Source organism: Canis lupus, chromosome 10, assembly GCF_011100685.1.
Source record: "Canis lupus familiaris isolate Mischka breed German Shepherd chromosome 10, alternate assembly UU_Cfam_GSD_1.0, whole genome shotgun sequence".
Lineage (NCBI taxonomy): Eukaryota > Metazoa > Chordata > Mammalia > Carnivora > Canidae > Canis > Canis lupus.
In genome coordinates this window covers 67,399,450-67,471,538 of record NC_049231.1, presented here as the reverse complement: position 1 = coordinate 67,471,538, position 72,089 = coordinate 67,399,450, and the positions used below count along the sequence as shown (strand labels likewise).

The following is a 72,089-nucleotide window of genomic DNA, read 5'->3' as shown; positions in this document are numbered from 1 at the left end:
CCAGATTTCTAAGATGGCAAACTATTCTGTTATTGTTTGTTTTTCCATAATTTATAGGACTTTATCTGAGGTCAGCTACATACAGATAAGAAAGGAGTCCTTGATGTTTACCCTTTCAATTATAGGCACGATCAATGGAAAGTATTTTTATTTCTGGATGGATACCAAGATAGTACACATCACAAGATTGCTGGAACAAAGACGTTACTAACAAGGATTCCCACTTAATTCAGGATTTTACTGACTTCTAGACTCCCGATGCATCTTAGGGCATAAGGAGAGCACACACACCTATACACACACGTGCATAACACTGGCTTTTTTTTTTAAAAGAATTTCAAATGTTGCAAGTATATGAAGTTTTCGTGACATCATATATATTTTTGCTTACTGGTTCCAACTGGTGTTTTTGACTTACAAACTAATTCTTGGTTCAACTGATAAGAAGCCAAACATCTCATAGTAATTGCAGGATATGGTTTCCCAAGACATCCTTGAGAAAGGGTCCTTTCTTGAGGGAAGATCATATCTAAGGAACCCCTTGTATCACACAAATAAGGCTCTGGAAATAAAAAGACATCTAATTCCTACAGGTTTCTAGCTTTGGAGAACTTGACTGAGTGCCAAATTTAAAAACCCTATCTGAATGGATTTGACTCAAACTTATAAAAGACCGCATCCCATGCAATGGGGAAAGCTATTTAAGAAAGCCTCCTTGTTAGCTGCCATTGACCATCATGGGTGACCCCTAACTCCATCCCCACTTCCCGCTTCTTCCAGGTCATTAGCCACTGATGACTGCTACTGATAACTAGACCATGCCAAAGACAGTAGACAGGGGAAAGTAAACTTTAGGAGTCCCTGTGCTCAAATATATTTCCCTTCCTACTCTTGGACCCCATTCTGAATTCCTCTAAGCGATATTGTTTAGATGTTTGGATTAGAGTCCCATTTTGCCAATAGCGCATCTGTTTTCTCCCTCCACTAAAGAACTCAGTGTAGGTTGGAAACAGTTCATTGACTGTAAGAAGATAGGTCCCTGCAAACCGAGGCAGAGCCAAAGCCATGAAGCCATTAGGTTTTGTGTTCTCATGTTTTATAGCTCTCTTACTCACCAACCGCGGTGGGAGGCTTTCTAACGGGCTTCTGACCTCTCGTGGCTGAGTAACTGGCACCTCAGCCCTGGGTAGCAAGCACACAAGGCTCTTTGTTCCTTCCATAGGCAGTGGTGCCTGACCTTGTGGTCTGAGTGAGCTCATGTAGGAAACGACTTGGATGGTGTGATTTGAGGGGTACTGGGAAATTCTCTCCCTCCTCTTCCTTTCCCCACCACCCAACCGCCACCTCGCCAAATACTTCAAACAGATCCCAGATCACTGCCAAGTCACAGACCTGACCGCCCAGTCATCTTGGACTATCCACAATGGGAATGCTGACCGGTACATTAACGTGATGCTACTTGATTAAATGAAAATTTACAGTTGGAGAATGCCAACTGTACCTCTTCCAGCTATTACTGGTCCCTAGAGGTTCATCCGTCACTGCTTCATGGATACTTCCACAGTGCCTTGCTTTTGGAAGGTGCTCAATAAGTATCTGTTCACTTACCAAAAAGGGATGTATAAAGAATGTGTGGAACACTGCCTGCGAGACACCTAGGGACTTAAACCGGTCCTGGCTGAATGAGCACCTAGTGTGATACTTGGCCAAGTTTGCCAGAAATTCTCTTCCAGCAATTCTAACCTTGCCTCTCTCAGTGTCCTGGGTATCTTTCATGTTCCTCGTAGAGTTCTAAACAAACATCTCTGAATGTCTCTGAACCCACGTGAGCACAATAATCTGATTTCCCTTTGGAAGATCGAGAGTGGTCCAGTTCACTGGAGGAAAGACAATAGTGGAGGGGTAGGAGGGACAGTGGAGTGGGAATGGAGATTGGGAGAGCAGTCTGGGCCCTGGTGGCACTGACGCCACTCCTGATGGCAGCCACACGACTTCCTGGCCCAACATGATACTTCTGAGGATGAAACAAAGATGCTACTAAAAATTAAGTGAGAACAACCACCAATCAGGACACAAGCCCATCTCACAAATCTAGGCAAACCAATTCCTCTCTGGGACCTCAGTGTCGTCATCTATGAAATTGAGAGTAAGACAAAACGACCCGTGTGGTTTCTCCTACTCTGGAGCGTTTAGTTGAGATCCAATTCTTATTTCTCATTCATAAATTCTCATTTACATTTAACATAGGAGTGCCTCCTCTCTGTTTATTCGCTTCTCTCTCAGCTCTGTTGGATGGAAATTTCAGGGCACACAAAATCCCCTTGGAGATCCTTTTCAGGGGGCTCAGTCTTTCTAACAGCCTGTTTCTTGATATGCAGCAGCTTTCAGCGCTTTGGCAGAAGTGCAGCTATCCAGAGGGAAGTGTGGACCACTATTTCCAGACATTCTTACATGAACGTGATTTTCTTTTTTAACGAGAGCAGGAAGAGAGTGATAGGAACAGTCACAGGAAGACTGATGCGGGATGTGTATTCATCACAGCCTTTCCCTCAGACTCCAGTTTTCTAGAGCTGCCTCGTTTCCACTCATCTGCTATTCTTCAGCCACAAAAGGCTTACACAACCTTATTCAGAAATAGCCAAGAGTTTACACATGACCCTTTTTCCTCATCCACAAGAATAACCATTTATTACTCATACATGTATTATTTCACTTGATCCTCACCTCCACTCTGCGTGAGAATCACATGAGATGGCTCCCAGAAAACAGGGACTCGTCTTAAAAAAAAAAAAAAAAACTGCTAGCAAATAGCAGAGAGAACCAAAACCCAGTCCTGTTTTATCATGCCATGCTATGTCTCAGGAAAAGTTACTGAATAGCTTTTGTTTTATAAAATAGTAGATTTTTTTAAAATACCAGAAATATTATAGTAGAAATGGGAAAAAAAAAACCAGTATGGTTGGTGATGGGTCCCCTAGGAATCTTCTTCCTCACCATTCAGTGGTTCCTTCAACAGGACTGTCCTTTATCCCCACTAAGGGGAGGTCATAGATGAGGCTTTCGGGAAAAAGATTTTGGAGGATATTAGAGCCAACACTTGTAGATCATTCAAAGGCTTTGTATCCTGATTTAAAAACAAACAAACAAAACCACCTTTCTCATTTAACCACGTGTAAATGGATGAGATGGTAAAGGGTATTCATTGTTGTAATTGCAGATTTAAAAGGGACATCCGCTCTAAGGCTTTCAATCTGTGAACCTTTAAAGGGCATGTTAAATACCTCGTTTTAAAAATGCTGAATATCTCAAGGGCTTTTGCATGCTCATTAGGAGAAAAAAGGTTAATGAATCCAAAGACTCACTGGAAGAAACTACTGGGCTATTTGGAAATATCCTCCTGTTCCTTGCTACAACTGTCAAGGAAACGAAGTTAAACCACCTCCCCAGAAAGACTTGGGATTGGATTTCAAAATTTAGGTGCTCTAAAAATCACTAAGTGTGCTCAAATCCATGTTAAATGCTGAAGTATTTATAAATATTTCTTTTAAATACACAAATTTTAAAGTTCATCCAGACAGGTGCAGGGATATATCATGTGCCAACAAACTGTCAAAACTTTTGACAAAGAGTCAACAAATTGTGGCAATGTTTTTAGAAGAGCACAGGTCTTTGTGTGACATAAAATCCAATGCCAAGGAAAATCACCAGCTCCATCTGCAGTAACTCATTAAAAAAAAAAAAAGAAGAAAGAAAGAAAGATTAAAAAAGAATTCCCATCTTTCTGCAGATGTCATTTGCTTTGCCAAGAAATTTAGTCATGTAAACCATTACTATGCCTGACTTAGCCTTAAAAGCCTCTGGACCTAATAAGTGATCAAGGTGTGGGAACACAATCTAAATTCTGGTTCTCAAGGCTAAGTTAAGAGACTATGATAAATTCAACTAATCTTTGCCAAAGAATGGTGAAGTCACAAGAAATTGGAGTCAGAAGAGGGAACGCTAATGCTTTCTTGAAGAGTAACGACTTAGTACAGGAAACTAAAGTAATTGTTTAAAGTGTTACTAGAACATTCATTCATCACATACTGGGAAGTGATCCCTCTCACAAGGTGTATTTGGCTCCTGAACCGATTTTGACATTGTTTTGTACTTTTTTTTTTTTTTTTTCAGCTTTAAGTCATAGGTCATCAGGATCAGAGATGGATATGCCCGAAGATCAGGGATGAGCTTCACGTTTATCCATCAGGTACTATTTGCCATAGACCCAGGAAACGAAAGGTTCTCTAGTAGGAATAAGAGAATTCCTAATCACATGGCACAACAGCAACAGCAGGTGTAATCGTGTGGCCTCTGCCTTCAGTGTCTATCCTCCAGTTGGTGGAGGTCAGACATCAACACCTACCAAGATCGCCCCCAAGGACAAGTAAGAGGTGCAATGGAACAGATGCACAGTAACTATTCAAGGAGTTCAGATAAGGGATAGGTCACTTCAGGAAGAAGTGATCAAGGAAATCTTTGTTTAAGAGGAAGGAGCAAAAGTGTGTTCTAAAGACTGGTTAAGCATTTAAATTAAGAGGCAAGGGGTAGGATTTTTTGGCAAAGGAGACTGCTAGGGTAAATGAACAGATGTGAGTAATATGTGGGTGAGTGGAGAGTAGCAGATGAGTTTGAAAATAGAGACAAAGATGAGAATTTTCAATGCAGGTTAAGTAGTTTGGACTTTTACCTACAGCATTAAAATCAGTGAGGATTTTTGAGCAGGAATATATATATAATGCTAAATATATTTAATATATTTGCATTTAATATATATGCATTTAATTATATATGTATTTGTATTTAATATATATATTTGCATTTAATTAGGATATGAAGGTCTGGTTATATTTAAAAATACAAAAGTTAAGAATTGAGGGTACTGGGTAAGAATTTATTCTGAGTCCTAGTTTGGAGTTATAATTCAAAATCAAAATTACTGAACCCCTAGGATGTCTGAAGCGCCATTGCAGATACTACAAGACACAAATAATTAAATAACAAATCACTTGTCTTTGAGAATTAGGGAAAAAAAATTGCCTTGGAATATTGAAAGAAAGAAATATCCAGCTATTTCAGCAATGCGTTACGTTTGAGGACAAGAGGACATGAAAATAAAATAGACTAAAATGAAAAGGTAGCATAGTGAAAAGAAACAATAAGGACAGTATGAGGGAAATTTAAAATATTATAGCAGGATAAAAGAAAAAAAATTTTTGGAGGTTACAGAGACCAGAATTATGAAGAACAAAAAGTGAAATCCATGAAAGGCAGAACAAATTTTAGAACTTAAATTATTTAAGAGGAAATATATAACAGAGTGAGTAAAACGCCAGTAATAACTTTGATCACTAAATCCAAATTTTATTTGGATATGGAAACCAAAATTGAAAAGCTGGGAAGACTTGGAAGAAATAAAAGCCTATAAATGTTTCTTCCTATATAGAGAAAGATTAAAAACCATGGTTTTTTACTCTAAAATTAAAACAAAATAGGTTAAAGAATGCTTTTGAAAAATTGAAAGGTAACCAATGGTTGAATTAAAACAAAATAGACAGTTCTTAATACTCTAGAAAGGAATACAGCAAAGAAAGCACGGCTTTTAGTCTATATTCCAGAAAACAGTAAATGATGAGAAAGCATAACTAACAGAATTATAGAAAGTGACAGAAAGCCAGTCATACAACAAGAAATAGAAAAGCTGGGATCCCTGGGTGGCGCAGCGGTTTGGCGCCTGACTTTGGCCCAGGGTGCGATCCTGGAGACCAGGGATCGAATCCCACGTCGGGCTCCAGGTGCATGGAGCCTGCTTCTCCCTCTGCCTATGTCTCTGCCTCTCTCTCTCTCTCTCTCTCTGTGACTATCATAAATAAATAAAAATTAAAAAAATAAAATAAAATAAAATAAAAAAAAAGAAATAGAAAAGCTAAACATTCCTTTCTTTAAAAACATTTAGTCCGGGGACGCCTGGGTGGCTCAGTGGTTGAGCGTCTGCCTTTGGCTCAGGTTGTGATCCTGGGTCCTGGGGTCAAGTCCCACATCGGGCTCCCCGCAGGGAGCCTGCTTCTTCTTCTGCCTGTGTCTCTACCTCTCTTTCTCTGGGTCTCTCATGAATAAATAAATAAAATCTTTAAAAAAAATAATTTGAAGCAACTTTTTAAAACTAAAACTACTTAACAGGAATCCACCAGAAAGAAAGCAGTACAAATAAGTAAACAGCTGCAAAATGATAAACTGTATGCTTAAGAAGAAATGAAAGGGCTGCAATAGTGATGTCAGCTAAAAAAGGAAAAAAAAAAAAACACGGAAAGGATGAGAATTAATTCATGCTGATACAAGATGCAATTCACTAAAAATATATATTGCTTTGCTCTCTGTACAGGCAATGTTACTACATCAAAATGCAATGTAACACATGAAACATCAACAAGCATATAAAATATTCCAGAATAAATTTTTAAAAACCAAGAGAAGATAACTAAGACAATCTTCTTTGATGAATCAAGTATCCAACACAAAGATACAAGAAAAAAATGACAGTATACTTAGTTCAATAATTATAACTGTATATTACAATGAAAGGATGGATATATACCTTGTTGTTGTTTATATATGGTTTTGTTTTATTTTTGCAATGCCCCTGCAATAATTACAAATTTGGTCATTTAATTGATCATACTGATACAGTCACACACACACACACACACACACACACACACACACACACACTAGCACAACCAGTCTCAATAATTATTGCAGATACAGTTCCCTGCCAGAAAAGCATATTCTCAGAGGGAGGTTAGCATTTACGGGTTCAACATCTACGCAAGGGGAAGAAAGAAGGTGGGATTGGGCCTAGGCAGTAGCAGGGCTGTGATTTGGGGAATATAGATCTGTGACTGAATTTGGGCCCCCCAGGGGAAGGAGTATCACATTGGGTGGGGCAGCACTTCAATAGAGGAAATTCCTCAAGGATTATTATTATTGAAATAATAAAGGTTATATTTTCCAATAGAAAAAGAATAAAAATAAAATTAATTCCTAAAACTTGCAAACTAAAAATCTATGTTCCTAAATACATTTTTACTCCAATAGAAAACCAAAATTAATTAACAATACGTTAATTAATAATGAAAAGAGTAATCTACCTATCAATATGTAGAAGATGTGACTAAATATATACAAAATAAGATATACATACTCTTAAATGTTCCATTTAAAATCTAATTATTATCTCATAATATTAAGAGCATGAATGAACAGAATGAAGCCAGGGAAGAAATATTTGCAAAACACATATCCAACAAAAGATTTGTATCCACAGTATGTAAAGAGTTCATACAACTTAATAGCAAAATGACAACCCAATTTAAAAATAGACAAAAGAAATTTGAACAGACCCTTCACAAAATAAGAAGCATTAATGGCAAAAAAAAAAAGGCACCTGAAAAGATGCTTAACATCAAGAGACATCAGGAAAATGAAAATTAAAATCACAATGACGTACTGTCACACACCTAGATAGGTAAAATTAAAAAGATAGACGGTATCAAATATTAGTGAGGACGTAGATCAGATACAATTCACATACACTGCTCTAGGATCAGTGGATCTAGGATCTAGGATCAAAGTTACAACCTCTGGAAAAGTGGCAGTTTCTGGCAGTCAAACTGATTACCTACCATATGACCTCGAAGTTGTATTATCAAGTATTGACCCAAGAGGAGTACAAATGGTAGCCAGGGGAAAGCTTGTGTAAGAATGTACAAAGCAACTTTTACCCCTATGGGTCTAGCACTGGGAAGAACTAAAAGGTCATCAACAGAGAAATGGACAAATAACGTGGGGTATGTCCATACAGTGGAGTAGGACTTGGCAGTGCAAAGAAATGATCCATGGACATATGGAACCACAAGAACCTCGAACGTAGGATTTTTCTGGATTTGAAGTACAAGCTCAGGTAGGTGATGAAAACCAAAGCGCTCCCGTCTGGAATGACAGGGGCAGCTGTCTAGGCAGTGCCATGAGGAAGCCTCCTGGAATATGGACGTGACTGGGTGTGAATTACCTGAGTGTAGGCTTCTGCGAACACTGACTCAACTCTACACGAAAGAGCCAAAGGTCAGTGCATCTTACCCCTTGCTGATAATATCTCAACAGAAGAAGCAACAACAAAGTGTTCTCAACACTTCAAGAATATTATCTATATGTTATTTCAGTAATTTCAAAGCATCAGAAATATAGGAATCTAATTCATTTTCCAAAGCTCCCACATCTCATCCCTGATTATAAAACCTAGTATTGACAAGACACAGTAGGAGTAAATAGAACGTATATATTATATGTGGAACACATGTGCAAACCCTACCAAACTGAAGCTAACATTGTGCTAAAAGAATAATAGATTATGAGCAAATTACCTTTATTTCCAGAAAATGAGCATAATGTGTCACAGCAAAATCAAAGTATTAAAAAACACTATCATTTGATAGGCATCGTAGAAGATTTCAATAATATTCAGCATTTAGTCCTGATTTTGAACAACAGCTAGGTAGGAAGAGTAAGGCTATTCCTTCAATGTTAAAAAGTCTATCACAGAACATCCATATTCATATCACGATTAATGTGAAATACTGGAATCATTTCCATTAAATCCAGAAGCAAGATAAATCTAATATGTCAATAATTATTCATTTCTATTCTGGAAGTTCTGAGGCAATAATATGAGAAAGAAAAAAAAAGGTAAAAAAGATTTTGAAATGTAAAAATATGGACCAATCAACAACTTTCTCATAAATGTAAAACAGATGGATTACATAATAAATAAATTGGTATAACTTCCTAAATTTAGAAAAGATCAATTCCATAGCATGCCTCAAATAAATTAGAAATAAATTACATTTTAATTAAATGTAAATGACTATAAAGCCACTATAAATAATTGTAGGTTAAAATATACATAATTGTGTAGGTAGAAAATTCTGTAAACTGAAACCTATGGCAAAAAAAAAAAAAAAAAAACCACTTAAAAGGAAAATAAACAAAATTTGAGAAAATCTCTTTTTAAAACAATCAAAATTTAACACAAGTTTTATATCCCTAGTAGAGAGTACTTGTTTGTAATTGCTGCAAGTTACAAACAAGATATAAATATACCAATATGAAAAATGGACAAATGTCATGAGTAGGAATATTGCAAAATGAAAAATAAAAGTAGCTAAGATTTGTCACTGGTAAATTTAATTAATGAATTATTGCTTTTCCCACACAAATCAAATTGATAACATTAAAAACGACAATATCTATCTACAGCAAGACATTGAAAATAGCCTAAATGAATAAAAATAGGTAATTGGCTAAACAAATTATGATATGACTGTACCATGAAATACTATGCTTCCATTATAATTGTCTGTTGTGAAAGAAAAACACCACGTGAAAATATAGACAATTACTGTTTAGTAAATAAGATAAGTTGCCTAATATCTTTGTAGTAAATATTCATTTTTTTAAAAACCAGTGCATAGACACCAAAATATTAAAAACATTGTTTTCTCCGTGTAATAGAAATAGGAATGAGTAATACCTTTGCCTTCTTTTTTTGCTATGCTGTCAAATTTTGCCTCCATTAAAAATAAATAAAAAGATCTCTTTGCAATAAAAAAAATGTATAAATGAATGATAAAGACACATGCTGTAAATGTTGAAAGCTAACCATAACCCTGATTAATAGAAGTAAATTTTATTTGTTATTCTTCAGCCGATAAAGAGACACATGCTTTTGCTAATCCTGATGTACTGCTTAAAAGTGGAAAGGGAAAAGGAAAGAAGAAAGAAAGAAAGAAAGAAAGAAAGAAAGAAAGAAAGAAAGAAAGAAAGAAAGAAAGAAAGAAAGAAAGAAAGAAAGAAAGAAAGAAAGAAAGAAAGAAAGAAAGAAAGAAAGAAAGAAAGAAAGAAAGAAAACCAAAAAGTGAAGAAGAGGGAATACTAGGCCAAACTCTGACAGTAAGATAAATGAATTTTTTTATTCCAGAATTTTATAGGCTTTTAATACCAAAGATAGTAAGTGCCCAAATTTAGTCACTGCCATTGCCACCCTCAGACAAAATGAGAAAATAGGAAGATTACTACCCAGTGATAGATCCTGTAGAAGAATGTATTTCCCTAGAATACAAGTGGCTGTAGCCATATGATGCAGGCTATTTTTTACTTTATTTATTATTTTATTTTATTTTATTATTTTATTTTATTTTTTTATTTTATTTTATTTATTAATGTATTTATTTATTTATTTTTAAGTTGAGCATCATCAGCTGGCGTGAAACAGGGAGAGGTAACATGAAGTCCAGTAACGTAACATGGCCACACATGTTTTGAAAACATTTAGCTCTGGATCCAGCATGAGCTCTAAGTATAGATCCCTAGATCCAATTTTCTGTTGGCCCTGGGAGGCAGAAAAATATTCTCCGAAGCATTGGAAGTGTTGGCAAGGTAGTAAGCACAGAAAATAGGAAATAATTTAATGTGGTTCTAAACGGTACTTGTGAAATGTCTTTAAAAATAAATCCTTTCTGACTCTTCATTATGTTGCACAAATGAGAGGCCCAAAAATTATGGCTCGACACCCATTTTACATTCAAGGTCAGATAGGCAACAATCAGGCGATGATATTTTATTCTCCTGCACATATGAAATTCTGTTTGAACTCATCAGAGTGAATTTATAGATGTGCTAAAGCACCCAATGAGAAGATTGCGTGTAAGTAGGACAAGTTCCCTCCTCGGTTTCCTAATGCAAGTAAATTACTAGCCAGGCATGATTTCACGTGGTATAGGGGAGAGAAGTTAATAATTTTTGTTCCAACCTTGACCAAAATACAGGCCTGGATTTTTAAGGACAACAAATTTAAATATCTTGGCAGTGATCATTCAGGAATATTTCTGAATAGGATACATTCACATGAGGCCCTTTTCCCTCTGCCAGCGTCTCTGTAACTACTAGGCGCTCGGAGGGAATAAAAACAAAATATCTGAGTGTAAACTGAACCAGAGTCGAATATTTATCCACAGCAATTTAATCTGAAGAGATGTTCTTCTAGCATTTAGGGTTTGGTTGAATCCCACAAAACCCTGCAATATTTAGAACCAAAATTGGAAGCCCTGTCCTCAATTCACCTCCCCATATCAGCCTTCTGTGGGCGCTAAGTGAGTCTCACGACGTTAAATTGTATGGTGACATCTACTCCGCGCCGGGTCATGTCAAAACGTGGACCTTAACATCTTCGTGGTTGTGACTGTGCTGCCACTTTCGTTGGATGTTTTCTTCTTAATATTTCAGAGGTGTGAATTCACATATTCCCAAAATACTCCTCCCTAGGCTGGGGGAGAGGCTCTGAGAAGGGGAAGGACACACGGTTTGAAGGACACACGGTTTCACGAACACAGAGTGTGTTTAGTTAATCCTCAACAGCAAAACAATAGAGGAGAGATTGGAGGATACCCCATATAATTAATAGGGTAGAACTAAGCACGCCATACATGCTTCCGAGAAGACCGCAGAATGCACTGCGGAAACACGCAACACGATGCTTAATCACTTGAGAGAAATCATGCAGAAAGCACGACACGTACCACATCCAAGATGATGACCAAACCTCTTCCCAAATCATCCCATCTGGTAAAGCTTCTCCAAGGCCCAGATTGCACCAGGCCATCCTCAAGCATCCTCCCCGCTGCAGGCATCCGAAGCTAGCCTTAGCCCCACTTTTGTCCATGTCGGCAAATAACCACACAATCCTCCTGTCCATCTGGAGGCGTCCACACGTCTGTAAGCTTCAGAATGGAAGAAGGGAAGGAGGACGAACCACCAACTGGGATTTTTCCAAGGGCGTGGGGTGAGGCGGTGGTGTCTGGGGTCACACCAAGAGCATAGATAAGCTGATCTCATGCAACAAGGAAGACGATGATCCAAATTCAAATAAAAACCATGTCGTTGAGAACAACACACTCTCAACAGCAACATGTGATCTTTCGGGAAAACTGTACTAAGAGCAAATGAGTCTTGACCGGGTTAAATGATCTCTTGTGTTTAAGAAACAGACTTTTCCACCTAAATTATCGATAAGGCCACCGACCAACTTCCGAAAGGGATGCTTACGTCTCTTTCACGATCCCTGAATCTGTGTCCATCCTCACGGCTGTCCAAACTTATAGGATTGAGCTGTTATGATTTTAATTAAACTTGTGCAAAGTGTCAGATGAAAAGCAAATCTGACCAAAATACAATGAAGCAAGAGGGCGAGGCTTAAAACAATATTAACAACTAGTGTTTTGTGGTTTCTCTGCAACTGCCAAAGGAGATTGAACCCCGGGTGAGGGAGCATTGGCTAATAAATCGCCAAAGGAAAAAGAAACCACCTCTATTCAGTTCAGTGGAATGTATTTGCTGACACTCCAGGGAATTCTGGAGCAAGGTGAAACTTTGCACCCAGAATACTTTAGGTACTGAGCACATACTTAGCACTGGATTTCCTAAAAATACGCATAGGAAAATTCAGAATAGGAAAAAGCGCAGGGCAGCCCAGGTGGCTCAGCGGTTTAGCGCCGCCTTCAGCTCAGGGCCTGATCCTGGAGACTCAGGATCGAGTCCCACGTCGGGCTCCCTGCATGGAGCCTGCTTCTCCCTCTGCCTGTGTCTCTGCCTCTCTCTCTCTCTCATGAATAAATAAATAAATAAATAAATAAATAAATAAATAATAAATAATCTTAAAAAAAAAAAAAAGAAAAGAAAAAGTGCACAGAGTCTTAACCCTTGGAGGGCTAGGGGGACATCACCATCAGGTTCAAAATACAGACTGTGGATAAAGTGCAGCCAAACACGAGGCTAATGTGCCCATTTTACTTCCTTCTTCCTGCAGCTCTGATTGAAAGGGGTTGCACACATCAGTGATGCCCTATGCATATGGTTTTGCATTAAATTTGCAATGTCAGGTTTGTTTATTAAAAAAAAAAAGTCATATTTTTAACCGCTGGCCCCTGGGGCTCTGTTCTGGGCAGTTACAAGTTCCAGCCAGTTCGATTCTGATTTTTAAAGAGACAGCCCTCATTTCCTTGCACTCTCCATGGAGACCTTTCAGATTTGGAGCAAAACTCTTGGTTTATGTCTTCCGTGGCCTTGCAGACTTACAATTCAGTTTATTTACTTAGCACAGAAAGTGCACTCCTGTGGGCCATGACTGGCGGGTGGCCACTGCTGGTCCTTGGAAGGCTCATGGAGTTTCTATTCCTTCTCCTTCCTTCTCTCTCTCTCTCTCTCTCTCTCTCTCTCTCTCTGGCTCTCTCTTGCTCGCTCACCCTCTTTGCTTGAACACCACTACTGTGAAAAGATTTTCTCCTAGTGCTTTGGAGACTGTTCACATGGTTTTGTTCCCATGTGGAACTTTTAACCCCATCCATACACCTAGTGGCAGCCTGATGGTTAATAAGGGGCAGAAATCTTTACAGTCTTTTCCACCGTGGCTGAAATTCTGGCTTCTGTAATGTATGCCCAGCCGTAGCACTGCTCCTAAGCAGTGGAGGAACAGAGGGCCTCCCATTCCAGGCTTTGCTGCCACTTCAATGGAAAATGCAGAGACTTAGCAGAATATTTATGAGAAATAATTGCATAGATCTGTTTTGCAGTCCACTCAACCACATTAACGTCGGAGTCGTTTTCGCTTTGGTCTTACCACGGAATTTTGACTTAACGTTATTCTCCATCCATTTTTTTTGTTTTGTTTTGTTTTGTTTTGTTTTGTTTTGTTTTACCCGCCTCTTTAGCTTAAGGGCACCAAAACATAAAGTGAACGTGATCATTATGAGGTTCTAGAAATATACTGTAGCTGGGATTCCCAGATAAGATGTTCATTAGAGGACTAGTCTTTTATGTCCTGAAAACCATATGGATGACTACACTGCAGCCTGAGACGTCAGGATGGGTGGGGGGCCAAGCGGTCACGACTCTCACAGCTAATCACTCATGCTCCATCCAGGAAGTACTGTTGTTTGCAATGTGGCTTAGGCTTGTATAAACTCGATTCTTCGATATCAAAAAAAAAAATCACCTAGGGCAAAATTATGTGTTCAGTACAACTCAGCAGGGCAAGCTTTCAGCTGGAGTTGACCCAGGGAAACGGGCAGAGTAGTAACCTTCCTCAGGACCACTGTCCATAACTCCTGCTCTGCCATCTTCCGACCCCCTGGACCTCTCCTAGAGCCATTCAGAGAACTCTAGAATATTCCCTGAGATGCTACTATTTTCATGGCAGTCCTGAGCGAAGAGAAATGTCATTTTTACATGGCAATTTCTCCCACCGTGGGACTGAGTTAGGAGCCACATGGGAGGTGACACCATCACACGAGGTGCCACCTGTGATGAGTCATGTCATAACATGGTAGGGTCGGATGTTAGAGCTGCATCATTGAGTCAGATGGTGGGGAAGCTAACACAGGTTTGCCTAAGTCCGTTAAGTGCTTCCTGGAAGGGCTATCCTGATGGATGGACAGTTGTCTGTCATCTTAAAAAAGCTTTCCATCAACATTATCAACATCACCACCATTCTCAGCCTCAGCATCCAAGACCATTCACGTACTACCTATTTATCAATGACCCCAGGATAGCATTCTTATTTCAAATGACACTATGGTAGATACTGTATTTTTTTAAAAGATTTTATTTATTTATTCATGAGAGACAGAGAGAGAGAGAGAGAGAGAGAGAGGCAGAGACTCAGGCAGAGGGAGAAGCAGTCTCCATGCAGGGAGCCCGATGTGGGACATGATCCCGGGTCTCCAGGATCACGCCCTGGGCTGAAGGCGGCTCTAAAACACTGAGCCACCTGGGCTTCCCAGATGCTGTATTTTTTTAAGATTGATTGATTGACTCATTTGTTGATTGATATGAGAAAGTGCATAGTGGGGAGCGGCAGAGGGAAAGGGAAGGAGAAAGAATCTCAGGCAGACTCCCTACTGACCACAGGGCCCGATGTGTGGCTCCATCTCACAACCCTAAGGTCATGACCTGAGCTGAAATCAAGAGTCCAACACTTAACCGACTGAGCCACCCTGGCGCCCCTGTAGTAGATATTGTATTTTTTTAAACCCCATGACCATTTATTTAATAGCTCTTGGGTTATCTTTGGGGGAATTATCTGTTTTCTATTGATAGTGGATTTGCTGGGCTAGTGAGGCCACATTCCACACGAGAGGTGAAGAGGTCCTCAGATATCCCTTCCTTCTTCATTCTCCCAGATTTTGATAATGATCACATCACACAGCAATCTCCTTGAGGATTCATGAGAGATTTTGGAGCCGTTTTCGTTTCCCAATGTCTCTATGCTCAGAGCCAAAAAGTTATCAGGTTCTGTCAATGGCAGTCCATAAATTTTCTTGAATCTCCTTTTCATCTCCTCTTCACTCCATTGTCATAGTTAGGGCCGTTGGCACGTGTCCTCTGCACTAATGCAATGGTGTCCTCGCCAGCGTCCCTGCCTTCCACCTCTCTCCACCCCAACTCTGCAATAATAAAAGCAACTTGAAGTAATTGATCCCTTATGATGGTCCAGGCATTAAGCTAAACACTTTTTCAAATCTAATCTTCGTAACTCTCCTGAAGTAGAAATTACTTTTCTGACCAGGAAAGCAAGGCTCAAAGATCATGAGAAACTTATTTACAATCACCCAGCTAATACCTATTCTAGCCAAGATTTGAATTCCATTCTACAGGGCTCCAAATTCTATGCTCATCACCCCATACTCCGAACACTTGTTGGCATATGTGTTTCCTCCCTAGACTGTGGCTTCTTCAAGGTCTGAGCTTTATTGGCTTTCTTTCCTAGCTTCCACCCTGCCCCACTTTATTCCCCACCTAGTGATAAGGTGGGTCGTGTCATTCTTTTACTCAAAACCCTCCAGTGATTTCCCATGATGTTTAGAACACAATCAGGAACACGTACAGGGTCCTTCAGGCTTCATGTGCCCTGGCCACCTGCTGTCTCTTTACCTTCCTCACCTCTACCTTCCCTATCCTTCCCTCCTCTTCTGGATTCAGCCACATGGCCTCTGAGCTATTTTTTAAACAGGCCAAAGACACACCTACTCAGAACCCTCACACTGACCATTCTTCCTGCCTGGAAGGCTCTTCAACCAGAGGTCTACCTCAATGTTCCTCTCATTTCATTCAGAACTCTACCAAATGTCAGCTCCTTAGAGAAAACTTCTCTGACCATCCACATAAAATATAAACATAAAATCACAACCATCATCACACCCTTTACCCTTCTTCCCATTCTTGACACTGACTACTGTCGGTCCTTACCCACCCACCTGGGTGTACATTTACCTGTGTCTGCCAAGCCCACTGAAAATGAACAGGCCTGTGACTCCTTTCTTCCGGGCTACACCCCCAGGGCTTCTGCAGCAGCTATTTGGTAGGCATAAGTGAGAATGTGAATCTCCATTTTCCAGTGTTTACAACATTGCCAGGTGCACTTCAGGAGCTCAAAACATAGTATATGTTGAGTGAATTGTGGTGCCAGTTATATTAAGAACTGCCATGGAATTCCCCTTGCGAACGTGACAGGTCAGAAAAGACACACCCAAAGAGACAGTGCAGGAATTAATTAAATAATAAGAAGATCCTAATTTGACAGACAGTAACACAGGAAAAAAAAAGAAAAGAGACTTCTAAAATGTAACTAAAAATTTTTAGAGATGTTGTGCTTCAGGATCTCGGGACTCACCCTGCCACACATGTCTTCATATAGAAGTCCTTCCCGATGTCATCTCCAGAAAGAAACCAGCTTCTCCTTGTTCACTCACAGCCCCTTCATAGACAGGAATGCTCTAAATCAGGAATACCTAATCCTTTCCTCTCTGACTGAAATAAAGCTGGAATTCTCTTCTAGGACCACGTCCCAGAAATGTATTTAAGTCCATTTTAGCATAAGCTCTGAGCCATCAGTAAGTCCTCTTAACCTTTAAAGAGCCAGGTGTCATGGGAAAATACCGCTTTTACTGGGAAACCCTACAATTTCTTCCCAATGTTATTATTTCCCTCTTTCTAAATGTCCTGGTGTGTTTTGGTATAAAATATTAACCTTTATCTGTAAATGACTCCCATTTCCTCTTTAGCAATACTACCACTTACTCAATACTTTTTCCTGTAAGTAGAAAATATATTCCATGTATTCCAGTTCTGTAAAGTCTCTCTCTCTCTCTCTCTCTCTATCTCTCTCTCTCTTTCTCCCTCCTTCCATCCCTCTCTCCCTCCCTGTCTCCCTCCTTCTCTTCCTCTTTCCATTCCTCCCCCCCTTCTCAGATGACTGAAGTTTTAAGTCTGGGTGACTGAGTCCAGGGATGCTGTTATATTAGAAATTCTGAAAAGATTTGTAGAGAAATTAAGTTTTGAGGAGAAGGGAATATATTCTGCTTTGAAAAATTCGAGTTCAAGATGGTGTTGGACAATCCAATTCTCCAGAGTTAAATGAATATAGGAGCCTAGAGCTGTGGTCAGATTCCCTACCATCTTCCAATTCACTCCAAGCAACAGTATGATATGGGAAACAACTCTTGCTCCAACATACTTTGGTATCTTTGCTTCTCTACAAAAGGAAGGAAGGAAGGAAGGAAGGAAGGAAGGAAGGAAGGAAGGAAGGAAGGAAGGAAGGAAGGAAGGAAGGGAGGGAGAGAGATAGAAAGAAAGGATTCCCCATAATTCCAAAAATAATGCAATTATGCCCAATATTATGCAATATATGCCCATATATTGAGGAGCTATTGTGTCTCAGGCGTTGCCCTTGGTTTTTTATATATACAGAACTTTATATAGTCCCAAGCAAGCACTTAGTAGACCCTTTAGAAGTCTTACAAAAGCCTGAGTCTTCAATCTGAAGCCTGGGTCTTTCATCGTGGTGAGGGTGCAAACCCCTAGCCCTTGAAGTTCAACCTGTAGCGACAACTGTCACATGTTAACAACACCTTCCAACTCTTGAGTTTCTGTCCCTGCAGACTCGTGTCACGCTCAGTTTGCCCAACATGCTCCGGCTACCTCAGCCTGACCTGGGATGCTTTCCCTGCTCTCTTCCTTCCGTTCTGTCCCCTTCCTGCATTTTAAGGTCCAGGACGTGGCTCTGCCAAGGGACGTCTCTGAGCACTCCCACTCTTTCTGATCACAAAGGGCTCTGAAGTCTGGCCAGAACTTCAGTACTTGAGTTTAAGTCCCTGCTCACACTTTGCTGCTTCATGTGAGCTACTCATTCCTTTCCCACTGCAGCACAAGTCCCTCCAGAACAGCAAACCAGCGTCCGACCTATTTTGCAACTTTGTCCCACTCTGAGTCCTTGCTAGCTCAATGAGTACTGGCTGCTGAAAAGAGCCACCAACGTTCCCGGTACAGCCATTTGTAGCTGAGAGGACGAAACTTTGATGTTCTGTTAGAATTGACCCAAATAAGCTTCTGTTCAAAATGAACTGTCATAAGTGAGAGCCCTGGACTACACCACAGAGTGTAGGCTGGGTGGCCTTGTTGGAGGATTTCCCTCTTGCAGGAATAGATGGAGGGCAAGGGCCTCCTCCCCATTCCCACCTGGACCCAGACGTGGCTTCAACAGTACTGGGACGATAGGACATAAGGCAGGTATCTGCCAATGGCACTAGCATGCTGGTTCTTGGCTAACCCAGTGTCATCTGGGCTCCAGGAAGTTGCAGAGTAGACTCTGACTTACCGAAGGGAGGGGTTCCCACTCACTCTATATCCTTAGTCTACTTCAAGATTCTGCGGCTTTGTCAATTCCCTTACTCAGGTTCCCCCCACTTCCAGTCTGTCTAGGCCTTCTTCACTCCTCTCAACCCAATCCAGTAGGAAGGGCTGCAGACCGTGTTGATTTCGGAGAGGGTCTCTCCTTCATTCCAACCTTTCCTTCCTGGATAAAATGCTTTCTCCTCCCCTCCCTTACTCTTGTCTTTTCCTCTCCTTTTCCCTTCCTTTGCCTTCCTTAATCCTTCCCACTTGCTTAATCCCAAAGACCAGCTCCAGGAAATCTGGATCCAAGCTCCACATTCTCTCTAGCTCACCTTTGGTACACTCATGATGTCATTGATGGAACTTCTGTGTGTCTTTCCCACCTGCTCATCTAGTTTCCCATATTGGGCAGAACTTGCCTTCTGTTTTCTTTTGCAACAACAAACATACAGGGAGAGATGAATGACTTGGCAACATATCTCACAACTCAAGGAGGAAATTAGCTGCTAAGGACCAGCTCCAACCAGCTGCTCTCTGGACTGACCCCATTCACCTTGAAATCAGGGCATCAGAAAAAGAAAGAGGAAAGGAAAATTGCGTGCATAGCTGCGTTGTTACATGCTTCTGAGAGGGAATGCGTCTGTGTGCAGTGAGGGTGAGGGAAGATTTTTGTGCACAGAGGAGAAAGCTATGCAATGGGACAAGAGAGAGATTTGCCTCAGTGGTCTTGACAAAAATCAGGGGAAACTATTCTATTCAAAGGAATTATCCTGTACCTACACAGAAGAATGCCTAATTCTATCCCACTGTGTAAGTCGCCTCATTTTTGCTGGGTTGTAACTTTAGGTATGTGGGCACGCAATTAAGATTTTTCTGGAATCACCTCACTTAACCCAATGACAATGGGGAGCAGGATTTCCCCATCTTAATAGCTAGTTCAGAGCCCAAGCGGCCGTCCACCAGCAGCCGACGTGAGGAGAGGCTGAGTGGCAGTTCTAATTGACCATTTCTACCCATGTTCCTCTTAGGAACATACAATATGAGCTGTCACAGCTTCCTGCCAATCACAAGAAATCTGACCTAGAGAAAGCACCATCTCAGAGTAAGGGCTGTTTATACATCCAATGAATTCAGCTTCCATTGCATTATCTTATTTTTAGGCCATTGCAGAGAAAAGCCTGCCTGATCACATCATAAAATCATGAATTTAGTAGATTATAGAGGATGACTTCAAATCTAAATATGTCCTCTGGCTGCCCAAACAAGAGGCCATTTAGCATTTGACATCATCTAGTGTTAGACTCTAAGTTTGTTCTTTGGGGATACTCAGGAGCTTTGCAGAGTCACAGCTTCCCAAACACTTGGGAGGTGCGCTGTTTTAGGATGCGGAGGAGAAAGAAAATAATGAATTTGTGCTCTCATGTACAACGAAGAGAACTTCCAGATGCGCTATTTTCTTGCCACACGAGGGGTTAAAGCAACGTAGGAGATTTATGCAGAGAAGTTACATGCCACACTTGCCTGTTTTTCCTCCTTTTACGGTCAATGAGAGATGTTCGCTCTGACACAATTTCAACAACACACATGTCATAAGCAATGGGGACGGGAAAGGAAGAGAAGCCCACAAAGGCAAACTAACTAGACAGACAGCAGCTCATCAGTGCCACCTGCTCACACTCAGCTCCCGTGGAACTGTCTTGCCATAATAAGGCCAGACACACGGATTTCTAAATGTCTCTCCAAGTGGTTAGTTAGCAAGGTGGCCACACACCTACCGACGCAATGACAGCAAAACTACATGGGAAAACACAGTGTTTCAGTTTGTGCCTGCCAACTCCACTCCATCAGGGGACACAGTTGGTACCTTCTCCCCCAAAGTTAACAGGGTGTGGGAAAGATAGAGGAACTTCTGATTCCCCACCCCAACCCGGCAGGAGGGAAAGGAGGGTTGTCAGACAAAGAAATGCCCTTCCAAATGCCCCACCATGAATGGACACATAACAGGTGTGCTTCCATTTTTCAGGCTCACTTTTCAGCCTGTCTCTGGCCAGTGATTAATTCTGCAGGAACTATGGCAACTTCGATTATTGCTCACAAATATTCATGGCCCCCTCTCTGAAGAATTATATTTCACTCCCTATGGACTGGGCTTAGCCATGCAACCCATACTAGCGCAATGAACTCTGTGGAAAATGGTGTGTATCGCTGACATGTAGAAGTTTTATGAGCCTGATGTGTAGTCTTCAGGCTCTTTTGTCCCCTACTTAATGACAAGCAATGTCCCTTTGGGGCATTGCTTTGTCAGTCTGGGTTCTGGAGCAGATAGAGAGTGAACAAAGTGAACAGGGAGCAGTACTGAAGTACTCCCAAGATGGATATGACCAGAAATAACCCCTACTGTTACAAAATTTGGAACTCATTTGTTACTGCATCATAACCTAGCTTATCCTGACTGACATAGCCTCTTTCAAGAAAACTAATGGAACGTCTATGATAAATCCAAGAATGGGGGCATCCTTGCTTGAGACATTCAAGCATTTTCTCCCTCTTGTCATAATCTCTTTCTTACCACTTCTTACCTCTTGGGTTAGTTCTGTCCTTGGTTTATTAGTCTAATCATCCTCAAGTGGGGTATTAGGAAGGACAAATCTCTAGATCTCAGAGACATACCAGTGAATACAAATCAAGCAGTTGATGGATTGGTTAGTTCAACTTGAAGAAGTGACTCTGGATCTGACAATTATAGAACATATTATCCTCTTTGAAAATCAGTTTACTGTCTTTGCAATGGACATATTTAGCCAGTTTTATAAGAAAGCATGTTGACGTTATCTCTTAATATTAGAAAGATATGACCGGAGAGCCATATGGTAAGAAATATCTGTGATAACATAATATGATGGTTTTAGAGACTATATGAAGGGAAAGAAAAGCATCTCAAACTTAACATGGTTGGAAACTATGACAATGTTCCAAGAAACAGACTACATGCTGTACTTTAAGCATAAAATCCACTCTATAGCAAGATACTTTTATCTCATTTACCCAGTTACTCTACACTGATATATATCTATATACATCATGTGCATATATGTATATATATATATATATATATATACATATATGCACAGCATTGTGTTTTTTGCAGGAAACAGTTTTGAAGCTTATCCATACTTTTTATTTAATAATTAAAGGTAATATCCATTTATATTTAACCTAAAAATTGTAAATTTTTATCTTATTTTTCTCCTTCAGATTTTAAGTGCTAATTGCTTAGACAAGTGGAATATCTAGATCTGAGTGGATGAGAATGTTTCAGAATTACCAATTAATTATAAATTACCATTAATTATAAAAGCAGAGCAGTAATACAGAATGCTTAAGGTTTGACATCACAGTTAGGAAACAACATTCCAGCACCATTGTATATTGGATTTGAATGAAAGCATCTTGGGCCCTGAGGCCCAGAAAGGTTTAGCAACTCACAAAACAGTGGTAGAGCAGAGCCTAGAGTTTTGAAGCCACCCCTCCAATATGTTGGTCCTCCCCTTATAACTGTGTGCTGAGGATGGACTAGACTTAGTTAAGAAAGTCCATTTAAAAAGATAGAAATTTGTTTCAAGAAGAACATAGAGTGTGGGAAAATTAGGAATATGGAAACTGTGAATGCCAACAATCCACTCAACACAGGTACTTCATTCAGGAAAATACCCAACAGTCTCTCAGCTTTTGCTTGGATGTCTCTGGTGACCAGGAGCTCACTGCTCTTTGAGGTGTCTATTCTGTAATGGGGCCTTGCTAGTTAGCAACAAAGTCTTCCTTGGGATGAACAAATACTTTCCTCATGGGCATTTCCATAAGCTGGTTATAGTTCTACTCTGTCCTATAAAATTAATCTAGGTCAGTGGTTTTCTTTTGCATTTTTTTTATTGGAGTTCAATTTCCCAACATATAGTATAACACCCAGTGCTCATCCCATCAAGTGCCCCCCTCAGTGCCCTTCACCCAATTACCCCATCTCCCCGCCCACCACCCCTTTCCACTACCTCTTGTTCATTTCCCAGAGTTAGGAGTCTCTCATGTTTGGTCAGTGGTTTTCAAACAAAGGTATGATTTTGCTTCCCAGGAGACATTTTTTATCATCACAACCGCCAAAACTCTTACTGACATCTAGTACATAGAAGCCACGAATACTATTAAACATTATAGGGATCCCTGGGTGGTGCAGCGGTATAGCACCTGCCTTTGGCCCAGGGCGTGATCCTGGAGACCCGGGATAGAATCCCACGTCGGGCTCCTGGTGCATGGAGCCTGCTTCTCCCTCTGCCTGTGTCTCTGCCTCTCTCTCTCTCTCTGTGACTATCATAAATCAATAAAAAAAAAACATTATATATAATGCACCTGACACCCCCACAACAAAAATTACCCCAAAATGTCAATAGTGCCAAGATACTCTGATCTAGACCAATTCCCATTTGCTAATATAGCCTTTCACATATTTGGAAGGTCTTTCTTTCTAGGTCTTCTTTCCGCTGAATACCTTTAAGTTTCTCATTCTGCATATGACTTAGTTTCACCATCTTGCAGTGACTGTTAGACGTGCTCCCCTGGGTCCTTGTCTTTCATTAATTGAATCAAACAAAATGGCACACTATCCTCTAAATCATACGTAGATCCAGGGGACTGTTAATTGCCATGATCATAGCACCACAGGTGCTCAATGCACTGAGAAGTACCAACAAACCATCACTAGAAGCCTGAAAAGAGTCCGATGTCTTAGATCAGAGTGTGGATTCAGTAAGACTCCATGGTACTTAGATGATGGGAGGAATAACGGTAATTGCAAAAATAATACCTACTCTTTATTGAGTACTGATGCTATTATGCCAGACACCCTGCTAAGGGCTTTATATGCCTACTCTCATTTAATTCCTCCCAGCAATCCCATGTGATAGTTGTGTTATCATCTTTTTACAGATGAAGAAATCTGCTTTAGGTTTAAAAACTTGCCTAATGTCACAAAGCCAGTGATCCCACTGGCCAGGACTGGCCAGGACTCAAACCCAGATCTGCATTATCTCAAAACCCATGTTCTCAATCCCCACAGCATGCTCTAACCCCACCTCCTCAAAACATGGCACATTTTACAAGAGAGTAATACACTACCATCAAGTAACTAATGCATCCATGTTAACATGCATGCACATATCTTGGCAGGAGGTCTTACTTCCTTTGCAACCTAAGACCAGAACAAACTTTGCAAGAAAACAAAGCTACTAGGACACATAAGTCTCATATTTTAAGAGCCAAAAGCTTTGTGTGTTTTTAATAGTCTCTCGGGTAAAAACAATTCAACAGTAACATGAAGAAAGGAAATGTTGGCAATGTTCTCATGGCCCTCTGTTCAAGAAAGTTGTCCCACTCAAAATTGAAAATTCTAGTCTGGACCATCCCAGATTCATGAGTATCCTGGGACCTCACATGAATGAGTGATGGCTACAAATCTTTGTGTGCCTTTGACATATCAGGTTTGTTTTCATTTCAAAGGAGTTTGGGTAGTTTCTGCTCAGTGCTTTTACATTTGCAGCCTAAATACAGGAGCTTTTAGAACTATGACTCACACGGATCTTTACTTAGAAGAAGGTGGACTATATTTTTTCTTTTGGCAGCTCTTAAATTATTAGTCAAGTTACCATGTAATCTTTGAGTTTCACCAAGTGGCTTCAAGGATTAGATACTAAGAGCTGGGGGAAAGTGCTGGGATTACAAACTTTCACTGTGCCGCAATTTAAAGCCCATCTTTTCTTTCTCATACATCCAGGAACATATTTCTGCCATTTTTATATAGCCCTTTCCTGAAGACAAGGAAAAACCCAGGCAGCAGAGGTGAGGGAGGACTCCCTTGGCATTTAGAAAGCAAAGCTCTTTGAGCTAGAGAGATGCACGGAACTCGTCACAATTTAACTTTCATTTTAAGACTTGAGTCTTGGATATTGGTCTCTTTTTGTCAGCATAAATATCTCCTCTTTCTTTGTTTCTAGGGTGACCTCAGTTCTCCTCTACAGCTGAGAATATCCCTGACGCATAATTTCCTTAGAATGCATTTGAAAATGAATGCCTTGTACTTACACCCTTTAACTACCCTCAAACCCCAAGATGTCCTCTGAAGTTTCCACCTGCTGCTAGTTCTTACCCCTCTAAAATAAGGCAAAAATCAACCATTAATGAAAGGTGGAGCTGATGCAACTCAGCCATTAAGGACAGACCAGAAAAGCCCCACCTCTCCTAAATAACTTCATCCTTTCTAATTGCCCAGTGGGATTGAAAGATCTATAATGGGGATGAAAAAAAAAGAAAGAAAAGAAGAAAGAAAAGAGAAGAGAAGAGGAGAGGAGAGGAGAGGAGAGGAGAGGAGAGGAGAGGAGAAGGAGCGTAGGAGTAGGTCATGACCTTATAAATTCCTACGGCCATTCCCTCACTTCAATCCGATCAGTCGCCCGCTTCCCTCCCTCCCTTCCCCTTCCTCCCTCCCCACTCCATCCCCCCTTCCCCCCCCCCCTCCCCTCCCCTCCCCTCCCCCCCCTCCCCTCCCCTCCCCCTCCCCTCCCCCCCTCCCTCCCCTCCCTCCCCTCCCCCTCCCCTCCCCATCAAACAGAAAAAAAAGAAAACAATAAAAAGATAACCACCAAGTGTTCCTTGTTAAACTGTATACTCTCCTGTGAGTTGAATGGATATTGCTCTTGGGTCTTGTGGTTTCCCCTGCCTGTTGAGTTTTGTGAGAATTAATTGAGATAAGGGTATGAAATATCTTTAAACATGATGAGGCAGCTCAAAATTCAAAAGATTAATATTATTAAGTATGAGGCCTGATCAGAACAAAATCCTTGTCCTGGTGGATTTGGAAAAAAAAAAAAATACACTCACAAGTAAACATCCTTCAGTTCAAACATTATCACTTCTTGGGAACATTTCCTTAGTTCTTCAGATGTTATTGAATCACCATCATCTGGATTTTCCCAAGGAGCTCACCCAGCATTCCCCATGTGTGACTGCTGATTTCCTCATTTGTTCCCCTATTAGACTGAGAGCTCATTTCAGTGGGCGGGAAGCTCATTTGTCTCTACCCTGCCTGGTGCAGTGCCTGCTATATAACAGGCCCTCAACAAATACTCATTGATTTCATTAATTAATCAGCTAATTACTAATAGCCACTCAAATCAGCATATGCTGACTGCCAGCTAGGTAGAGACAGTGACTTGGGATTCAAAGTAGGCCTAGATATATGCAAAATGTGTTAGTAGAGAAGAATTGGGATTGGAAGAAACACAGGGATGAAATCCATCCACCTGTCCTTCCACCCATCCACTCATCCTTCCATTCATCTATCCGTCCTTCCATCCATCCATCCATCCATCCATCCATCCATCCATTCAATAAGCATTGCATCTTCCTACAGACCAAGGAAATGCAGAAATGTGGGGGTTCAATTTCAGGTATGGGTAAACCTTAGAGAATCATCGTAAATATGAATATAATTATGCAGTAATGCACAGAACAGTGTCTAGAATGGAGAAGTAAGAAATTAGGTTTTAGAAGCAGGCTAGTGTCAGATGGTGCTGTGCCTTGAATGCTTGGGCAAGGGCTTCGTGCTTTATTTCATAGGCAATAAGGAGCTAGTTTGTAGAGGGGAAAGATAGATGGTTTGCAGAAAGCAAGGGCCGGAGGCAGAGAGACCTGTTAGGAGGCTGTTACAGAAATTCACTTCTGGGGGGATGGCGGTATCCTAGGCTCCTAGAGAAGTTCCCCCTAGGGTCTCTTGCTCTTGCTCTAACCTAATTTAAGTTGTAGATGCTTCTATGAAGATACCAGGCTTATGTTGCTTCTAAGTCAGGACCTGGGCAAGAGAAGGAGAAACCCACAGGAACTAGAGTAAAGCATCATCTAATTCAAGGCTTCACACCATTTCACCTTAGTTGTTGCATCACTCAAACGGTTAAGGAGAATGGTAAGTCTTAGGGTAGCTGTGGGCAGTCCCCTCTTCCAGGCTTTCCCTATACCAACCAAGTATGAACATCTTTCTTTGAAAAGACTTGTGTTAGAAAACTACATCTTTATTTCTGATTGAAATTAGATTAGAAATATTCCCAAATAAAATCATGTATTTTCTCTACTGGGAAGGTGAAGATGAATAAAACATTCTTAAGTTTTCCTTGAGGTTAAGAAAAGTAGAATTGATCCTCTCAGTACCCAGTTTTGTACCCAATTCACAATTTTTCTAGAATATTGGGAGTCATTCAGGAAATCTTCCAATATGTTCTTCAAAAAATCTCTTATTTCTCTTCTATAAGCAATTAGGTCAAGTGACAGAGATACCTAAAATCAAATGACAACTTTATCTTCCCAAACATTTTCCAAAAGGCTCGTTCCCATTTTGGGTCCAACAGCTAGCTGTCTGTGACTAGTTCTCCTATATCATTCTTCCATTCCTATTTTTACTTTAAATGCAAACTGTTTTTGCTGTTTCCCACAATAGTTTTAGCCTTTCTTGGTAATCTAATGCCCTAGCCAATTTCCTGAGGTAAAGATGTGTTTATATAAAAATTGCTATCAGAAAAGAAGCTCAAGCAATGAGAGAAGTCAGTGTACATTTTAACTGACAACTACATAAATAGATGGAGATGGAGTCACATGTCACAGTCTTGAGTTATTATATACATCGCCCAAGCACTGACCACATGCACGCAAATTTACTCAACAAGTGGGTACTGAGTGTCTCCGATGTGGTGGGCTCCATGCTAAGCAGTGAGGCTACATGAAGGAGCAATATTGCATATTATCACATTTTCTGCTTGCTAACCTTCACTTTATCTATCGATATATGGACACTTTCTGAACTGGATAACAAGCTGCCAGAGGACAGAGACCATGTTTCATTCATGCCCTATGCATCTAGACTCTTCCTAAACTGGGTGTGGACTAGACACAGACAATGAAAATCAGAAATTCTCCTTTTATGGTTCTACCTCTTGCCTTGAATTCCTCCAATGTGTCCATGCATACATGAGTTGCCCAATCTAGGCTTTGCCACGTCAGCTCAGGTTGCTTATTTATACATGCAGAACTTCAGCTGTCTCATCTAGAAAATGGGTAAAATTATATCTGCTCTTACATGTAATGGTTATTTTGCAGCTTAAATGAGACAATGACATATGAAAGCCCTTTGTAAACTCTTTTTCTTAATTTTATTTTTTTATTTGAGGGAGACAGAGAGAGAGAGAGAGAAGGAGAGAAAACGAGTGGGGTGGAGAGGCAGAGGGAGAGGGAGAAGCAGACTCCCAGATGAGCCAGGAGCCCAACATGGGGCTTGATCCTGGAACCAGGAGATTATGACCCGAGCCAAAGGCAGATGCCAAACAGACCGAGTCACTCTGGTGCCCCTCTTTGTAAACTCTTGGTATAAACATAAATGTAAGGAATTATTATATGTACTCCTACGGTGGCTCCAGATTGTTCCCTGGCTCTTTCAGAAATAGTGTTAGCTCCTTAAATAAAGCCCCAACCTCTTGGAAGACAGGGTTTTATGTCACCTTGGGCAATGATGGGCCTGTAACACAAGGAAGTCAGTAATGGGTGGATACTGTAGAGCCTTGATGTCATAGCTCACAGTCATATCTAGCGGAGAAATGTACGCACACGGCGCTACCAACAAGAACATGAGTATATCAGGAGAATAAACCAAAGAGACAATGAAATCGATCATTTGCGTGGTCCTATAGGGTCACCACTAAATACGTGGAATGACTGACCACATGGAATGTGCTAGTACAACTTGAGGAACTGAATTTTTAGCTACCCTTAATTAATTAAAATTTAAACAGCGACACATAGCTGGTGACTACCTCATGGGACGGCACAATTCCAGTCACAGTTTTGCCATTGGAATGCCATTAGCTGTACGACTCCAGGAAAATCTGTTCCCTTCTCTGAGCCTCAAATTCTATCGGAGGGAAAAATCTCCTAGGTATCTCTTTCAGGTAAAATGTGTGACTCAACATACAAGAATAAGAGTTAAGACACAGGAGCTAATATCTCCATACAGATTTAATACTCACACATACCATAGGTAAGTATGTAAATGTGAGTTCTCAGCCTATCTGCGCCTCAGTTCCTTTTTCTATAAAAGGACAGGGAGGCGACAAGAGAAACTGTATTTCGGGCTATCAGAATTAAATAATTGAATAAATATAAAGTAATAGCACAGCTCCTGATGCTCTGCAGTGCTGAAATGTCAGCATTTTTACGACCAGCACTAGCTAGCTATGAGAAATGTCTGTCTGTAACTCTCAGAGCTCCAGTTTCCTTATTTGATAGGCGCCTTCCCAACTGCACAGGATTTTCTGAGAATAAAATGAGATGACACATACAACCAATCTGAAACACTAAAATAAAAATAAAAAAAGAACAAATATTAGTTTTATCTTATTGTTTAAATTCACGAATTTAGTTGAGTCTCAGGTTAAATCCAGTCTCTCAACATTCATTCAACCTTTAGAGAGTGGCTACTGAGTGCCAAGGACCAGTCTTCAGGCTGCAGGTTCTAGCAGAGAACAAACGATGCCCTTGCCCTTTGAGAGTTTACTTGGTGGGGGCCGGGGACCCACACACACGCACACACAAACACACACACACTCACTCTTTCTGTAGTCTCAGAGTCCAGCTGCCTCAGTTTGACATCAAAATCTGCTGCTTACTACCTGTAATTCCAAGCAAGTTACTTAACTTTTTCAAGCCCCTGTTAGCTTATCTGTAAAAGGGAATAATAAGGGGAACCTTTGAAGAGTAAGTGACATAACGTATGGAAAATGCTTGGCACAGTCCTGGCCCTTGGTACACGGTCAATAAATGGTAGTTATTATTGTTTGTATTCTTAGAGCATAAAAAACCCGCTTTCCCCTCAAGACACAATCCTTTGCTGAGTTGTGAGTAATGTGCACGAAGACAGATCCCTGTTTCTGGTTTTTCGTGCTACTCTGGGACTTCCAGACTCCTGTCCGTCTAGAAGTCCCCCAGCATGAATGAGTAGGGAAAGGGGCAGAGGGGGAGGGACAAGCCGACTCTGTGCTGAGAATAGAGCCTGACGTGGGGCTTGATCTCACAACCCGGATATCATGACCTGAGCCCAGATCAAGAGTTGGATACTTAACCAACTGAGCCACCCCAGGCAACCCTTGAATTGTTTCAAAGAAGAGGAGTCCTGAGCTATTCTGCCTCAGAAAATGGGTCAACCTCAAGGGAGGCCTGCACACAGGAAGGTGTGAATGGGAGGGAGCAGTGGGGCCCGGGAGGGTATGGGGTGAAAATGGAGAACTATTCTCATCTTCATGGGTCCCATGTTCAAAGCTGGTCAGTCCCTGCGTGTGCCCTGTATTGTCCTGGGCTGCTTTTTGCTAACATCAGTCATTGCCTAGAAGAGAAGTCTGCAGGGGAGGTGGAGGTGGTTCAGCCAGCTAGTTACTAAAATAACGGCCCTTGCCTAGCGATACAGGCTGCTGATAACGCGGCAGCAGCATCAACCGTGAGGATCCCTTCACCCTTCCACATGTGCCATAAAGAACCTCCTTCTGTGATGTCTTCCTCCTCTTCAAGACTCAGTGTGAGGTTCATTGTAGCCTTATTTTTTTTGATGCACAAAAAGAATTGGACATTGGAAGGGGACGCATCTGCCTGAAAGAGAACTCTAGACCCCCATTACTCTTCTTGGGAGGGTTTGTGACTATCTAACTATCAACAATCCATGATGAATTAAGTAGGATGTTTTCTGGGAACAAGCCAGGCTGACCATGTGGCTAGGTGGTTGCCTGTGAGCCATGTTTCTAGAACTAGAAGGATCATAGGCTGTTCAAATCTCTCATCTTGCCCCAGTGTCTTAAATGTCACCATTGCTTCTTCCTGGCATGAAAGACCTCTGATAAGACAGGAACTCTGCCTGGGAATCGAGCTATGACCCCCCATCTCATACCTCAGAGGCCCACATATAGAGAGAGGTAGGTACCAGGAGAGGATAAGGGGTCCAGGGAAGCAATGGGAAGCTGCCCAAGGCAGGCACTCCACAGTGGGTACAGGTCAGGAAGGGCTGCTGGAGAGCTGTAGGGCCTTTCTGGGGGTGATAAGTGCTGCAGGTCAAATAAGGATAGATATGAAAAGAGGAAAGGAAAGGTCTGGAAAGGGGAGAGAAATTCATCTTCAATACCATCCCCTTCACTATTTTGCTAAGGGAGCAACTAACTGACTTGTTACATAAAGAACTGGTCAGGGTAACCCCATAATTCATGAAGTTTATTTTCCCTTTCTGGAAGTTGCAATTGCGAACTTTGGAGATTTGGCAACAGGAGGTAAGGATGCTGCCAGGGGGAGGAAAGATCTAGTGCAACCCCGCGTGGGCCCCCCGTCGCTTAGCGCTCACAGCACAACCTTGCCTTGTATGGCCCTGGCCACCGGAGTTCCCTTCATGGGAAGGAGTCCTCCCCAAGGCCCTTGTCAGCACCTCCAGCCACGAGCTCCGTCAAGGAGTGGAGACAGCGGTGCAGGAGGCTCTCAAAGCCTGTGACAGCACGGGACTCGCTCATCCCCACCCTGATGGACCTTGGCTCCCTGAAGTTCAGGGTCCTCCCTGCAGGGCTCAGGCCTCACCCTCCTGCTGGGATAATTTAGCAAACAAGCAACTGAGCAGAACCGGTTGCCTTCGCGCATCTACTCTCGGCCCTTCCAGGAAAAGGCCGGAGAGACCTGAAGTCTCTCGGGGGACCCTTGTGGTTACACAAAGGCACTTCGTGTACCTCGGGGTGGGGGGGGGGGGCAAAAAAAAGGGCAAAATATATTTATTTCTTTTTCCTTATTCAAGAAGAGGCTCTGATCTAAAGGCTCATGTTCCTGGGGAGACAGAGCTCATGGGAGATGGAGGCCGCAGACGTCACCCACGATAAACAGGCACCGCGGGGACAATGGGAAGGGGAAGGTGAAGAATCGCCTCTCTGAGCAGGGGGGTCTGCCGAATGCGTGCGAAGGGGGAAGATGCATCTGATTGTGTTTACAAGATTCATTCACAGCACAGCAGGCAGTATTCACACTATAATATTCACCCTAACACAGATAATTTGATTTTCAACCTGGTTATCATGCATTCAGACATAGCAATACATGAAAATATATGCTTTAGCAGTGCATTTTAAACAAGGTTGCACACTTTAAGTCGGAATATATTAGAGGTGAGTGTTGAAGTTTGCAATTGGAGAAAGTCCTAGAAATCTCCATTCAGCACATTGGCATATGCTTTGAAATTACGCAGAAAAATCTTTGCATTATGTTTCCGCTGCTGACTACCTATTTATGTATCCATACGCATAGAGTATGCAGTGAAAATGATAAACTTGCTTGCTTTTTGAATTTGTCACGGCCTGAAGAGTCTTCAACTTGCCTTCGAATCCCGAAGTCCAATGAAAACCTGACTCCGCCCACGCACCTTGAAATTATAAGCATTACTCCTGTAAGTGAGCGGGCGATGACAGACGAGCTGGTCCAGCCCCTTCACGTACCAAGTCGGGAAACTGAGCCAAGAGCCTGTAGGTGACTTCTGCAAGGTCACACAGTTAATAAGTGAAGAATTGAGGTTAGACGTCACATCTTCTGAATTTGTTGTTCCTGCCTTTCCATCATTAGAATCGAATTAGATAAGATGTGGGGAGTAGTCTCTCTTTACCAGCTGGTTAAAATTGAATATTAACATTGAATTCACACATTGAACATCTAGGCGGAGATAGATTGCTTGATCGATAGATAGATAGATAGATAGATAGATAGATTATTGATAGATAGATAGATATTCATTCATTGGGGCCTTCGCTCCACAGGCCTGAGAGTTAGACAATGAGTGCAAAACATTAATTCACTCCAAGGCGCCTGGGTGGCTCAATAGTTGAGCATCTGCCTTCAGCTCAGGTCGTGACCCTGGGGTCCCAGGATCAAGTCCTGCATCGGGCTCCCTGTAGGGAGCTTCTCCTTCTGCCTTTGTCTCTCATGAATAAACAAATAAAATCTTTAAAAACTTAATTCACTGCAAAATTGCTTCCCCATTGTCTTCATTCCTCTACCACCTATGGTATTAGTCAATAAGGGACATTTCTTGGCCATGGGGAAGCCCCAGTGGATAGCCCTGGTTTTGGAAGAAGACTGTGGTCCTTTAATGCTATAGAGTGACCTTCTGAGATTTGATATGAGGCTTCAAGAGATTGACTTGTCTCTTCATCAGTGATAAATCTCTGTGCCAAATGTAGTGACTAAAGACCGACTGGATTCCGGGTCGAATACCCACACTTCACAAGCTCGAGACAATTGCTCCCTGATGGCCTGGGAACAAATGGATAGTTGGGACACATCGGGAGGAAGAGGTTCCCCTGGAAGAAGGGAGCAAGACAGGTTGGGGGCCACTTCGCCTCTCCCTGCACTCCCTCCATTTGAGGAAGAGTAAACATGCCTTGGCTTTTCCACACTCGGCTGGGGCCCACGTGCCCTTCACCTCACAAATCACCAAGTTATTCTGCTCACAGAGTTCTGAACAGTTAGTTGTAGCTAGGACTGGAAATCGCCCAAGAGGCTGGATGGCACGAAGCTTGTGAGGATCCGGTTAACAAGAGGTGGTGACCCGAGGCTCTGTCTCCATGAGGCCCGAGTAAGCCCTGTCGGAGAGAAAGCACCTAGGTCACCTGGGAAAGAGTTACTCTAAAAAAGAGTTTTTTTAATGTTGGAAAGCACGCACTTTAGAATTGCCTTGTTGTAAAAATGTTTAAAAATGAATCCGTTTCTAAACTGTCTAGGAGGTAAAGTAACATAATCCCTAAGTGTTTTCAGGCCCTCTGCGGCCAGAACCAGCCTGGTTTGCGCCCCCTCCAGCCCTTGCCAAGAACGCGGTCATTAGGGAGGCCACTTATCCTCTCGTCGCGTTCCACTCCTCATCTACAAAACTGTGCTCTTCTCTAGGCCTGTGAGGATTTAAATTCGTTCATTAGTACTTACAACAGTGCCTGGCACGAATTAAGTCCTCCTCAGTGGAAGGTTGGGCCCATTTTCTTATTCTACCTCGAATGCAGATATTAGGCCAGAAGAAAGGTGACAACCATTCCTTTTTTTTTTTTTTTTTATTTACCACTCCATTATTCATAAATTGCCTTAAGAACCAGGCTGCGGTATTACTACTGGCACCACCCACCCAAATAACCCGAGATTCTTTCAACTGGTACCCAGCTTCTGAGAATATAGGGCACTCCCGTACTGGGTCGGAGCTCGCTGCTTGCCCTGCGCTGCACAGTTAACAGTGTTCAATGACCACATTTATTAGGAGGAGAGCGGCGACAGTAAAATCACAGGAGCACAGACTCCACCTCACCTAGCGGAAAAAGGGAAATGCAAATGCCACATCAACATCCACATCCAGAAGAAGAAGGAGGAGGAGGAGGAGAAGGAGAAGGAGGGGGAGAAGGAGAAGGAGAAGGAGAAGAAGGAGGAGAAGGAGGAGAAGAAGAAGAAGAAGAAAGAAGAAGAAGAAAAGAAGAAGAAGAAGAAGAAGAAGAAGAAGAAGAAGAAGGAGGAGGAGGAGGAGGAGGAGGAGGAGGAGGAGGAGGAGGAGGAGGAGGAAGAGCAAGAAGAAGAAGACTCTTCCCCCTTTCCCAGGCTCTCTGCCCATGCCGAGCTCCACGAGACAAAGGAGAGGGTCCTAGGTTTTCTGGAATCCGAACACCAGCCTGGGCAAGGCCCGCATGTGCTCTGGCTCGGCCTTGGTGGGTGCAGGGCCCAGAGGCCCAGGGGCCCACCTGCCTCCCAGTGGGTCCGGCCTTTTTTTTTTTTTTTTTTTTTTGCCCCACACATGACTTTATTTGAGAAGCCCCGGGCACAGCCCAGACACCCCAAGAACGCAGAGAGGAAAGCGGAGCGTCAGGGGGCAGGTGCAGCGCATGCCCCGCCCCGTCCAGGCCCCTAAGAGCACCGAGAGCTGCAGCTCGGGCTCCCTGGCCCTGCCCCTGCTCCCTGGGCTGGGGAACAGGTTTGGGGCTGCCAGCGAGCCCCTCCAGCTACCCCCCCACCCCCGGGGAAGGGTTAAGGCCTCGCTGAGGCTTCCATCAAAGCCTGTGGCCAGGCCGGCCGGGCCGTCCAGGGACCCGTGGGGCGGGCCCGGGGCTCAGCGTCTGCACCTCCCGCAGGTGTTGGGCTCCGCGTTTTCCAGGAGGAACGGGCTCCTCCGGAGGAAGAGGGCGCGGGCGGGCGGGAGAGGCCAAGCGCCCGGGGGGCGGGAGCAGAGGGTCCCCGACGTGTGCTTCGGGGCCGGAGGCTCCTCCTGGGGCCCCGCACCTGCTTCGGTGCGCGCCGCCTCGGGGACAAGGGCCTCGGGGACAAGGGCTGTGGCCTGGAGAGCCGACCCCGCTGCCGCGCGGGGCTGGGGGTCGCAGCCGGGGCCCCTGGGCGCCCCCACACACACCCCCACCCCTGCAGCGCGGGCTGAGGGTCGCAGCTGGGCCCCTGGGCGCCCCCTGACCCCCACCCTCCTGCAGCGCGGGCCCCCGGGGACATCCCCCCCCCAGCCCCCCGGGGGTCGCAGCAGCTCCCGCAGCTCCAGCCGCCCGCCAGGGCGCAGGGCGCAGGGCGCAGGGCTCGGGCCGCGGGAGGCGGCGGGAGGCGAGCTCCGACGGGGAGGCCCGGGCACTCGCCCTGCAACCCGGAGGGGAGCGCGGGGAGCCGGGGAAGCGCAGGTGCGCGGGGCGGGAGCACCTGCCGCGACTTCTGCGGAGAAGGGCCGGGCCCGCGGCTGTCGGGCTGTCTGTCCGGCTGTCGGGCTGTCGGGCCGTGGGGCAGGCCGCGGCCTGCGGGTGCCCAGGAGCCGCGCCTCGGGAGGGACCTCCCCGGGGGCGCCGCCGGAGCGCACAGAGCTGGGAGCCCAGGCGGCCCAGGGAGGCGGCCGCGAGGACGGGAGCCGCGCCCCACGCAGGGCCCCACGCAGGGCCACCCCCCACAGCGGCCCGCGGGTCTTGCTCCTTCTGGGGGGTGGGGGGTGGGGGGACCCCGCAGCGGGGAGCCAGCTGTCGCCCCATTCTGGCAACGGAGCACGTCCCGTGGGCGCCAAGCCTGTGCTCATCCCATCAGCCGCACAACAGCGGAGGCCTGCGGGGCACAGGGGTGTGGGCGCCCGTCTGCCCCCCCACGGCTGACTGCACAAGTCAGCCCGCCTGCCCTCTGGGAGCCGAGGAAGCCTGCGTATGGCCTCGGTCCTGCAGAGCCCCTCTGACCCTACGTGCAGGTGTCCCAAGGCCCCAGGCTGGTGTCTTCCTCTTCAGACATCCCCGCGGTTCAGCTCCCAGATTCCTCTAAAAGGGATCAGAGGACGATGGAATCAGATCTCCACCTGTACACAGATGCGTCTGGTTAAATCAGGGTTTGTCGGTCCCTCACTATTCAGATTTGGGGGCAGGTAATTCTTTGGTATGATGGGGAGGGGGGTTGTCTCGCGTTGTAAGATGTTTGGCAGCATCCTTGGCTTCTTCGGACTAGATGCCCTCAGCTGAGACCTAGTGAAAGATAATAGGTACTGATGGAACATAGGCGATATAGATAGATGATAGACGATATAGATAGATAATAGGTAGATGATATAGATAGGTAATAGATAGGCAATATAGATATATGATAGATGATAGAGATATTAGATAGACAATATAGATAGATAATAGATGAGATAGATAGATAGATAAATAGATTAAATAGATGATATAGATAGGTAGTAGATAGATAGGCAGTATAGATAGATAATAGATGATATAGATAGGAAATAGGCAATATGATAGATGATATAGATAGATATTAAATAGACAATATAGATAGATAATAGATGATATACATAGATACACAGATACATAGATAGATGATATAGAAGGTAATAGATAGGCAATATAGATATATGGTAGATGATATAGATAGATATTAGACAATATAGATAATAGATGATGTAGATAGGCAATATAGATAGGTAATAGATAAATAGATGATATAAATAGGTAATAGATAGGCAATATAGATATATGATAGATGATATAGACAGATATTAGCTAGACAATATAGATAATAGATAGATGATATAGATAGGTAATAGATAGGCAATATAGATAGATAATAGATAGATAAGTTATATAGTAATAAAGAGAAATAAGGAGTCTTATGTTCTTAACTGAGCACTACCTTTAGGCTGCACGGGTTCTGAAGAGAGGGAGCCAGGCTAGGAGCTGGGCTACAGCAGTGTTGGTGTCACCAGCTTTTACCAAGTACTTCTGAGCCCAGGACAGGGCCCAGGGTCAGTACGCTTTTATGCATGAAATCATTCATTATTATCTCTATTTTTTTAAGATTTTATATATTGGTTCATGAGAGACACAGAGAGAGAGAGACAGAGACACAGGCAGAGGGAGAAACAAGCTTCCTGAGGGGAGCCTGATATGGGATTCAATTCCGGGACCCCTGGATCATGTCCTGAGCCGAAGGCAGACGCTCCACCGCTGAGCCCCCCAGGTGTCCCAATTATCTCTATTTTCACCGATGAGAAAAATGAGCCCTAGAGAGGTGACTAACTTTTCAAAGGAAGACCAGCTAAGAAGCAAGAGAGCAAGAACATGACCGGTTGGGCGTTGACTGCTAGGGCAGCACCGTACAAAGAGACAGCCACGAGCCACGTATTGAACACTTGGAGCGTTGGAGTGTGACAAGCCTAAAATGAAGAGTGCCCTAAGTGTAAAATACACTCCAGATGTCAGAGAAATGTGGAAATGATGCCCTACGTTTGTTCGGATTAAATAAAATACATTATTAAATTTTATCAGTTGGGGTTTTTTTTTTCATTTTTTAGAATGTGGCTACTAGAAATTTTTAATATGCCTACATGGCTTGCATTAAACTTCTACTGGACAGTGCTGAGCTAGACCATGCTATCTCCCCTGGCATCAGTTTTAAGAAAGGCTGAAAAGGAAAATACTGTGCTTGGAGGCCAGGAGAAAGATACCCGTAGCAAGGGAAACAGCAGCATCATCTTTTGTTATCAAACCAAAAATAAATACAAGAAAAAAATCAGAGAAATCTTTTTGGAAATAAAGTTATCTGTGATGTTGGTAAAGGGCCAAATGCAAAAAAAAAAAAAAATAGTTTCAAGGTATTTATATTTAAATTCATATGTCAGCACAGCTAATGTCTTCATCCATAACAGATGCTGATTATTTGGCCCCAGACTCAGCCTCGGTGGACCTGCTGCTGTGTCAGCTCACATGTGCCCCCTCGTTCCCTCCTTCCCGATCATTCCACTAGCCTTGCTGACTATCCATGGCTGAGGTTTGCGCGTTTTCCCTGCTCGAAGGCGAAGGGTAACTTCCAACCATGTTAGAGAGTTCCAGTCACTGGCCTTTCCTGAAAACTGCCCTTAGAGTTCTTCTTTTCCCTAATCTTACGCAGTCTTGTCGTCCAGAATGAGTCTCTGTGTGCTTTCCCGGCACCTGTTTAACCCAGAGGGTCCCTTGTACCCCTGCCCTTGGCTGGGGATACCTGCCCCTCCCAACATCCCACGTCTTCTCTGAGCCAGGCCATGCGATCTGTGGGGAAGCAGGTGGACTGGGGGGGCGGGGGGGGCGGGTCGCCTCCAGGTGATCCAGACTGAATCTGGGCTTGACAGCGGCACCAACCTGGAGGCTGCGGCCAGGACTGCCAGTCTAACCGCCCCCCATCCCTGTCGGGCCCTGCGGGGTGCAGCTGCCTGGCCGGCCACAGGCGCCCCACCAGCATTTCACTTGCCTTTGGAGTAAGATGGGCCCAGACGGCAGGAGGTGATTGCCGCTCCCCAGGGGCCCGCGGGCCTGCACCTGTCCCCGGTGCAGCCCCGAGCCGGGTGGCAGACAGCAGGGCCTCAGGGGAGCTGCCCCCACCACCCTGTCACTGCAGCTTCACATCCGCTTCCCTGATCATCGCACGGCTTGGAAGCGTGGGATCCAGGCCCAGGGCTGAGGACCGGTCTCGGGGCAGCAAATCCCCAGCAGAGGGGGGCTCCGGGGCAGACGCCGGGACAGCACGCCCACCGGGACGGCCACCAGGCTGTGCCGAGCACCGGGTGCCCCAGGGGCGGGCGCCAGGCCGGAGGGGCCCGGCCAGCCTGCGGAGATGGATGACTGTACCCGCCACATAACCTCCCACTGCAGCTTTTATGGGAAGTTTTGACAAACGACAGCAGCGAGAGGAACACGAGAGTGATTAAAACCAGCCCTCGCCGAGGCGGAGATAACTGTCCTGGGGCTTGAGTCCCCCAGAGGCCCCTCAGTCCCCCCCCAAGCCCCGCCACTGCCTTGAGTTTTCCAGAACCTTTTTCATCTAGTCACGTCTTGCCCCCTCTCCCTCTACTGCTCCTCGTTCACAGTCTTGTTCTTTGGCCTCAGTTTACCCAGTGGACTCCAAGCAGCTGGCCTTGGATGGGAGTCTTCATTCACTCAATGCGTCAAAAATGCTCATCAGCTTGCTGCCCAGTCAGGAATTTTTGGTCTATATTTACCAGAACGTTCCCCGAAATCCTTCCAAAGAACCTTTCCTCTTGAGGGAAATCACCTGGGTCTCCTATTAGAAACAGATTCTCAGGCCTCCAAGGACATTGACTGAATCTGAATTTTCCAGGGAGAGGGTGGCCTCTGGAGAGATGGAAGGAATCCTCATCATCCAAGAGGCCCAGAGAAACTGCTGGGCTTTGTCCTGCCCCGGCCCTCGCAGCGACTTGGCTGCCTGGGGTGGAAGAAGTCGGTTCAAGTCTCTGATCTCTGAGCTCTTCCCCTGATTAGTCTGGAAGCTTCTGTCAAACTAAGATTCCAGCAGCCACCCATTAACGGGATAAAGTCCATCGAAGGCAAAATGACAGGGCTGCCCATCCTCGGTCATGCTGATGTGTCAAGCCGGACCCCATCGGAGCGACTACAACCAGAGGGCTGTGTCCCCAAAGAAGCCAGGATGTGGTGACAAATATCAGGAGGCCTTGACGTCAGCCAGGAAATGAGTTTTGCTCAGGAACAGGCCGTCCCCAACTTGGTCATCATGTTCTCTGCAGCATCCAGAGCTGTGGGGACACGTCACCCTACCTGCTGGTGAGGACGAGTCTCTAGTCGCCTGCAACACACTCACTGGCAGGAAAATCACTGAGCACAGCCCCGGACTCGAGCGTGTCCTGACCACAGCTTCCTGGAGCGAGAAAACCACGGCAGCGTCTGCCCATAAAGCACCTTGAGAAGAGCACGCGTGGGAGCCCAGGCCTAATACACCAAGTGATTGTCAGAAATCAAGGCCACCCTCCCCGGGACCCCGGGAGGAAGGAGATACAGGCCACCCTTAAAAAGCCTTTCCTTTGTCTAGTCGGCGAGCCCGGGAGAACCATCACTGGACTTAGAGACCTCGCTGGCCTCGTGTTTATCATTCCTGCACAAACTTGGCGGACGATGCGAAGCCCGGCCGTCACGAGGGCTGGCCCGCGGCCTGTTAATACCAGGCCTTCGAAACAGGCAAGCGAGTGACTCCCACAAACTCAACCTTCCCTCCCCCCGATGTTCCCACGTGCCTTCCAAATGCTCCATTAGGCCTAATACCCTTATCATCGGGGCGTCAGGACATTCCCAACAACAAACCCACGTGGGGAGAGGCAAGAGCACTGAGGCAGCCCCCCCCCCCCCATCACACTGGCCCCTGGGACAGGATGGCACAGCCGGGTCCTGAGTGTCCTTGTGCAGGGTTCTCGGGAGGCCCCAGGCCGGCTACATGGGCAACACCTGGGCGAGATGCCTCGGTGACCGACCGACCACTCATACTTCAGAGCCCTACAAGGCAGGCCAAACCCATTTGAAACGACAACTGTCACTACTATAAACGCGCGTGATTGCTCCGGGAGGGGGTAACGTGACGCGCTGGAGACACGGGGCGACCACAGCCCTGGGCCCGGCTCCTTGCACCAGGGGCCAGCCGTTGGTGACCCGGCTCCGACCGAGGGTCGAGAACCATCACCCAAGGAGATCCAAAGAAGGAAAGCTCCACGGGGACAGAATGAGCCTGGCGTTACCTGTCTAGCTTATGACCTTTTCCCTTTCCTTTCCCTTTTTTTTTTTTTTTTAACTGTCCTTCAAGGGGGCTGAAAAGCAATTTTCATGCTACGGCTCTAAATATCAGTTTATCCCTCTGACAGGGTTCTGAGCATGCCCAGTAGGGATGATTTAACACCGCGCTGATGACTTGCAACAGAAGATCGTCCTGTGAGAAGGTGGGCTGCCGCAGCTAATGGGCTCTTGTTTCAAAGGGATGCTGTGTGTACATTACCAGCGGATGGAGAAGGTGCAGAAAGGCCCGGGCAGCCATTAGGAATGGAGTGTTGTTGATGATGAAAAGGCACTTTACCGGTGAGGGAATGGTGGGAGAGAGAAGGCTTATCTGTCTTTTTGATTAGAAATGCATGCTTCCTTTCATCATCTGAGCTGAAAAATTGGCTTCTGCTCTTGGTTTATGAAACCATTTTTCTTTTTCCTTTCTTTCCAGGTTTGCAAACTGCTTAATAAATTAGTTACTGTGAGGTACATGGGTGCCACAATAACCTTAGAGGCTTTTCCCAAATGCATCCTTAATATTTTATAAGTATTTAAATAGATTTATTCAATTTGAGCGGGCTGATTTATTAAAGCTGGCATTCGGGCACAAAAAGGGGGTTCTATGCAGATGAAAGCCAATCACAAGAAATTTAAGAGGTGCTTCGGAAGTTTTTTCTTAGGAATTAGGGCAAAACTTTTGGATACAGCTAATTGAGCGAACCGGGTAAAGGAATCATCAGAAGCTTGGAGGGTTGAAATGGAAGCCTCAGGCCTGTGGTCACCCGGGGTGTTCTGAACCGTTCATTCATTCGTTCATTCATTCATTCACCCATCCAACCAGTGTTTCGGAGAGTAGTGGGAGCTGTGCTAGGCATTCTCTTCAGTCCAGCTTTAAAAGACTATACTAGGACCAAAACTTGCGTCTTTATAGCTCTCAGCCCCAGGAGGACAACAAAAGTCAAGTCGTCTTGTGTCTGGTTTTCTGAACTGCAAATGAAAGAACGACACCCCTCTTCCCCCCCTCGCCCCACCCACCGGCCCTGCCCAACATTTTTGGCCTTTAAGTGTGGTTCCTATCTCCAGCAAAAAGTGACTCGAGTGTCCTAGGAGTTCCTGTGAGGGTGACCCCATGTCGGCAGGTGTGCGGAGGCCGAGCCCCTCAGCCCGCCGGGCTCTGGGCCCGCAAGAGCCCCTGTGCCCCATGCTGGAACCTCAGTGCTTCCAAAGACCACTCGGAGCCCCCGCGCCTTCCAAAAAGCAGATTCTGGTTTCCAGCAGCATCAGACGCTCATGCACACTCCCTTGCTGATAGTCCAAAGCAATCTGCGAAAAGCTGAATTCTGTTCTACCAAGAAAGAAGAAAAAAAAAAAAAAAAAAAAAAACGAAGGCAGGCCTGGAGATTTATATCAGGTCACAAAAGCTTCGGAGAAAGTAGTCAGAATTAAAGAGAACATAAATCATCTTTTCAAAATATATTTTTTTCTTATTTACCAGATTTCTACACGCAGAATATTCGTCAAGTATTAAATCTAAATAGACATCCAATCCTAAAGAGGATGAAATATGTGAGAAAGTACACGATGATCAGTCTCGAGCAGCATAGCAGATAATGCCCCCGTGATACTTTGGAGACCGTGTGAACAATTAAGGTAATTATCCATACTAAAAAACTATTTTATAGAAACGGGCTGCAAAGAAAAGAACCACATTAGGGTCTAAACGATGAGAAAGCAGCAGCCACTCGGGCAGTCGTTCAGAGGCCTTACCTTTTCTTTTCTCCACTACTATCTGTTTGACTAAGAGAGCTGAAAATTATACCATTTGTGTTAGAATCAAATGCAAATGGAATAATTGTCCCTTCTCTAATCAAAACACATTTGTGGATTGAAATACCACATGGGGCAATTTTCAGTTAATCATGGATGTTAATAAATATGACTCTAAGCTCATAAACAAACATTACTTTGGCTAATATAATATAGGAAATTATTGTTAAGCTTGATCAGACATGTAACAAAACTGAACTTTGCAGAAAGTCGGCAAATTAACCGTCTGAAAATAGAGACGCGAACCAGCGGTAATGAAAGATTAGATTTAGCTAAAATGCTTAGACAAATCGTGCATTAGCACTAGGAAATATTTAAAGCTGGCTTTGCTGAAAATGGAAAATATTAAGTACTGTCGGAGTATTAGCTTCTTTAAAGAGCAAAGAACCAGATGCTTAGTGATTGGAGATTTAAAAACTAGAAAATCAGGTTTACCAAAATCAAAGTCACCCAGAGCCTGAATTATACCAAAGCCTCTAACAACAAACGGTATTTTCAAGTGAAATAGAGATATTTAGTACTCACTCTATTTCCATCACTGAGCTTAGAAGCCATTTTGAGATTCCTTAATGTTAGTCTTCCCTAAGTATAAAATATGTATTTATTTTGGTCACAAAATACCACAGTGGCTATAAAAGTATCCCAGTCCTCTAGAAGCCCAGGGCTAGATTCAGGCCTGCAGAGGGACTAGTCAAGGAGAAGCTGATGATACCACTTCCACCTTCAAAGAAAAACCCTGAGCTTACACCACAAACTTGATACATAGGCCAGGGCCAAAATATCTTCTCTCCAGATCTACTTGTTTCAAAATTATAACATGTTCCTCCAAGCTGAGCCTTTCGCATTTACGGGAGTGGGAAGCTTCCACTTGCTTCCGAGGAAGCCTAGACAGTCTGCTATTGGGTCAAGAGCCTGCCCTGGAGAGAATGCAGTGTGAGAGGTTTTTTTTTTCCAGTTTTATAGAGAAACAATTGACATGTGTCACTGTATAAATTGAAGGAGTACAGGCCGGCGGTTTGATTTACATGTGCTGTGAAATGATTGCCACGGTAGGTTCAGCTAACATCCATCATCCTACATGGGCACCAGAAAAAGAAAAGGAAAGGAAAGAAAAGAAGAAGAAAAATTTCTCTTTGTGATGAGGACTGTTCGGATTTACTCCCTTAACGATTTCCTGTCTGTCCTACAGCAGCGTTCACGGCGGTCCCCACGTTGCGTATTACATGCCTCGGGCTGGTGTGTCCTCTGACCAGAAGTTTGCACATTTTGGCCACCTCCTCCGTTTCCACCTTCCCCTCACCTCCACTTCTGGCAACCACAAGTCTGTTTTTTTTTTCTACGAGCTTGTTTCTGTTTTTGTTTTAGATTCCACATTAGGTGAATCGTACAGTATTTGTCTTTCTCTGTCACCCCCATCTTACTTAACAAATGCCTTCAAGATCCATCCATGTTATCACACATAGGATCCCCTCATTTTTTTATGATTGAGTAATATTCCATTGTGTGTGTGTGTGTGTGTGTGTGTACACCAATTTATTTACCGATTCGTTCATTCATTCATTCATGGCTGCTTAGGTTGTTTCCAGGTCTTCCTATGGGAGTACTAACATCTTGTCAGGTCAGTGTTTTCATTTCCTGTGGATATATTCTCCAAAGTAGAGTCACCAGATCATACGGCAGTTCTCTTTTTAATTTTTGTGATTTTTTAATCTTTTCCATAGTGGCTGCACCAATTTATGGCCCCACCAAGAGTGCACAAGAATTCCCTTTCTCCACATCCCTACCAGCATTTCTTGTCTCTGGTCTTTTTGATGATGACCATTGGAATAGGTGTGAAGTGGTATCTTCCTGTGGTTTTAATTTGCATTTCCCTGATGACTAATGATGCTCCACTTCCTCTCATGCATCTGTTGGCTCTTTGTATATCTTCTTTGGAGAAACATCTACTGAGGTCAAACCTTGGTTAAAATTGGGCAATTTAGGTTTTTTGGCTATTGAATTGTAGGCATTAGTCATATGTTTTAGATATTAATCCTTTATCAGATGTATGGTTTGCAAATATTTTTCCTGTTCTGTAGGTTGTTTTTGCACTTTGTTGATAGTTTCTTTTGTTGGGTGGAAGCTTTTTAGTTTGAGGTGGTCCCACTTGTTTTTTTCTTGTCTCTTGTGCTTTAGGTACCATATTTCAAAATCATTGCCAGAGTTCATGTCATGGAGTATAACTGCTATTTTTTGTTTAGGAGTGTTATGTTTTTAGGTCTAGCATTTAAGTCTTTAATACACTTTGAGTTAATTATTTCTGAGTGGTATAAGGTAGGATTCCATTTCCATTCTTTTGAATGTTCAATTTTCCCAGCACCATTTATTGAAGAGAACACATCTTTTCTCTGTTGAGTATTCTTGACTCCTTTGTCAAATATTAGTTGGCTATAAATGTGTGGATTTATGTCTAGTCTCTCCATTCCATTCTCTTGGCCTGTTTGTTTTTATGCCAGTACCATGCTATTTTGACTACCATAGTTTAATGAGATAGCTTGAAATCAGGGAGTGTGATGCCTCCTGTTTTTTTCTTCTTTCTTGGGATTTCTTTGATTGCATATAAATTTTAGAAGTGTTTTGTCTGCTTCTGTAAGAAATGCCATTGGAGGGGCACCTGGGTGGCTCAGCAGTTGAGCATCTGTCTTTGGCTCAGGGCCTGATCCTGGAGTCCTGGGATCGAGTCCCACATTGGGCTCCCTGCAGGGAGCCTGCTTCTCCCTCTGCCTATGTCTCTGCCTCTCTCTCTGTGTGTCTCTCATTAATAAATAAATAAAATCTTTAAAAAATGCCATTGGTATCTTGATATGGATTGTACTGAATCTATAAATGGCTTTTCATAGTATTGACATTTTAACAATACTAATTCTTCCAATCCATGAATATGAGATAATTTACCATTTATTTATGCCTTCTTTGTCTTCTTTTATCAATGTCTTATAGTTTTCAGAGTAAAACTTTCTCCTCCTCGGTTAGGGTTATTCTTCAGTATTTTGTTTTTGATGCTATTGTAAATGGGATCAATTTCTTTTCTCTTTTACAGAAAATCCATTGTTAGTGTCTAGAAACACTACTGATTTTTGTATGTTAATTCTGTATCCTGAAACTTTATTGAGTTCACTGATTAAACTTAACAGTTTTTTGTTGAAATTTTAGGATTTATCACCTGTGAAATTATTTCCTCTGCAATAAAAAACAATTTTACATCTTCCTTTCCAATACTGATACCTTTTATTTCACTTTCTTGTCTGACTGCCTTAGCTAGGACTTCAAGTACTATGTGGGATAGGAGTGTTAAGAGTCAATGCCTTGGTCTTATTTCTGATCTTAGGGAAAAAGCTTTCAACCTTTTACCATTGAGTATGATAGCAGATGTCAGCTCATCATATATGTCCTTTATTATGTAGAGGTAGGTTCCTTCTCTGCCTAATTTGTTAAGAGTTTTTATTATGAACAGAAGTTGAATTTTGTCAAATACTTTTTCTGCATCTACTGAGATGATCATATGATTCTTTTCTTTTGTTCTATTAATGTACCACACTGATTGATTTACATATATTGAACCATCCTTGCATCCCAGGAATAAGTCCCACTTGATCATGGTGAATGATCCTTTTAATATCCTGCTAAATTCAGCTTGCTCGTATTTTGTTGAGAATTTTTACACCTGTATTCATTAAGGATAATTGGCCCCTATAGTTCTCTTTTCTAGTCGTGTTATTTCTCGTTTTGGTATCAGGATAATGCTGGCCTGATAAAATGAATTTGGGAGTGTTCCCTCCCTCCAGTGTAAGGAAATGTTGACATCTAAGCTTTAGGAAGAAACAGCAATATTTTATGTATTACAGCTATTTTTTTAATCTCCGGGTCAATCTTCAGATCAATCTCTACATATCTGTGAAACTAAGTATAAAATCACACTCTATACATATAACCAATGCAAGACTCCATCTGAAAAATTCCAGTAATAAAGGCCAAAAATCAGCCCTTCCTTTGATTTATTTAAGTAACTGTCACTCTTCTCCACTTGTACAAAAATGTAGATCTAAGTCTAGAAAAGGAAAAGAAACCTTGAGTAACTAGTCAGTGAGTTCATCCAAGAAGGCCAGTTTCAATATGTGTGGCATCTTTCTACAATCTACCTTCCACTTTTTAAAAATTCCAATATTGTCAAGTATGGCAATCAATACATATGGCTAGTGAGAATAATAATTGTGTCTACTTACCAAATACTACGTATTTATAAGTCTTTGTATTTGTGTTGATTTACCTTATTAAAAACTCTTACAACAATTCTCTAGGGTAGGTACTGTTTTTAATCCTCATCTTTTAGATGACAAACCACAGCTTAGAGAAGATAAGATACCTATCCTGATTACTGGTACAGTTGGGATTTGAACCCAGGCAGACTTCAGAATTGCTGGTGAGGATTAATGAAAGCATAACCTTTCAAGCACATGTTGTCACTATTCTGAATTTCTTACATTAAAGGGATCCCTGGGTGGCGCAGTGGTTTGGCTCCTGCCTTTGGCCCAGGGCACGATCCTGGAGACCCGGGATCGAATCCCATGTCGGGCTCCCGGTGCATGGAGCCTGCTTCTCCCTCTGCCTGTGTCTCTGCCTCTCTCTCTCTCTCTGTGACTATCATAAATAAATAAAAGTTTAAAAAATAAAAAAATAATAAAAAAAATAAAAAAATAAAATATTCTGTGTAAACCAAAATTATAAAAATGTGCCCTTTCTACATTTTATATAATAAAATAATTATCCCTATTAAAAAGTAGAACTTCTATCTTTTAGGTTTAGGTTCACAGCTTGTTGCTCTATCTTCTCCATTTTCAAGGAAATAGAGTAAAAGAAATATTTATCATGCTGTGGGTCCTTGACTGAATCCACTTGCCCTTCTTTCGTACTGAAAACCAGACTAAACATTTCTGGATGTCTACATTTTAAAATTTCTAACAGTAACGAGTAAACTCTACCTAGGGTACTCTGACAAGACCTCCACATTGTCAGCAGGCCTCACATTCTACTGATTTGATTGCACCAGTGTACTCATGGTCCAACCCTTTCTGGGTCCACCCATCCTTGGATCATTCTGATATACAGTCTGTGTAAAGCACTCACTGTTTTTGAAAATCACTGTTGGACCATCAAGAAGGCAATGAGCTTTCAAGACGTAATATCTTAAAGGAACCTATAAATGAAATAGGTCAAGGATGAGGCACATAAGTGGCTGGGAAAAAAAAATCTACATTTAGTTTATACAACTTCAGCTCCCTGTCTGTTCAGATTCCATATAAGGAATAGTAACTTTTCAAGCAAGCAGGCCTGGACATATTTCTTGGCCTTATAATTCTCACAGTTCTAGACATTCCAAGGTAGAGGGTCATTCAAACAGAGTTGTAATTTCTTGTGTATATTTATTTCCAAAGTATCTTATGCATAGTTTCCCAATGAAATCATACATGGAGGCTAGGGGAATGCTAGCTGGGTTATTTTTCAAGCATGCCTAGAAGAAGCAGTCAAAAGAACTGCTCTGTCCTTTTCAAGAAAAAGGGCCAGACTTGAGCTGGATTACTGCAGCAAGAGCTTTGACCACTGTGCAGTTCACTTGACCTGCAGCTTTTGTCTTGAAGATGATGTAAGCAGAGAAGAGAGAGGAAAGACATTCATGAGATTTAAAGAATAAACTTCCCTATGGTCACTTAGGAGAATGACATGCATAATACACACGTCAGACTGGTGAGGCAGTAATAAGAGAGTTAGTCCTACAAGAATGTTCTGAGAGGCCAACCATCAGCAGTCAAGGGTCTCCTCCAAATCCCAACCACTCACCAGCAAAGCACCCTTGAGTGCACTACAAACTGCCTTAGTGCTTTGATGGCCTTATCTGAAAGAGGTAAAAGAGGTTGGACAGACCAAGATGGCAGCATGTTCTCAGATCTAGTCGCTACTAAAAATCAGAAGTCAAGTTTTTAGTATTTGTTTTACTGTACTTAAAAATAACCAAATGATATATTTATAGTTTTATGTCTCTAGGTAAAATTTAAAAGGCAGGACACCTAAGGAAATGAGGAGGTTTTGAAAATCTGCACAGATCCAGGGATGATCATTATCAATTCCCAGATAATGAGAATGGTTTAGTCAAAAGGCAAAATGATTTAAGGGAAAAGTGGATGACTCTGTATTCATTCGACAAATATTTATTTCTATCCATTCATTCATTCAGCCCTTACTGGACAGACATTCCTCTAGACACTTGGGATATATCAGTGAATGAGACATTAATCCATGCCCTCCTGGAGCTTACATTTTCATGGTGAGAGAAACTCACCATTAAACATTAAAGACAATAAATAAGAAAACTTTCCTGTAAGTGAAAGCATGTTAAGTGGTAGGGAAGAGAGAGATAATTGAATGGACTGAGGGGATCAGGAGTTTCGGAGTTGGGGGCCAGCACAGGTTGCCCTCTTAAATACAGGGTTCAGAGTATCGCCCATTGAGAAGGTGAGGATACTTGAGCAAAGACTTCTAGATGAGGGAGCTAGCTATGCAGATCTATGAGGAAGAGCCCAGAGTTTGAGAACAGCAGGTGCCTGTAAAGACCATGGTTCCTTGCCCCAAGAGGCATGAGAAGCTATTGCAGGGATTTTCCCCAAAGAAAACTATGACCAACTATGTTTCTAAATTGAGAAACTGTATTCCCCAAATGTTTCCTTGGACAAGTAAGGTATGTATGTATGTAAATACAGTCTCCTATTCTTAATAATACTACTGAACACTCATTGGGCACTAAGTGTTGGTTTTCTAGTTGGAAGAATTTAGAACAGTCTTGCTCTGTCTAAACTCATTTACCCTTTAATCCTAAAGCTGAAATCAGGCATTTGCAGAATTAGATTCTACTGGCATTTATCAACTATCTGCTTCTGTGCCAGAAAAAAACTGTGTCCATCATAATTGGGAATAAAGGATACAAGCTGAGAAGTGTATAAAACACACATTGTAACTTAATCTCCTTCAAGGTGAGGCTTCTCATCTGTTACACAAAAGAACATCTTCTATTTCTGAAAGTTTGGTGATGATTAAATGAGCAAACACATCAAATACCTGGAACGGTGTGGGGCTCACAGGTAGTCACTTAACTAACACTGCTTATCTTTCTCTCAAATCGATGGAAGATGTTACTGTTTTAAAATTAAACTAACATGAGGCCAAAGGGGTGCCCAGTTTCCTACTGGCGAAGTAAAGTGCTATCCCCATACCATCAGCAGAACAGGATTTTTAAAGAAGTTCAGAAAGAAGTTTAAGCCTCCTCTCTCCAGGCATCCTCGTGAGAGTGACATCGTCTTTAAACCCTGCGTGGCAATCCCTGACGCACCACCGCGATGCCCAGGGAAGACAGGGCGACCTGGAAGTCCAACTACTTCCTTAAGATCATCCAACTTGTGGATGATTATCCAAAATGCTTCCTTGCGGGAGCAGACAATGTGGGTTCAAAGCAGATGCAGCAGACCCGCATGTCCCTCCGCAGGAAGGCTGTCGTGCTGATGGGCAAGAATACCATGATACGCAAGGCCATCTGAGGGCATTTGGAGAACAACCCAGCACTGGAGAAACTGTTGCCTCATATCCGGGGGAATGTGGGCTTTGTGTTCACCAAGGAGGACCTCACTGAGATGAGGGACATGCTGCTGGCCGATAAGGTGCCAGCTGCTGCCCGTGCTGGTGCCATAGCTCCATGTGAAGACACTGTGCCAGCCCAGAACACTGGTCTGGGGGCCAAGAGGACCTCCTTCTTCCAGGCTTTAGGCATTACCACTAAGATCTCCAGGGGCACCACTGAAATCCTGAATGACGTGCAGCTGATTAAGGCCAGAGACAAAGTGGGAGCCAGTGAAGCCACACTGCTGAACATGCTAAACATCCCTCCCTTCTCCTTTGGGCTGATCGTCCAGCAGGTGTTTGACAATGGCAGCATCTGCACCCCTGAAGTGCTTGACATCACAGAGGAAACTCTGCAGTCTTGCTTCCTGGAGGGTGTCCGCAGCGTCGCCAGTGTATGTCTGCAGGTAGGTTACCCGACTGTTGCATCAGTGCCCCATCCTATCATCAATGGATACAAGCGGGGCCCGGCTTTGTCTGTGGAAACTGATTACACCTTCCCACTTGCTGAAAAGGTCAAGGCCTTCTTGGCTGATCCATCTGCATTTGTGGCTGCTGCCCCCATGGCTGCTGCCACCACTGCTGCACCTGCTGCCGCCGCAGCCCCAGCCAAGGTTGAAGCAAAGAAAGAGTCGGAGGAGTCGGACGAGGATATGGGATTTGGTCTCTTTGACTAATCACTAAAAAGCAACCAATTCAGCCAAGTTTATTTGTGAAACACGGAAATAAAGGCTTACTTCTCTTTAAAAAAAAAAAAGAAGTTTAAAATGTGCTTGGAATATTTGGAACCTTTGGGGGCAGTCAGAAATTAAAGTCAATCAAAGTGCATTGAGAGTACAGGGTTTCGTATGGAATTCCCAACAAGAAACTCTAGTACAGCTCTAATGTGTAAGTATTATTCAACCCTCACTGAAGCCTACAGGTGGCAAATAAGGGCAAAATAGTGACTGAAAAGAAAACTTTGCTCTTAAGTGACATTTCTGGGAGACTATTCTTAATTATATTAGACAGAGTCTACACACAACGTCACCTGGTATAGGAACGCTTAGATGTAGTCACTTCCTTCTGCTGTTGACTTTGATCAAACTACTTAACTTGCTGGGCTTTCAGAGGGAGAACAGTCGAGCATGCACAGAGTACAGAGATATTTGGGTGCAAAGGATCCCCAAAGTTGCATTACATAAGCAGCTGCCACTGTCCGCAAGTAAGATCAGCATGGAGGTCATTGAGAGAGACTTTATTTAGGTCAGGTGCCCTGGGTCCCCAAAGCTGGGCCCATGGCCAGTCAAAGACAGCCTTGAAAGACAGGACCTGGCACGATTGTATGTGCTCAGCCATAATGCAGTCCGCCTTCTGCATGTGTCTGGCTGCCCTACCCACCGTCCAGCTTCTGACCCCATCCCCTTATTTTGCAAGGGCCGCAAGATCCAAGATAAGCCGTGGCTTAGAAGCATCCACAGAAGGCTGCTTTGCCTGAAAGCTAAGATCCAATGGAGCCTGGAGGCAACACAGCTATGATGCCCAATTAGCTGGGAGTTCATTTTGCAACACAATCCCCTTTACTTGATGTACTTTCAGCATTGCTTACGAACTATATCCTACTTAGGAGTATGAACTCTCCAATTATTTGCCTTACATTATGAATCATTTATCTAGTCAATCTAATATTCTTCCCTTATGCATCTTAATACTTCAATTAACTATTATGAGTCATTTGTTATTTGTATACCAGAAAACTGCTTTCCGAGTTATTACTTATTGGTCATAATCAATTAGGGAAGTTTTTAGAGTATGGTTGTCTTATATAAATATACTGGTAAAGTTCAGCTCCTATGATTTCTGACAATTAAATTGTTCTGTCACTTGGGGACTCTCATTAATCTCAACTTGTCATCCTTGTTTATGCAGGTTATAATGGGCTATGTGTGTAAGTGAAACGAGATGCTAAAAGGCTTTGGCTTTTTAACTCTTTGATGAAAGTAAAATTGAAATGCTTTCTTAGAGTGGTGACTTTGATTTCTACAGTCTGAAGGAAATGCGTTCTAGACAGTAGCCCATCAATTCCACCATAAGCCCCAGTGATCTTTATGTAGGTTTCTAATGAAGTGGCTAGAAAAAGATGAACTGGCTCCTAACCACCCAGATTCTTGGAATTTGTACATCCAGAAAAGGAAATCACAGAGAAAAAAAAAAATCCAATTGTGCCACTCCTCATCTCTACTGGCCAACCTCTGAAAGCTCTAGGTATAACTATAACATACGTGAGTAGAAGGGAAGAATCATCAGAGTGGTCAGAAAGATCCTGGGGAAAAATTTAGATGTCAAGTACCATTGACGATGATTTGATCCATGGCAGGGATTTAAATGCAAGGAGTTGTGGTGAGGACTACTACAGGATTAGTATTAAGATGTAATTTATTGGGCATCATTATTTATGATGTGAAATATGCAAACAGTGCATTAATTAAATGCAGGTGTCCCTACCTTTAGCAAAACCTCTGACAATAATTAAATTATACAAAATAACCCAAGTCAACAGATTAGAAATCTGAACAGAAATCTAAGAGCTTTAATAAAGTCATAAATCACTATAAAGGAAATGGTAGATATTATTACATTGAGACTGAGTCTTGAAAAGAATGTGTAATAATAGAACTGATGAAAAACGGATCTGAAATAGAATTGTAAGGAACAAGGGGAGCTCATATGCCTAGATGAAGCTGCTAATCAGAAACTGGTTTGAGAAATAAAAATCTGGCAAAAAAAATACTTTAAAAAGAAAAGAATCCAGATTCACCACTGTTGACTTCCCAGGAACACTTAATGGTCTCATATTTGTTGAGTCGCATCACTCTGTGATGTTAAGCATGGTGGAGAGGGGCCAAGTTTGTTCTCTGGAAAAAGCTTTAGTGACTCCGAGTCTCCTGTCTAGTGTAATACCTTAGGACCCACTCCTGAAAAGCAGAAAGCTCACTGCTGTGCAAGAACTTTACTTCCAGGGTTGGAATAGAATCACTACTTAGGCATCAGACATCCTTAATTATGATTCTGTGGTTCTATTTTTACTATTCTAGTCTCTCTTATCCATAATGCCACCCGTGCCTTTCCCGTGTAAATACAGCTGTCGTTGACTGCTTCGGATGGGCCAAGCACTGCACCTGCATTCTCATTTATCTGCACGACTCTTGAAAGTAGATAATCTGATTATACCCTTTTTTATAGACGGATAGGGAGTTTCAGTAACTTGCTCAAGGTTAAGTCCAAAGATGTCAACCCAAACTGCCTTCCCCTAGACCCTGGCTTGAACCACTCCACTGGCATGACTTCCTCCCCGTGCCGAATTCATCCTTAATGCCATGTCAACCATTTCTCCATTTACCCCTGTGAATCAGAGAACCTTAAATGCAGCTGAGTCATCTGAGGTACCAATTCCTTGAGGGCAAGGACTGCATCTTGTTTACTTTTAAATGCATCCCCCATGCCTAACCCAAAGTAGTTATTGATAATGTCAGAGGAAGACAGTGGAAGAAAGAGACACATGAGAAGAAGGTATTCCTAAACTCAATGACTTGTTACGCCAAGCTAGCATAGGAGGACATACGATAAGAGAAATGCAATGGAGTGCCAGTTAGGAGGCAAGGTGCTTTGTCCCACTCTTCTGCTGGTGTACTGATGTGCAAATAATTTAGTTTATCTCGGACTCCATTCCTCATCTATAAAATAAGGAGTTGGTCCACCACTTGATCCCTTGCAGCCCCCACATTCTCTGATTTTATATTGATTTCAATAGTGTTTCTTCCCAACCCCACCAGTCACCATGATAAACCTGCCTTGCACTAAAACCCCTTCCATGTACCAAGCACTTTGTATACATTATCTTCCTGTGATCCTCATAACAACTCTGCGAGGATAGTATTATCGTTCTCATTCAGCAGAGAAAGTAAAGCTTAGCAGGTTTACAAGCTCAAGGTCACGCGGTCAGTGAGTGCAAGTGAGGCAACCCTGATCTCATACATTTAGAAATTTACAAGTCTACCAGAACTTGAGAACTGTTAAAACTCTTAGCTAAATGGCTTCTTAGAAAGCACAAAATACTATCCCGTGACCCTGAAAAGTTTCCAATGTGATTTCCTCAATCAACAGGGATCTGGGACTTGAGAAGATGAAACAATTACCGAGATGTGATTTTTTTGGAATTGCCACATTCGTAGTCACAACTGCGTCTCTAACCCTGGGCAAACATCTCACAAAAACATCAGATCACTGCAAACCTGTCAACACTTGGCCGTCTCCACCATCTCTCCTAAGGCCAGGCCCCAAGAGTACTTTCTGTCTGTACTATTCGGTTGTCACTTAATCACACACTCTCTCATCTAGGCTGTTGCTTCGTGTGCCTTACTCTTGCCTTGCCAACACAAATACTGGTTCCTTAAGGACAGAAACTGAGCTTTATATTTCTTTCCAGCCTTACAGTATCTACAGCAGAGTTGAACTCATTAAGTGATCCTCCCTTTCATTCAACTTATTCATCACATTTTCAGCAGGGGATCAATCAGTGTGCGCTTTCTCTGCCCCCATTCTTGTGTCCTAAAAGCACCAGCAACAGTTCAGCTGTTACTCAACTGCAAACCACCCCAAAGTGTCTCCAGAACCACACTGTGCTGCTGAGCCTGGCCTTTGATTGCCAAAAATAACCTGGTGCCAAGGTGAAGAATGTCAGCTACGATGCCTTCTGCCTTCCAGGAAAGGGTTTGATTCCTGTAGAGTGCTTCAGGTGATGCCGTTCTGTATCAGTCCAGGGATGGTAGGTTTAAAATCAGGCCCAAGAGAGAGGAGGATTAACAGAATCTCCAAGGTCCCAGGGAATCCTGCCAATTCCTTCCCCATGACTGGCCTACTCCTGTCAAAAGCTGAGATCATTGACTTAAGATTCCTTCTACTCAGCAATATGGATGATTCCGACACCTGACTTCTGGTTTTACAAATACTGCACCACAGAAAGCCCTTCAGAAAACTCATGATAGCAGAACCCAAATTTTTCAAAATGTATCATCCTGAGAGCATCTCTCTGCCTGTAGAGCAAATGGAGCTTATGTAAAAGATCTCGATATCCCTTTAAAGACCATGGACTTTGCATAACAGAAAAGACATAATCGTTGACCGTGAAACTCACCCATCTTTGCAGGAACCCCTCTACAGGGTGATGTGCTTTGCATCTTCCAGGAAATGTGCTGCAATATGGCATTACACAGTCGTCGCTCAGGGCAAAGCTGTTTGATTTCAATAACAAAATTCAGAGATATTTTCAAGATATACCCTAAAGTATTAGAAATACTTTCTCCCAGACATATGGAAAGTTGAAGCACAAAATATTAAGATCTACTATGGAAGTTGTAAGATAATTTGTATTTTCATTCACCAAGAAATAGCTGTTAACTGAAAAGAGAAAAATAACAAAGGAACCATGAACACTCAGTAAAAAATAGCTACTACACGCTAAGGCACCCTGTGAACCAAGCTCCCTTATAATGTCCTTTTCATTTAATCATCACAGAGACCCTCCGAAGTAGGATCTATCCCCATTTTGTACTTGAGACTTAAAGCTTCAGACACCTCCAGTAATAACACCATTATTAAGTGCTAGTATGAGTATTCAAATCCAGATCCCACCCACTCCAAGGCCAGGCTGTAAATCGCCAAAATTTAGTTTATGTGTCCATCCTGGCAGATGACTGGACATTCAGAGCTGATCTCGGAATTTGATGTGTGTGATGAATGAAATTGGAAGGATGAGGGACAATTACCAACTTCCCTAGATAGCTCCATTTGGCCCTGCTGGGCAGGTGCAGTGGGTCCCATTAGATTTGCTAGTTAAGGGACAGTACATCAAATAAGGCTAGAGTCAAAGGGGAGGGTAGAAGTGCTGACTTTGAGCATGTTCTCTGAAAGTGCTGTTATTTGAAAAAGCTGTACAGTGTCAGAGCTGAGCAGAGATCCAGCTGTGAATAGCACTCTGCAGAGTGTTGATAGAATCTGGGCTGTCCAGCTGTGAAGGGCCCGGAAGTGCTTGAAGAGGTGACAAGCACCCGAGCCCTCCCTCAGCCCTCCCCGACAGCTGTGGCCATTAACAACAGAAGCTACAGAGACTCACTGCAGCCAAAAGCCACAACACTACACTCTCAGCCTTACGCCTTGTCGGGAGCCTTAAACCACCTCCACCAATCACAATAGAAAAAAAAAAAAAAAAAACAGCTGCCTCAAGACAACAATGGCCCTGACATTGGGCCACAGTAATGGCCTAACTCCATGAGGAGTATCAAACCAGAGAAATCCTTCCTTGGGCTCTTGCCAGCGCCTCTACTTTTGGTCAGGGGGTAGAAGGTGAAAATGGGCTACAGCTGGCTTGTCATCCGGGGATAGGGTAGAAAATGACAACAATGCGATGTAGAGGCATCAGCAGGGGCTTTGGAGTCAGTGGAACCTGGGTTCAAATTCTGATGCTTCTGTGACTTAGTTATGCAAACTTGGAAAATTGAATAAGCCCACCAAGCCTTTCTTTTTTCACCTTTAAAGAGAGTAATCGTAATTTCCTTTTAGAGTTATAGCAAATACTAAATGAGATCAAACATAAATCTCTACACATGGTGGATTTCCAAAAGTATTAATTTTCTTTCCTCCTGCCATGCATTCAGAAAGGGGCAGATATAGCAATTTTCTGCTAAGAAATCTCATGGGTTGGGATTTCATCTGTGGGTGATGTGATGAATAAAGTGAGGACTTCCAACAGTAGCAACCTTTGAATTGGTATTTTGCCCCCGATGAAAACTATATTCAACATTGGCAAGTACAGAAGTTTGTATGTAAACAAAAAGGTTTAGAAACTGTGACCTCATTTTTACCTGCAAAGATTCTACTGTCTTTCAAGTCCAAGTTCCATCACCATGTACACTATCAATATCTCTGCTCCAAGGGGCAGAAAACCAAACATAAATTGGTTTAAGCTAAAAAATAAATATAGGGGTCAGGTAGCTCAGGAGTCCAGTTCAACCTCAGTTCCAGATTGATGAAGACCTCAAATGATGTCAGCATGATCCAGCCCTCTGCCCGGCTTCTCTGTGCTCACTACATTTGAGGATCTGCATAGTGGCCCACACTACCTTCAGACTCCCTTTGTTGAAAAATCCAGCAGAAGAGAGAAATGGCTTCTGGGATGGGTACATACACATGCACACACACATATTCGAGGCCCAGATTGGGGTTTTTATATTTATTGGCAGATCCAACTCCAGCCAGGTGAGTGGGTTATAAGCATTAGCCTGGCATGTGACGCCTGGGAATAAAGTCAGCTGGCACATTGGCTGAGAATAAAGAGGCATGATAATTTCAAAACAAATTGGGGTTACACAAAATCAGTGTAGGTACCCCACTGAAAAACCAGCAGATGTCCACTATTACATTCTAGCCCCACCGAATGATGGCCTTTATGTCCTTTCCACGTTTACTAACTTCTCTGGTGCCACTCACACAGTGCTTATTACATGCAACTTTGTAGTGTAAGTTAATGACTAGTGTCTCGAGGCCAGAGGCTATTTTAAGTGTGTTTGTCTTTGTCAACATTGTCTTTCACAGTGCCTTGCCCGCAGTGACTAAATTGAGGGAATTTAATAGAAATTAATGAATTTAACATACATAAACATTGAAAGTGAATAATTGAAGTCAAAAGTTGAAATAGTTGACCTGTAGAAGAGATTAAGAGGAAACAATGTTAGAATTATATGGTTTCTGGGGGAGAGGAAGAAAAGGAAATCGAAGGTCCTTTATTCAAAAATTGCTGTCAGAAATCCCCAACTTCCTTAAGGAATTTATTAAGGAGATTGAGAGGGTATATTGCTCAGAAATACCAAATACCCTCTGTGGAAAAGAACCCTGAACTTTCCAAGTCAAACCATCAAGATAAATAATTAAAGGAAAATATTCCAAAAGGTGAAGGAGGAAGGTGAATTAATGGGAATGGAGAGGAGAGATAGGAGACAAAGGCTCTGAAAAAAAGAAAATGGTTTTCGGTCACTCCACCAAGAACTTAGGAGAATAAAAAATTGCGGATAAGAAAGGCGAATTCACTGTCAAAATTGCCCCCAAAAAGTCTGTTTGTAGGATGAGATCTGGTCACCATCAAATCCTGTCTGGAGGAAGTCCTCATAGCATGAGCCTGAAAAGTTGATTAAGTCTCTTAAATACGACCACACTCTTTCTTAATTAACCTCTGGGCTACTGGGTCGCAGAGTGTAGATTGCTTCTCTTTTATTAGCAATCACCAATTCTACCTTGTCGGGATTGCGCAGAACACAAACAGGTACAAGCAGTCCGTTACAGCCTCATTGTTGACAAAGGTATTTCAACTGAGAATCTCCTTGTAGGAGAAGTTAAACGTGTCTTGGGTCAGGAGAACATTTGGCAAAATAGAGCAAGAGGCAGCAAACTATGGCCAGTGCGCCATGTTCAGCTGTTTTTGTAAAGTTTTATTGGCATATGCCCATGTCCATTTGCTTAGTATTGTCTAATGGTTGCTTTCTGTTCCTGCAAGGGCGGAGTTGAGAAGTTCCCCTAAGGATCATACAGTCCAAAGAGCTTAGAATATTTATCATCTAGACATTTACAGAGTCTATAGACCCCTGCCACGGGAAACAGAGCATCCCCGGCCACCAAACCCGAGGGTGGCTTTTCTACCCATTCTCAAGGAATCAGTCACATCAATGGCAAAATGGCAGCAAGCTGGTGTGTCAGCATCAGCATCAGTAAGACTTGTGGACTGTAAGGAGAGAAAGCCAAGGAGCCTGACAGAGAGCAGCAGGCCTGGTTACTGGGTAGAAGGCTCAGCCTTCTCGGTTGAGAAACCAACAGGGGGCAAGATGGGTGAGGGGGCAGGTGCACATCAGGCCTCCTTGGAGAAAGGGGGGGGGGCAATTAGCAAAAAAACATCCAGTGCCTATGTCTGCCTCAAAGTGTTTCTCTTGCCTGTTACTGCTGCACATTTGAATGTTTTATTTCTTCGACCCTCCGAGCATTACCAAACAGTTATTATCTGAGCTTCTAACAAACAATTATTCCAGCTCCTAATTTATATTTCAATCATTTTAACTACTGATCTTATGATCACATCCAGGCTCTGATCACATTAGTGTCTATTAACTATGCAGCAACCAATAAAATCTGCATGAGAGACTTATTCCATATATACTCCCTTAGCACAATTTATTAAAATAATGTAGACTATTAACATTTAAACTAAATGTAATATATATATTTAATATAAAAATTCTCATTACTGTGATTAATAAAATTTTTAGTGTAAGCTGATATTTAGTTAGAGAAAATGAACAAGTTAAGCCGACTGAACTATTTCAGTTACATTAATTTAATTAAATATGACTTTTACATTATGTAGGATTAGGTACATACCGCTGATAATTCTAACATATTTAAAGAATCAAAAAGTAGAATTCCACTATCAAAGTTACAGTCGAATCGCCAAAGGTTGTTTTAGATAAAGCGTATTAACCTCTCTCGCCGAAACCCCCTCACTTTTCCAGAAATGCTCTCAGGAATTACAGAAGCTGAAAAGTAGTGCAGTAATACTACACTATTTTTCTCCTTTACAAATCTCATTGTTTAGGCTTTCCCTGTTGAGCCTGCTCTAGGGCCATGTGTGTGTGTGTGTGTGTGTGTGTGTGTGTGTGTACAGTAGAAAGAGGCAGAGATAAAGACAGAGACACAGAGACAGATCTCATGCTGGTTTTTTTTAAAAAACCATCTCCATTTATATAGAAACATTTCTGGAAATAATGTGCTGGTCAAACTCCACTTTCCTCCCTGTGGGCTGTTCCATGTCAACACCCTGACCTGGGCTCATACAACTGCCCTGCTACTTCCTAACTTTGCAAACTGGCCAACAACTACTTCAGCCCACTTTCTCCATCAGTAAAATGGAAATGAGAGTTTGTGAGGATAAAGTGAGATGAGTCAAAAAAACCACCTACCTTCTAATGGCTGTCCCTCCAGAGCTGGGTCTCTTTGCTGCTGCCTCTGAAAATGTTATGCTTTATTATTCCAAGTGCAATCTAATGGCCAGTGTGGCTGAATTATCTTTGCATTCCAAAAATGTTTCCTAGATGGCCACATGGCCGTGAATCCATATCGTTGCTCTTTTCTGCACTCTTTACTCAATATCTTGTTCTGCTCTGTCTTCTGTGTTGACGACATTTCCCTGACAGCAAGGTTGTCCCTTGACCTTTCAGGGCTAAAAGGTAGAAGGAGAGACTACGTAGAGCACTAACATGGGGCTCTGGAGGATCTGGGTTGAGTCCCAGTTTACTTGCTACATGGCCTTTAGGTAAGTCTTCAGTCTTTTTAAGTCTCAATCGCCAAGCCTGCTAAATGGGTATGGCCAGTAATAACACCTACCTACAAAGTCGTTATGAATACTGAATTATTACTGCAGATTAAGTGCTTGAAGAGTGCCTGGCTCATAGGATGAGCTCAATAATACCATCAATGATATTGGGCATAGTGATTCCTAAAACAGAAACACAGCTCTTCTAGAGGCTGGGTCATGTGTTGGTGGTGAGTTCAGAGCTTGAGGAGACCCAGAGACATTTCTGTAACTACCAGAGTATTGGGAGCTGTAAGGATTCAATTCTCTAGAAGGAAGAGAGGATAGGAAGAGAATAGGATACCCCACCGTTTGGCTCACGTGGTTTATTTCTAAAGGGTCTGCTTGATAATGACTGAAATTTCTAGCATGGCTAGATTTAGTCACTTTCAGAGAGCAAAATAAGAGCAAAAAGAAGAAAACCTGCCCCTAAAATCTCCCACTCTCACAAACACACCAAGAATCCTGATGTTTGATGGTCTGGTCTTATACCCAAAGCTGCGGTACTCCTGCCTCTGCTACTAAGGGACAGGATGATGTGAAAACAAAATGCTGACTTTCAGGCCTAAGATCAGCACTCATTATTGTAATTCTAAAACCAGGAGGAGAACCCGAACCCGGCCTGAATTATCACCCAATCTCCTTAATAAATGTGGACAGGGAAATCTCAAGAAAGGTGCTGGCTAATAGGCTGGAACAGATATTCCCACACCAAATCCATCCCAATCAGGTAGATTTATTTGGAAAGGACAGTCAGGCAATAATGGGAAGCAATTATTAAATGCAGTGCAGTGAACTTCTGGAGACAGGGAAGAGCCCATGGCTGTCATTTCACATCCTTCTCTGAAAGGCCTTTGATCACCTAGCCACTCTGTCCCTCCCCTTCATTCAGCAATAATTTGGACTGAAGGCAGCATTGTTCAGGTGGAGCTCTGAGGACTAACGAGTCCTCCCCTCCCCTTGTGCAACAAACTAGTTAATAGGACTTATGTCATCACTTTTGTCAATTTCCTGTTACCCTTATTTTATTTCAAAGTTAAGTTAGAAAAAGTTCATCTTTTGATAAGCCCACCAATTCTAGGAATTGGTCTTTTTTTTTTTTTTTTTTGGCAACTCCAATAGAAGTTGTTTGGGGGCTTATGACACGGGTTATGGAGATAGACTCCCTGATTTGAATTCTGGACCCAACACCTATTAGCTGGGCAATATGACAAACTTTCTGTGTTCAGGGTCCCCATCTATGAAATAGGGATAATGTAGTATAAGCTTAAGTGGGGTGCTGTACAAATTCAGTGAGTTCACAAGCATTAAGGGCAAGGTAGTGAAGCCTTTCACATTATAAGTGCTCAGTAAATTTTAGCAATAACTGTCATCATCACCCATAGCATAATTTTGTTATTCTGGGAATTATCCTTTGCATCTGAGGCCCCATAGTTCTTTGAATTGGGGATCAGATATGGTTTAAAATCTTCTTAGAAGACTTGCAACATGGGATGGCAGCTGAAGGATTAGATTGGACTTACAATACCTGACCCTTCATAAGCTGTATACTGTAAGAAGTTATTACATGTAAGGCAACTCAAAGACTATTTCTTCCAGCAATAGAACAGGGACAATTGAATCATATTTCAAGGTCTGACCTCTTTTCCAGTCTTCTTTGCACTCAGAGCATTATTTGCTGACTACGGTGGAAAATATGGCCTGTGCATGTGATCTGGTGTCAGCACAGTCCATTTCAACCTCATAATGACTGTATCTTAAATAGTGGAACAGTTAAGACATCAGCACCAAGCTAATCAGACCTTTCCATTCACACAACAAGAAGCAAGACTTTTGGTTTCACTGTCTCACTCAGGCTTTGTCTTCCAGTCCTTCCTGGTCACAGGACTAGCCAGCTTCCTCAAGATGCCACATACGACACCTGAGTTACTTTGCAAGCAGAGTGTTACATCAGTCAGAAATGAAGAGATCTATTTCAACAATAGATAGAAAGCAAAAGAAGAAAAAGGAAACTGTCTCCATAAAAATCAGACCAGTCTTAAAACCAAATCTATGTTATTAATGTACCATGACTTTCAAAATTTGATGGACCTCCTGGCCTGTGCCTAGTTGTTCCATCTGCCAGGCTAAAGACCAAAAGGAACTTTGAACCATAATTAACAAAGTGCATCAAGACCTAAAAGATACCACCAAAGACCACTCTGAGGAACAGCATCTTCATGGAGTCAGCATTACCCAGAAATAAGCCCAACCCGACGAGTTTTATCAAATTTAATCAAATTTATGCAAATAACTCGATCTCAGTAGCTTAGCTCCAGGGGACTTCCTCTTACCAAAATCCATACAGACCCAAATACCATTGGTATGATTACAACCTGCTTTTCAGTAGATAATATATGGCTTTATTTCATTAGTGGAAGAGTCCTATGTTGCCTGAAACCATGAAAAGAGAAATTAACTTGGTCTGAGTTGCTGTTTGAGCTTGAATTTTGAAAAGCTGTGTCTCTTAATTCCACCCTGAGTTTAAAATATGGCACACCTGGACAATCTGGTTCTCTCCAGGGAACACACTAACTCTGGATTGTTTTATGCATTTGAAGTCCACCATATGGAACAACTGTGTCATTAAAATGGGCATTAAAAAGATTTGTTCACTCAGCTAGATTTAGACAGATAATAATACTTGGCACTTATATAGTGCCTTTCACCTGTCCATCTCAAAGTAAGCAATTTGTAAACACATATTGTTACAAACTCTTTATAAACCAGAGTTATATGTATTTCCCTGTGTATAAAACAGTTCCAACATGCCATACAATAAGTCCACGTCAAAATAAGAGATGGCACAAAATGAGAAAAATTTTTTTTACTTAGTAAAACTTTTAACAGCAGTCCAAGATGTTACATACATATTATTCCAAACAGTAACTACAATCCATCCACCTCAGACAAAGAGATGCTCTACATATATGGCAAGTATTTTGTTTTCTCTTAAATAGTCATGGATCCACAATAACGGGATTTGCATACTAATTATAATGGTAAAAATGCCATTACTTAAATTAACTGTGAATGAAATTGACCAACATAACCACTTCTGCTTTGGTAATTCAGTGTTCTGACCATAAAAATTGATAGGATTCCTATGCAATTTCAAATAGATTTTCTGTAATTGTTATGCTATTTGTCTATCTAGTCTTTAGGTTTTTTCAATAGGTCAAAACTCAGAGGTTTGAAGGGTTGCCTTCCAAACCACTAATATTCTTCATAGCTTCACATATGTGTATAACTTATTTTTATGTATATTTCCCCACCAACCCAGTCTCTCTGATCATACAGTGACTACTTTCCCTTTACTTGCACCTTTACTCTGTGGCTTCTTTACTTGTGTAGCACAAAACATTTTTAGGGATACCCAAGGAAAAAACTATGGGCTTCAGACTCTATTTATCAAACATGGTAATATAGATAGCAAACATCAATATAGATTAAAATATGTACTATATATATGTACATCACATCACAAGAGTTTGTGAGATGGGGTAAGACAAAGGTCATAGTATAAAGCTCAGCTACTGGATTGTGCAGAGTGGGCCAATAGCATGAGTGGAAGCTTATATTCAAGTGAACCATTTAATAAGATATTAATGAACAAAATAAAGCAGCCAATAATACATCGTAGCAAGCAGTAGGAAAAGATCTCCGTGAATAATCTAGATAATGTGTGTTTACTGTAAGAATCTTGTATGAACAGTTCCCAGATGATCAAATTTCAAAGTATCAATTTTTAAAGAGGATATGATCAGAAACATCGTTTTCATAATATCTAGAAAAGAAAATAAAAAAAGAAAAAAAAAAAAAGAAAAGAGATGGAAGACTTAAATAAATGGCAGAGACTAACCAGGCAACATTAATGAGTGAAGCATGCAGGTACACAATAAAAAGGGAGGAACATAATACTAACATTTTGCTATGATGTATATCCCAACAGAAATTCTTCTGTGATCATATAAATGTATATGTTTGTAGAGGTATAGATAAGCTTATATGTAAATTCATGGTAATTAAATGTATACACATGTTCACACATACATATATAGCCCATATTTTTTTGAATAAACATGGAGGGGACCCTGTTGAAGTGGAAAACGCACATGTACCTTTGAAAGGGGTAGCTGCTCCTCTGTTCTAGGTAACCACTGCCATATAAGAATGTGGGCCCAGTGTGGACAGATATTTTGATTTCTCAACAGAAAACACAAATGTGATTTTTTTTAGTATGAAAGCTTTTAATTTTCAAATGTTGCCTTCAGTTTTTTGTTTGTTTGTTTTTTGGTTTTGCTTTTTGTTTTGGGCCTCAATTATTTTTAAACCCCGTTTATGTCAACCAACAGTACTTCAGCTTGTCAAATCTTTCTCATTGGATAAAACCTCATAATTTCTGGTGTTCAATAAAGCTTGCTTTTCATGTCTGGGGAGAAACTATGATTTATTTATGATTTCATTTCCAGCACTCACAGAAATAAAGATTTATAATATAACGTTGACTATTTAGAAATAGTTATGTTCCATTAGCAAAATGAAAAGGCAATCTACAGAATGGGAGAAAATATTTGCAAACCATATATTTAATAGGGGTTAGTATACAAAATATATAAAGAATCATATAACTCAATAACAACAAAAACAAATAACCCAAATAAAAAATTAGCAAAGGACCTGAGTCATCATTTCTCCAAGGAAGACATTCAAATGGCCAACAGATACACAAAAAGGTGTTCAATGTCTCTAACCATCAGGAAAATGCAAATTGAAAACCACAATATCACCTCACACCAGTTAGGATAGCTATTATTTTTAAAAAATAAAATAAAATGAAGTAACAAGTATTGGCAAGGTTGTAGAGAAAAGGGAGCTCTGATACAATGTTGGTAGGAATGTACATTGATTACAGCCATTATGAAAAACAGAATGTAGGTCCCTCAAAAAATTGAAAACATAACTCCATATATCCAGCAATTCCAATTCTAGTTATTTAGCCAAAGGAATTAAAATAAGGATCTCAAAGAAAAACACTTGCACTTTCATGTTCATTGAAGCATTATTCACAACAGCCAAACTATGGAAACAACCTAAATGTCTATCCATGGATGAATGGATAAAGAAAATGTTATATTTACATACAGTGGAATAATATTAAACCTTTAAAAAGAAGGAAATCCTGCCATTTGTGACAACCTAGATGGACATTAGGCTGAGCGAAATGAGACAGACACAGAGAAACAAATACTGTGTGAGTCCACATATATGTGGAATCTAAAAATCTAACCTAGTAAAACTCAAAGCAGGCATTTGAGTAGAATGGTGGTTTCCAGGGACTGGATGGAGGAGGAAAAAGATAGGTGATGGTAAAAGGTACAAAGTTTCAGTTACGCAAGGTAAGTTCTGGAGACCTACTAAACAGCCTAATGCCTATAGCTAAAAATATTGTATTGTATACTTAAAATTTGCTATAAGGGAAAATCTTATTTTAAGTGTTTTTATCACAAAATAATACTAATACTAATACTAATACTAAAGATGGCAGGAGGAAACTGGGAGATGAGACATATGATATGACTTTGATAGTGGTGATAATTTCATGGTTTTATACCTATCCCCAAACTCATGGAGGTATACTTTAAATATATACAGTTTTTTATATGCCAATCATACTTCAATAAAGTTTTTAAGAAAGAAATTGTCAAGTTTCTTGAAAAATTATGGTTGTGAATGGGATTTACCCTCAATACAGAAACAAAGAGCTCCTACAAATGAATAAGAAAACTGGCCATAGAAATACATACATAAAAATATGAGTAAATTAGGGGCACCTGGGTGGCAAAGTCGGTTAAGTGTACAGCTCTTGGGACCCCTGGGTGGCTCAGAAGTTTAGTGCCTGCCTTCAGCCCAGGGCATGATCCCGGAGTCCCCAGATCGAGTCCCATATCAGGCTCCCTGCATGAAGCCTGTTTCTCCCTCTGCCTGTGTCTCTATCTCTCTCTCTCTCTCTCTCTCTCTCTCTCTCTGTGTGTGTGTCTCATGAATAAATAAATAAAATCTTTTTTAAAAAAAGTGTACAGCTCTTGGTTTTGGCTCAGGTGGTCTCAGGGTCCTGCACTTAACAGAGAGTCTGCTTAAGTTTCTCTCCCTTCCCCTCCACCCTTCCCACTGTGTGCATGCTCTCTCTCTCAAATAAAATCTTTTTTAAAAATTACTAAATTAAATGAACAAGCAAATATGAGAAGTAAAGGATACATGGCTATTAAACATAAAAAAGGAAAATTAATTTTAGTGCCATGCAACCCAAACTGAACTTTTTAAAGATAAGAAATACAATTTAAAATACTAGATATATAATTTGTAATTAAATAAATATAAATTTTTAAAAAGTATGGAACGAAATAATATGGAGGGACTTTTGTGAAGCTTGCTTCCAGTTGGGAAATGACAAGCAGGTCTTCCCTAGTCTTAAATCCAATAAAAAGTATGACATTTCTTTCACATTACTTCCTCTTTCATATCTGCATCAGCATTAACAAGTGCGTGGGTAGAAATTAGAGCTTCTAAATGTTGAGAGATTGGGATGTGTAGGAGCAGCTGGCAAAGGCAAATAAAAGTGGTCAAATAAATAGAAGCCAAATAAAAATAATAGGGGTCACAAAATCCAAGAAAAGATATAGCTTCTCATTGCTCCTGAGAGGTCAAACAAGATGATTTGTAAAAAGGTGACCACTAGGTCTAACTACCTGGAGGTCACTGTTGACCTTAACAATAGCAGCTTCAGTGAAGTAGTAGGGGACAGAGACTAGAGTGGAGTTGTCTGAAGAATAAATGTGAAGAACTGGGCAAAGATAATAGACTAAGCACACATGTCTAATGTATCTCTTACCTGAAATTCCACTTCAACACTAGAAAATATATGGTTCATAATAGACTAAGCACACATGTCTAATGTATCTCTTACCTGAAATTCCACTTCAACACTGAAAAATATATGGTTCAAAAAGAAAGTGTGGAGAATCTGATGATAGCATGTAAAATTATGGATGCCTTGTTCCAGCAATCTCATTCCTAGGGATCTTTATTACAGATATAACCACACATATTAGAAAAGGATATATCAACACGATAGTTCATTGTGATATTATTTATAATAGCAAAAGATTAGAAGCAGCCTAAATGTCCAACAATAGGCAACTGTTGAATAAAATGTAGTATGTCTACAAAGAATACTATGAAGGACTCTATGTGATTATCAGGATATACCTTCAGGGGAAAAAACCAAAGGGCAAAGATTTTGGTATGAGAAAGGGAGAGAGATAATTAGCATATCCATGTGTATTTGCTGTATCTTTGGATTACAAAAAAAATGAACACCAGAATAAAAAATTAGAAAGAGAGAAAGGAGACATGATGGATCAGAAATGAGTGAAAGTGAGATTCCCATTTAAGTAATTTTTGGCTTTTCAAACCTGGTAATAACATTAACTATTTTCTTTAGTATTACCTATTTCTGAACCATGTAATTGTATTATCTCTTTAAACCACTTTTTTCAATATATGAAACACTGCTTGGGGATGCAGAGACCTAGAAAGAGCATCACTTTCACCATTACAACAACAAAAGACTGAAACTACAAGTCCACAATTTTTTTGAAGCTATCAGAGATCTGTGGTCACAGAACCAACAAGTCTGAAATCTAAAGAAATACAGGTGGTTGGAGGGAGTGGTAGGATGTGAGCACCTGTTTACTTGGGACAGATACAGCTAGACACATATAAAGCTGTTAACAAATTCATGGAGAACATGGAGAACATGCTATTAAGTGAGTGTGGAGCCACTTGGAACCTATTAGAAGCAAAAAACTTTTTTTTTTCTTTTTTGCATAACTACTTACTTCAATCCTAGTATTTTGATGCCCAGCTTTCAACAACAAAAAAAATATGAGATTATAAAAAAACAACTGTCAAAAGACAATCAACAGACCATACTTGAATATAGATGTAAAAACAAGAAATTAAAGTACCATGATTACCATATTATATTAAAGTCCCTAACAGAAAAGATGGAAAACATGAAAATCAGCTGAATAATTTCAACACAGAAGGAAACTATAGAAAAGATTCAAATGGACAATGCTATTAATAAAAACATAGTAGCAGACATTTTCAAAATGCCTTCAACAGATTTTGCATGTAGACTTGACACAGCCAAAGAATCAGTATCCTTGAAGATAGATCAATAGAAGCTACCCAAACTGAAACACAAAGGGGAAAAATATGTGTTAAAATTAAAAAATAAAATATCCAATAACTACAAGATAATGTCAAGCCTCCTAACATGTGTATAATTGGAACCTCAGATTGGTGAAAGACTAGTTGCTCTCACCATGAGATTGATAAAAAAGCAATAATGCCCTCTCTCGACGCTGTTGTTCAACATCATACTGGAGTCCTAACCTGTGCAATAAGGCAAGAAAGAGAAATAAAATTCATACAGATTGGAAAGGAAGAAATAAAACTGTCTACTCACAGTTAACATATTAATATAGGTGGAAAATGACAATCTATTTAATAAGTGAGCTATTAAATATATAAATATATTTATATAATATATTTATATTATATTTATATAATAAATAATAAATATATAGTCATCTATATAATAAGTGAGCTAAGTAAAGTTATAAGATACTAGGTCAATAAACAAAAATAAATTATATTTCTATATTCCCCCAATAAACAATGGAATATACATTTTGAAAAAGAAAAAAGGTACCTATTATAATAGCTCTAAAATATGAAATTCTGAGTATAAATGTGACAAAATAAATTTAGAATCTGTATGCTTTAGATCTACAAAACACTGATATAAAATATGAGCTAAATAAACAGAAAGATAAATCATGTTAATAGATTAGAAGATTTAATAATGACAGAGCATCAATCTCTCCAAAAATTGATCTATAGGTACAGTATTTATAGGTTTTGCTCACGAGTTTCTCAGGCAATACCATCTAAATACACCCCATACTTTTTAGGTTTACTACTATTTAGTTTGACTACAGTTTCTCAGGTTGTCAGTCACTAAGCTTTTTCAGCCTCTGTAAGCTTATTATTAGGATCATCAGGTAGGAATGTACTACCTGCCACAGCCTGAGTATTTTCCAACGGTTCCAGATTTCTTTCACTTATTTTGCTCATTGAGGAATTGTCTTCACCATTTATGAAGAAGTTTAAGTATATTCACATTATTTAATTTTTAAAAGGAAAATGAAGAATAACATGTAAATGCCAAATTCTAGAATTATCAGTTTTTTCATATTAGGAAGGAACTCCCTGTGGGGGGGGGGGATAGAACTAAAAATAGGAATATGTTTGTAAACAGACACTTGAGTATAATTATAGCAGAATGTTGAACAAATATATGGGAAACATTGTGTATGTGTATAGTAAGACTTAAATATACTAGATCTCAGGGGACAAACTTATTTTCCCAGAATTCTAGTCATGTAAACCTCCTAGGACCCAACAAAATATCACCATTCTAGATGGTTACATTTGCAGCTCATGGGATATATGTCATTAGTTCCATATCCTCCCCCCAAATCATCCTCAGTTCTCTTTGATGAATCTGTAGCTCTAATAGTAACAAGCAAGAGAATAATGCCAAAGTACTAAATTTTGCAATTATTTTGGGTGCATAGGTGCTCTCTTTTCTGTGCTTTTGTGAAGAATTCAAAATTGTATGAAATGGAAAATGGAATTCTGCTAATTGCACTGTATATCCAAAACCACTTTTACTCCTCAAAATTTTTCTCTCAGGTTCTCAAATAAGATTGATGCTTCTGGGCACATTGCCATGTTTATCCTGAAACATTTCATGACTCCCTACTCAGTAAACCAGCTAATCTCCAAGGGCACTTGGGTCAACCTGAGAAGCGAAGAAATGCACCAGACTTCAGTGGCAGCTGCTTGGTATCATGTTCAACCATGTCATTAAGATGCCTTAGTGAGTCGTGACTAAATATCTCAAATTGGCAAATCAACAAATTTCTATGTAATATCATATAAAGGTATTTGGCTTTCAAAGTGAGACAGGAATAAAAGTAACCCTAAAAAGATTCAAATGCTGATTGAGACAATCATTACCTCCAATATATTTTTAGTGAAATCTACAGGGAGAGAGATTTGAGATGCATCAAGTCAAAAATCAAAAAGATTTGCACATCAAATTTGCATATATGTATACATGTACATATATGTATATGTAATATGTGTGTGTGTTTTGCCTGACAAATGACTTCATATTGGGTATCCATTGCCCTGGAACCAATGCACATTACTATAAAAAGTCAAATAAGAGCACCAATAGGGTAACATGTTAGAGGTAAAATGACAAATAATCCACACAAAGGTAGATAGGAAGTAACTGAAAACTATAAAAAGATTGTGTATACTGATGATAATGGGTTTTTTCTGCACTGTGCCTGCTAAAAGCTGTAATTCCACCTATTGTCTGTATTTGCTTTTGGTTATCTTCTTGCTATTCTCTCTTACAAACGAAAATAAAAAAATAATCATTTTCCATTGTCGAAATACCCTCTTTATAATCACAAAAATATAATTCTTTCTCTTCTCTTGTCTAACCTAGTTCCTCTCACTCTTCATTGCTTCGCTCAAAGCTGACCTGAGCTTTCAATGTCAGATTTCTCCCGAACAACTGCACCTGCCCTGATTATGTCTAACCAGCTCCTATGCCTGTGGACCTCTGGTCCCTCTCCAATTAAGATGTGACTACTGAATACGGGGGCAGACCAGTGGAGATGGGGACATAGGCAGGACTCACAGCTTTCCTCTACCACTTCTCAACAGCTAAAGGTGATTACTTTGTAGCTGCCCATGTCTTCTTATCTCTACTCTTTTGGTTTCAGAAAATACCACTCACCTATGCTTGGAAAACCTCAGGAACTGCTTACAGATATGCATGCTATTTGTTCCTTTATCATTTTTCTGAGCTACCCATGCTGCAGCCTGCCGGTGTGCCCCCTTCCTTTCATCTGGAATCCCTCAATAATGATATGAGCCTCTTTTTTCCA

The 72,089-nt window shown here is 41.8% G+C and overlaps 1 protein-coding gene and 1 long non-coding RNA gene across 2 annotated transcripts; both read left to right on the top strand.

Moving 5' to 3' along the window:
- Nucleotides 1–40,621: 40,621 nt before the first annotated feature.
- LOC111097799 lies at nucleotides 40,622–60,911 on the top strand. The gene is made up of 3 exons (XR_005365252.1): nucleotides 40,622–41,170; nucleotides 42,487–42,641; nucleotides 60,815–60,911. It is a non-coding gene; the product is annotated as an uncharacterized LOC111097799 (long non-coding RNA).
- Nucleotides 50,171–51,263, top strand: LOC481399 (60S acidic ribosomal protein P0-like). The gene is given in 1 exon segment (XM_038549545.1): nucleotides 50,171–51,263. A coding segment is annotated over 1 exon segment (954 nt). The 5' UTR covers nucleotides 50,171–50,242; the 3' UTR covers nucleotides 51,197–51,263.
- Nucleotides 60,912–72,089: the final 11,178 nt, after the last annotated feature.